Source organism: Notolabrus celidotus, chromosome 22, assembly GCF_009762535.1.
Source record: "Notolabrus celidotus isolate fNotCel1 chromosome 22, fNotCel1.pri, whole genome shotgun sequence".
Taxonomy (NCBI): domain Eukaryota; kingdom Metazoa; phylum Chordata; class Actinopteri; order Labriformes; family Labridae; genus Notolabrus; species Notolabrus celidotus.
This window is the reverse complement of record NC_048293.1, coordinates 15,951,598-16,023,686: the sequence shown is the minus strand read 5'-3', so window position 1 is coordinate 16,023,686 and position 72,089 is coordinate 15,951,598. Positions and strand designations below refer to the sequence as shown.

The 72,089-nt window shown below is 42.5% G+C and overlaps 1 protein-coding gene across 1 annotated transcript; it reads right to left on the bottom strand.

The window, feature by feature from the left end:
* Positions 1–45,366: 45,366 nt before the first annotated feature.
* sox11a (SRY-box transcription factor 11a) lies at positions 45,367–48,684 on the bottom strand. Its single transcript, XM_034675776.1, has one exon. It carries the CDS (start codon positions 48,319–48,321, stop codon positions 47,215–47,217), a length of 1,107 nt encoding a protein of 368 aa, XP_034531667.1. The 5' UTR covers positions 48,322–48,684; the 3' UTR covers positions 45,367–47,214.
* Positions 48,685–72,089: the final 23,405 nt, after the last annotated feature.

The window sequence follows — 72,089 nt, the reverse complement described above, 5'->3', positions numbered from 1 at the left end:
GATGAGGGAAGTTTTAAAAAAAGAAAATCATTGCGAGTCCTCCCCCTGCTTGGCCCACTAACCACACGGTCCTCCGGTGCTTCGCTGAGCTGTGATCAATATTGACGTTGTCATTAAGCAGCTCTCTGGTAATGAGGGTTGGGAAGGGGGGGTCCTAGGAGAGACATTAGACCTGCACGCCATGTGTCTCAAATGCATGTTCAGCTAGCCACGCATCTGCAATAAAACTAACTATTTTCCTGTTTGGCACTTCAGAAAGTTCCTCACTTTTTAAAATTACAATCCACACTTGCCTTGTAATTATAGCTTTGCCTTGATGATGCATTCTTTGTGTGTTCAGTCCTGTGAAAACGCAAATTGCATGCAAAAATGGAAAGCTGTCAATAACACTTGGGAACAATTTGAACCACACAACAGAGGCAGAGAGAGAAAGAGAGAGAGAGGGTGCTCTGTCACTGACTGAATCGGGGTCAGGAGAGTGTGAAACTCATCCCTCAGCGAGCCTCACTAATAGCCATGCAAACACACATTTAGCTGTGACACTAAAATCCAAGGGCACAAAACCGTCCATCATTACTTCAAGAAGAAAGAGCCTCCGCTGAGGAGGGCGCAGAAAAAGAGACACAATATAAGAAACAGAGCAAAAGGAGTGACAGATCTGTTTGGAGGCCATGGAGCTGGTGCAACAGATAAACTGTGTGAGCTAGTGTCACAGAATGGGATAAAGGCACAAAAACTAGATGGCAATTTGGGGCTGTGTGTTTCACTTGGGCCCACCCTGTCCCTGTCTGTGTCTGTGTCTGGGTAAACACGATCGTTGCTTGGCTCAGACAGCAGAAGCAGAAGCAGCAGCTGTGGCAGCCCATGGCCACTGTAGCCACTGAAAGCTAAGTTTACTGTGATGTGTGATGGCTTGATGACAGGCAGCCAGAGCACTCAGACAAGCTCAGGGACTTTACAAGTGTGTTAACCTCTGCAGAACTGTATAGAGTCAACTATTTGATTCAGACAAAATGTTCAGCTGTAACCGCAGAGGATATTTTGTCTGATATTGCCAAGTATTTTATATGATATGCCATAACCAAGTGGGGAGTGGAAACTATACAAGAAAGCCCATCGAGAGTACATAAACAGCTCATTAATCATATGGTTATGAAGAGTCGCTCCAGATAACAAGCTGGTGCCAGCGTTTAGGCAATCAAAAAGCAATAATATTCTAATAGAATGACATAGAACCATAACTCAACAAACTGTGCTGCCCAAGTGCCTGTCTGGAGAGCTGCTGGATATCTTCTGACTGAATGAGCTGTCTTAAAGGTTTTTATTTGGTTTGATCAGGAGTAAAGTTGTTTTTAATTCCATTTTTTACTTCCCGGCTGATACTGATTCCAAACTTGTGTATCAGCTGGGCACCAAGCCTTTTTCATTATGTTTAAAAGAAAACTCCTTTTTTTATTCAGCAACTGTTGGACCTACCACCAACCCTGCATGTCAACAACCCTCAAAACTATAACCTTGCATATTTTACACAGTAGTTTTACTCGTGTGCAGTAGTTTTACAGTGTAAAATGATCTTGCATTGCATTTTCTACTAGCACCACACTGCGATTGTTTGCTATCCTCATGTGAAAGGCAGCAAGAGAGGGAGACCCCTCGCTTGGATTCTGATGAGGCTACAGACCTCAGCAACGAAGGACAGAGAAATTCTAACCAAAACAACCTGAGTACAAACAAACAACGCTGATGCTGGCAGCTAGGCCTCCAGGACATTCAGCGCTTTCTGCTTGAGAGTATCAAAGAAACATTGATTTTTAGCCTAGAACTGCTTGATAAAGTGTAATTTAACATGTCACGCTGCAAAAACTCAAAATTTTACCAAGTGAAATTGTCTCATTTTTAGTCAAAATGTCTCATCCCACTTGATATAAGATAAATTTGCTTAACAAGTAACATTTGAGAAAGATAGAGGGACTTGTTTTTAGATAATGCATCTTAAATATCTTGTTAAGTCAAACAATCTTGAAATGATCTTGTTTTGAGTTGTAATTCTGAAGAAACAAGGTTTATCTTACATTTCATACATTTTTCAAGCTGATATTTTATTTGTAGAAGACGGATAATCTTGATTTAAGACAAACCCTTTACTTGATTTAAGTAAATGCATTTTATTGGAGAATCTATCATAAAACAGCTCCATTGATGAAAGAAAGAAAGAAAGAAAGAAGGAAAGAAAGAAAGAAAGAAAGAAAGAAAGAAAGAAAAGTTGTTTTTTTTAAGGGTGGGTTACAGTTTTCAGGCACTGTTTCTTCTAAATCAGATCAAAGTATACATCCTCAAACTACATGCACACAATGAAACACCTACTTATTGTAGCTAATATTGCATTTTATTGTAGCACTGCACTGTTCTTGTGTGCTATCCTAACACAATAACTGACCTGAGATCTTTTTGCTGAAGCAGAACAGAAGCTGCAGTGTGTAGACTACTGTTCTGGCGCAGCGGATAATCATTGATTTTTGGTGAAACAAGTCAATTTTTTTGGTGGTTTTATTCAATTATGGTATCAGATTAAAGGGTAGACCTGCATACTCTACAATACACATATTTTTTGCAGAATTGCAACACTTCCTATATTGCCGTTGGAACTAGAACAACTCTTACTGTGAGGTAGGAAGTCTCAATGTTGAACTTTTCAAATAATATCTGATGTTTGTCTCTAAAAAATATTTTTTTTGTGTCTTCTATCACATTCAACCCAAATCTCCAAACAACCCAGGATTTATGATTTACACTCATATAGGGGATTGTGCTGAAAACTGTGTGGCTGACTTTTTAAGGTGACAACTACACAACAAGTCTCAGGGATCAAATGCTCTGTTTACTGCCTGTCTGTGTTGCCTCGGGGTAAGAAGAAATACAACCTCTTCCTCATTAACACAGGCCACTTGGTAGCGTTTCTTGCTCCCAGACAGTTGGCTCAAACCCTTCTGACAGATTCCTAGCATTTGATGTTTTCTCGGATATGGAGGACACGATTAGTTTTTCATGTATGGTATAGTGGATGTAGTTGTTGCCTATGTGGCTTCTTTAGATTGTTCTCCCTGCTCTGCCTGAAATATTGCCAGTAGATTACAGGCTAGCAAGACTGACAGCGGCTGCATTTCATACAAATGCTGTGAATACATAATGCATAGCATTGTCTGCATGAACCCTTTCACATGCTAATGCCAACCTTTCTGCAGATGTCTCAGAGGTATGTGCCGGTGACTGTAGAGTGACAGAGAGGGGGTAAAAATAAAAAGGAATAAAAAAAGGAATCAAATGCACAGGAAAATCACCGGCACCCGGGCTGCACTCACTCATATATAATTAACCATGAGAAAAGAAAAAAAAAAAAAAAAACAAGTACAGAAATGATTCACCTTCATGTGGCTGGGGGAAAAGAGGAGGGGGCCTTCCTAAAGACGGTTCAATCTTGGCACCGCAGGCAGCCTACTCTACAATCCCTGGAAGTTTCCAGAGCATCACCAGAAAGCTTTAGAAGTTATTTACAGCCATGCAGAGCCGAATCCAGACAGAAGTCCTATACCAAACGTATGGCAGAGTCATCAGGATCTGTGATTAACATGTCTGTGAGTATAACCGCTGCTGAATGTAGTGCTCTCAGCAGCATTTGGGCCAGGCACTAAATCCTGGTCCAGTTAATTGTATGGTGGTACTGTAGAGGCTCAATGCTGTTGGGAGATATATGAAATGCTCATTTAGCACTAACAAACTTGCTCGCCTTCAAATCATATGGGCAACAATACTAAAAGGATAAGTACATAAAAAGACTCCGTTTTGGCTTCCTTGTCTTTCGGTCTGTGATTCCTTTCTTTTTTTGGGGGGGGGGGGTTCAAAGGGGGGCAGGGATGTCATAAAATAAATTACAAATAATAAAAACTGTGCAGAAACTTTGATTGTTTTATGTGTGTTTGAGTATTTAAAAGTAAGATTGCTAATACACAAAAATACTGAGGTTGAGTTTTTCTTCCGATCTGCGGCTTGCTATTTTTTCTTTCACACATGCACTCCTGACAATTTCTTGAAATTGTTGTATGTAAACAAGGAGAATGGGCTGGGGCAGGGAGATGATTCTGAGGAAGCCAGGACATGTTATCCAGAGGATGCTGTCGAAGCCACAGGGAAATGTTTACAACACGATGGCGGACAAAGCAACAGAGTTCTGCGCTACGTTGACATCTTTTTGCATTTCTATCAATGCTACATGCAAACAGACGAATGTGCAAACATGTTGCAGACGCTATTGCTATCATTTTGTCTTTAAAATTCTTCTTATTTGGGGCGCTGTTGGCCTGGCGGTACAAGCATCCCACATGCAGAGGCTATAGTCCTCCCCCACTCTCTACTCCCCATGTTTCCTGTCTCTCTTCAGCTTTGGCAAAAGTCAAGTAAATATAACTTATATACAAAAATAAAAGTTATTCTTCTTTTTCAACTGTTGGTGTTTTTTGTTTATCCTGTTACGTGTCACTCCTCCCACTTGTAAACGCAAAGCATTAGCACCTCCACCCTCTCGCTTGCAGTGAATTTTCCCTGCTGTGTTCTCACATTGACCTACTTGACTTCCTGCGGAAACATACCAAGGTGCTAGCTGTAAAAATTCTAAACAAAGCTGGAGTGAATATTTTGTTTGTTGTGAGACACCTAAATGTTCTAAAATAGAAATGCTCATTTTGTGTGACTATGTTGCATTGTTGTCTGCAGGGTCGTCAATAAGTTCAGACACTAAAACCGGATTAGACAGTAAATATCTATAAATGCATGTTAAAGGAACTGATGGAGACCGATCACCAATATATAACAAATAAAGTGTCAATCATAAATGTGTTTTAACTCAATTGCACAAACACTTATGGGTGTTAATCAATATATTCCCTGTATCACAGCCCTAAGCAGGGTCATGTTTATGGGCACACAATCATGAGGGACTATTTTCTGTTGGGGGATGCTTCGTGCGTTCACCCTTCAAGCTGTGTTTTCTTTCCTTCTTTTGTTACTCACACAAGGCTTGAGGTGAATTGTAGCTCCCACTGTTGACAGCACCCCGGTGACCTTCCTCCCCCCTTTGAGTGCTTGAGACACTGGACAGGCTACCATGGGCAGGGTCTGTGTTTACCAGGTCTTTCAGAGTGGCGCTGCAGATCTGAGACCAGCAATCACTTCCAATTCTCTTCAGGTTCCCTCTTACATGCAGCTGATCCCAGGCCAGAAGAAACTTTCAGGGAAGCTTGACACCAGCTCAGGTCTCCGGTCTCAGGTTTCTTTGGTGCTGGTGTGCATTCAATGTCCTTCCAACTGTTGACTTTTCAGCCTGCTGCTATGTCTAAATAAACAGCGGCTGGGTTTAGGCTGGCTCTCCCATCCATACGCTGTCACTACTCCTCAGCCTTATCTGATGTAAGCCATAGAGACTGGACTATGTTGCCAAATCCCCTCCCAATAAACACACAAACACACACTCCTCCTTTATGTTCTTGCACAAATCTCTCAACAATAAAGGTCATTTTCCAAAACGTTTTTGTGCCATTCATACATGGATACTTAGAGGACATTGCGAGTAATAATTGAAATATGCTTACTCTTGCACTTTGACTTTTAAACCCCTGGACAGTGAATGCTAATGGGAAACAGATACCCCAGATACCCCTCATGAGAAGAATTCAGGGCAATACCATTATTCAATAAAAGAAGCTCCAACAAATGACTTATAGTAAAGATAACTGGACGTAGGCATTGCATTTTTGCTGCATATCATGCACAAATCCATTATCTAGCATTGACCAAAGTGCTGGAAAATTTGATCTGCACTGTGATCGATTTTAAACGAGTTGTAAAATAAATTATTGATTGTTTGCAAACCATGCCAATAAAGTAACTTAAGACAAATATTACCAACCAAGTTTTTCAATAATGTAGAGAAAGTCTTGGTGATTCATTTATTATGGAACTAAAGGGTTAAGCAAAAAAGGGGGGTAAGCAAGAATGGGAAGGCAAGATGGCTGATCTCTAAGGAATCCTCCATTGGCTACAAGCAGAGGGTCTAACACACATTTTAGTGACCTATTAAGAGCATTATGGGCCCCTCGTCCACATCGGCCCTCAGCCCTGGTAATCTGGCCTATCCTCTTAAAAGTGGAATTGATTGAAAGAATTGATCTGCTCTGGGTTGGCAGACACAGCCCCAATAATTACCTCACGTAAATCTCCGCAATCACATATGAAATGTCAGGATCTTCTGCTCCAAGCTCGCCTCACAGCTGCTGCTGCTGCTACTGCTACTGCTGCTGCTGCTCCTCAGGAGCTGCTTTTGAAGCTGAGACGACACGTGTACTGATGTTTATAAAGAGAGGCATGTGTTGAGAAAAAAGAGGGTAACTTATCATGAACAGCCCAGACCTGCTGACCTGGCTTTATAGATTGTCTAGATTTGAAATTAATGAAAAAAATAAATCCAGTGAACAGTCTGTTATAGCATTTTATATAAAAGATTTGTTTTAAAATAATAGAAAAAGTGACCTAAATATGTTTACTACAAACACATGTTGAGAAAGCTCTTAGTTTGTAGAAGTATCAAGATGGCACTACGTCTTTTACTATGCACCTACATCTAAAAAGTGTTTATTTATTTATCTATTTGTTTGTTTATTTATTTGTTATAATTTTGTATCTCTATTAACACTTTATTTCAGTACTCTCATGATTGAGTCTTATTTATTAATCTACATGTGTTTTAATTTGCTCATTCCCCTCTTCTCTCAGTTGTTGAAGGCTCCTGTGATGAACTCTTGGTTTCTGTTGATTTTGGTGCCCCCTGTGGACAAAGCAGTAACTCTGATCCGCCCTGCTGACCTCGTTCTGTGCATGTGTAAGTTTTGTTTTCCGAAGAAAAAAAAAGTATCCTCATAGTTTGATGTAATGGTAAGATGTGTCACTTAATGAGAACCTGCGCTGTTGTTAATCCCTTCGTCTGACACCTAGCCCCTGTCAGCATTTTTTAATCCTTAAAATTAACTACAGAGATATAATCAATCTTCCTCCTCATGGTCTTGTTTGCTTATGGAGGTCATGAAGAGTGTCTGAAGTATTTTTAGTCTGTTTGTTTACCAAAAAAAAAAACTCCTCACAGGAGCTTTAATGTTATACCTTTATGATTCTGATACAGCAATTTCTGTTTGCATCAAATTTTGATATTACTAATCAATTTTCAATCCCCATTGTGTCCCTTATGTAACCAAAAATAATATTAACTATAACAAAGTTTGGCTTTTGTATTATTTTCATTTAATTCCTCTTTGTATTAACTGAAATTACTTATTTTTAATATCAATTGATTATTTCATTTAAAAAACTCCAACTGTGATAAGTTAAAAATGCTGATCCCATCATGAGTTAGACGTCTGTGTATATATTTACATGCATCACTTATCAGTCTGTGGGTAAATCCATCAAGTGAGGGTAGGGTATTGGTGATGACAAGCTTAGCATGCATACACATGAGTGTAAACTAGCAGCTAACAAGCTGAACAGCTATCTCTGATTGAGTGTTATTCATAAGGCCCCTCTCCTTCTCTCTTTCTGGACTAAACAGGCAGTGAGTATGCACAGGCAGCCACAGAGCCCTAAAAAGCAGCTGCGAGGATGGGAGGGTGCAGGATTAGGGCCTGAGCCATACTCAGATGGGGCATTTCCATGACAGTGAGCTGCACCGCGGCTTAACAGCCCGCCCCTGTTTATGCTTTTTTGGAGAGAGAAGCCGGATTCCCTCCCTGTGACAGATGGCCTTTCAGCCACAAAGTGCTGTGTTTAGACTTAGCTCGCTCTGGGGCAAGGCAGCAAAGCTCTGATGACACAGCATTCGGCAAACAAGTCCCAGATGCAGAAGTGGTGGCTGCATGAAAAGCAAGCACAGAGAACTGGCTGACCCACCAAGCAAGGAAGCAAATGACCAGAGAAGCTGCGTAATCTGCCAATGAAGGGAGGGAAAAACAAGGGACAGCAGAGATAATGACGGGGCTCGGAAACCAAAAAAAAGTGGCTTGGCTTGGAGATCCATGACACAACTCAATTTAGATTCAACCAAATCCAATCTAGAGCGTATGCTTACTTCAGTCCAAATGCCCCCGACTGAATCAATACACCCTGAAAAAAAAGAAGGCATCACTTCTGCTTTTAATTAAGCGGATTGTTAAATTTGGTCAGTCGAAGTGTAAAGAGATCTCTTTATAGGCAGAGCAAAGAAGAAGATTTTGCATTGGTGGGTAAACATTGAGTGAAAAGGACCAGCTGCTGGAGAGAATTAGCCCAGTCTCATCTGATCCAACACAAACCTAGTGCTGCTTACTCTCAGAGAAAAAAAAATCTGCCCTGACCCAGTCTGACCCCTCATACAAAGCCAGAGAGGCCCTGGAGGCAGTGAATTAATTGCAGCCCACTAAGCCTGATACTCCATATCTTAAATAGGAGTGAGTTGAAGGGCTGTATCCTGGACTGAAAAGGGGGAATTTTGCTCAAATTGTGAACTGTAAACAATAACAAACACTCTGGGAAATGTTTGTGCTCTTCGGACAGAGCCTAAAAAAAGCTCACAAGGTTGTACATGCAGGCTCCGACACACGAGTACACGGATAACTGATCGGCTTTAGCAGACAACACGAGCTTCAAGCTGCAAGGAAAAGTTCCCGTCTCTCCCCTACAGTACACACGTCTCGGGTAAAAAACAGCTGATGAAAAATACCATCCTCTCACTTCTCCTCGTGCTGGAATCATTTAGAGAGTGGAGGCGTTATTCACCGTGTTTACCCAGAGCTGCTCACTCTTCAAACAAACGCTGTTGGAGCCACCTAAATTGGCCTCTCGCACCATATAGATTTCCCATCACAGGCTGGGATCTAAAGAAGACGCAGAGTGGAAAGCGAAAGGAGATGAAGAAGAAAAGGAAGAGCATTTGGCGGTCTGATAACTGACCCCATTGTCTAACTCAAATAAAATACATACTCAGATTAATAGGCCTGATAATGTGGATCGATGGGGGAGGATGCCTCATTGGTCCAATCCCTGACTTGGTTGCTTTTGAGGGGGGCATCTAGCTAAGTGAAACTAAACGTAAACACAGGATTAAAGCACCAACAGTCCCACTATTTAAGCTAGTTAGTTAGTTAGCCGTGTTGTAGAGTATTTAGCCGGGTGCCACAGAGAGTTGCAAGGTCTTCTTGAATAGTGAACATAGAGATAGTCATGTAATGGTCCAGGCAGCATGGGAAACAAGAAATGTCATGTCTGGGGGCTTCTGACGTTGCCGGATCAATAGCGCCTGACGAGGAATTTTAAAAGATACTATCAGTCTGACTGCTGGTGGCAATAAACTGAAGATTAACCTTTACGTCCCTCCCAGTCCTGGGAAGTACCCTGAAGGGCATGCTCCACTGTTTACTAATCAAAAAAAGTTGCTTTTTCGATACCATACGACCGCGGGAATCGCTTAGCGGCTCAGCACTAGACCCTGAAAGTTATTGACTTCTTCCCCTACCTATATGAGCATCATAAATGTGAAAGATGAACACTCCACAGCCCAGTATTATATGTCGCTGGAAATGGCTGCAGAGATGTACACAGACACTGCTACGGCTTATTAAAAATAAACACCATATATTATTGCAACGCTGCTGCACAAATGTAATAATTCCTGTTGCCGTGCATTGCAACATAGAAAATGCAATCACATGACAAGAGAAGGATAGGGTTGTTGTTTAGGGTCTGCTTTGCTGTGTCCTTTGTGCTCCGCGGGGGAAACAAGAGCCCTTTTTCTGCTCCAGAAGCATGATCCTCTTTCACCCCGTATACCTTTGAGCCGGGAGCAGAGGTTTTGAATGGCCCTGACCTCTTTGGCCTCTGCCGGGCCCCCGCTGGCCTCCAACCCTCCAGCTGTTCATCCTTCTAGTCCGGCTCAGTAGCCCCAGTTTTTGCAAAGGCAAGTGGAACAGCACCTTAAAACTGACCCCCCCAGGCCAAGGCCACAACACCACAGGCATAAAAACCCAGAGTTCCCACATGAGCATTGAAGCATGGCGAGAAGAAGAAAGATAGAAAGTCGGGAGAATTAAGGCTAAGGCTGGAGATGTGAGGCTAAGGTTTCAGAGAGAGGAGAAATAAATGAAGTGGGGGAGCGGGAGATGGATGTTTCCACACCTATAGGAAATCGGAAAAGAGAACAGATATATGAGGGGTAAATGAAAAAGGCAAGGGGAGAGTTAAAGAAGAAAAAAATAGGTTGAGGTTTGCTGAGAGTGTAAGCAGCGACAAGGCAATAAGACGCTGCTGCACAGACGCAGACAGACGCCAAGGTGCAATAGAAGAGCTTGCTTCCCCTTCTGCATGGCTGGCTCCGATGACAGGACAGTATTCCCTCAGCAGCAGCAGCCGCTAACTGGATGATAGCACCAATCTCTCTCTTCTCGCTATACCCTTCTCGCTTTCTGTCGGTGTCTGCCTCACTGTCATTAATTCCCTTTTTTTTTTTTTTCTTGCTATATTTTCTTCATGTTTTCATACCCTTTCTTCTCCCAAGATGAGGTCATATCCAGCCTAACCCCTTCTACACAGAACATAGCGTCCATCTAAAGCAAACATTAGCCTATAGCTTTGTTTGTTTACCTGTGAAAAATCATCGCCTCAGGGCTATCTCTCATTAGAGCGGCCAAACAAAGACAACAGCAACTTGAGAACGCTTTAAAAATACCTATAATATGATGATGGGGTGTGTGCGTGTGTGTGTGTGTGAGGGGATGGAAATCGCCTCTGTACAGGATGAAAGCCTCTGAGGACTATCCATTGACTATGAAATTTGATGATCCCCCTTCACCTTCAGACACACAGAGAGTTCAGCTTAACATTGCCCAGGGCACTAAACCTTGGAGCCTGCAGTGTGAAAGTGTGAATGCTTATAAACTGTTTTGATTTTTTTTCTCCATAAAAACACCTGCCTTCTTCTCCTTCTTCTTCTTCATCTCTTCACATTATATGCAGAATGTTTTTAAATTGCATTCTGTCTGTTGTAAACTCCATAAGAGGACGGGGTGACTCATACAACTTGTGAGCGTATATTTCCATACATTTCGTTGCAGCTCATAACACAGTGATTCACTGGTTTTCTCATTGAAAAGGAGTGTATTTAAATATGAATGTGTGTGTGAAATCGTGTTGTGTATGGCTGTGCATATGGTTCTTGTGTCTGTTGTTGGTGTTTGTGCACGTGCATGAGTGTGTGTCTGGTTGGTTGGTGGGGTGTTGGCAGGGTTGTGGTACCCTGCTGGGACCAACCCTGCCCGAGCAGCCTGGTAGAGGGGACAAGCTGTGGCATGTACACCCACACACACACTCACTCACGCACACAAAAACACACACACACACACACACACACACACACACACACACACACACACACACACACACACACACACACACACACACACACACACACACACACACACCAGCAGCTGCTCCTTCTGCAGCTGCTGCTGCCCAACCCAGAACTCCCTGTTCCAAAGCAGGGTGAGAGGGATGTGTGGGTGTTAGGGCTGGGGGTGGGGGGGTCACTTGTAAAAAGGGAGGAAAAGAAAGGAAGGTAAGGAAGAAAGAAAGGGAAGAAATGAAAAGGAAGCACAGACAGGGAAAGGGAAGGACAGGAAAAGACGCACAGACAAGGAAAGGGAAGAGAGGAAAGGAAGCACAGACAAGGAAAGCAAATGAAACACAAACAAGGAAAGGGAAGGAAGCACAGACAAGGAAAGGGGAGGAAAGGAAAGGAAATGAAGCACAAACCAGGAGAGGAAGCATAGACAAGGAAGGACAGCAAAGGAAAGGGAAGGAAAGGAAATGAAGCACAGAAAGGAAACATAAGGAAAGGAAGCACTGACAAGGAAAGGAAAGGAAGGTAAGGAAGAAAGGGAAGAAAAGAAAAGGAAGCACAGGCAAGGAAAGGGAAGGAAAGAAAAGGAAGCACAGGCAAGGGAAGGGAAGGAAAAGAAGCACAGACAAGGAAAGGGGAGGAAAGGAAAGGAAATGAAGCACAAACAAGGAAAGGAAAGGTAGCACAAACAGGGAAGTGAAGGAAAGTAAGCAGAGTAAAGGAAAGGGAAGGAAAGGAAATGAAGCACAGAAAGATAACATAAGGAAAGGAAGCACTGACAAGGAAAGGAAGGGAAGGAAGAAAGGGAAGAAAAGAAAAGGAAGCACAGGCAAGGAAAGGGAAGGAAAAGAAGCACAGACAAGGAAAAGGGGAGGAAAGGAAAGGAAATGAGGCACAGACAAAGAAAGGGAAGGAAAGGAAAGGAAATGAGGCACAGACAAAGAAAGGGAAGGAAAGGAAAGGAAATGAGGCACAGACAAAGAAAGGGAAGGAAAGGAAAGGAAATGGGGCACAGACAAAGAAAGGGAAGGAAGCACAGACAAGGGAAGGAAAGGAGGGTAAGGAAGAAAGGGAAGAAAAAAAAGAAAGCACAGGCAAGGAAAGGAAGCACAGACAAGGAAAGGAAAAAGAAGCAAAGACAAGGAAGGGAAGGAAATGAAGCACAGACAAGGAAAGGAAAGGTAGGAAAGGAAGCACAGTCAATGAAAGAGAAAGAAAGGAAAGGAAGCACAGACAAGAAAAGGGAATAAAGGAACGGAAGCACATACAAGGAAAGGGAAGGAGAGGAAAGGAAAGGAAGCACAGACAAGGAAAGGGAAGGACAGGAAAGGAAAGGAAGCACATACAAGGAAACAGAAGGAAAGGAAACACAGTAAAGGATGAGGAAGGAAAAGATCAAAAAGTAAGGAAAAAGGAAAGCACATAAAATGAAAAACATGCTTACAAAATAAATGAAGCACAAAAGGGAAACATTGAAAAGAAGGCAGAGAAAATATAAGGAAAGCAAAGGAAGCATAGGGAAGTAAGAGAAAAAAGAATAAGAAACGAAAGCAAAGAAAAGAAATGGAAAAGTTAAAGATGAAAGAAATTGAAGGGAAAGGAAAGGGAAAGGTGGGCGGGTGAGGTAAGTGGGAATAGTGGGAAGAACAAGAGAAATAGGAAGACCCAGAGAGAGCTGACAAAAGAGATTTGAAAGGCATGAGGCAGAGGTGAGAAATGGGACGAAGGGGAAGGTAATGGAAGTGAGCAGGAAAGAAAAGAGAGAGAAATAAATATATATACATCCAAGCTCCTCACACCCAATGTGATCACACTCAAATACACCAAGATCCTCTCACCTATTAACAGGTGAAAAAAAGATCTAGTATCAACCTCACTGCAAAGCAAAAGCACGTGTACGAAACAGGCTCAAACAAAAATGAAAAAATACAAGAAATAAAAAAAATCATTAGATGATCCATTTTTAAAATCTGACAGTCATCCATAAATATCTGTTGTCAAGTCATGCAAACTATGTGAGCAACTCCAAGTCGTACGCAGACATAGAATATCCACAGGTTAAGCAGAGATTAAACTCAATTCTGGCCTATATTCTCTGTGATGGAGAGAACATATTACTCCTGAACTAAGCTTAATCTGTGTCTGGTAAATCAAACGCCCCCTTCATATCCTTTTGCCCCACCTTCAGTCAAAGTCACATTCTAAAGCTGAAATCTGTAACTACATTCTGACATCATCTCATGATTCCCCGTCAATAAGTCAAACGGGTGAACTTTTTTCTTTTTTCTCTTACTAGCTGCCGGCGGTGATTTGGAATTTAAAAATAACACTCTCTCCTCTCCAGAAGTGACTGGCTTGGAGGGAAACTCAGTGTGTTGACTTGTCAGAGGCTGCAACCAGGCGTCTGAACTGATAGCAGAGAAGAAGAAGAGGTTTGCAATGGGGGAGGGGAGGTGTGTGAGAGGGGGGGGGCACATTGAACGTGTCCAATTAGCAAAGTAATTAGTTAATTAACATAAAGGACCCCGAAGGCCTTCCATGGCAGCCTTATATAGACCTCCTGCAAACCAACCCGAAGACCTCGAAGGCTTTACTAAGCAGTGCAGTATAGATAGACTATAGCTAGCCACCATCATCTGTCACAAAACACACACACACACCCACTAGTGCACACACAAGGACGACTCCAGAATACCCTCCACATGTCAGTTTTGCATTCAGTGTCAGAAACATATTTTGTATTCACACACAGGCTGAGAATCTGTACATTCAGAATCATTCTGACATGTGCTGTCAGTTCTTTTGGCTCACTGTAAGCCTTCCTCCTACTCCTTAAAGCCACAATAACACATGGATACAGGCTGGTTTGGCTCTCCTTTTTGGATACACAATCTTAATCCAGCTATGATGTCATTTCCTCTCCCACAACATCTGACATTTAAGTGATTATGCACATTTTACTGCATGAGAAAGAGTAAAAGCAGCCCTTTTAGTGAGCCCTTTTATACATATGTATCAGCTTTTTACAGTGACAAAACCTGATGGAGCTTTTATAACTTTTAACCTTATAAAGATCCAGCAGTTCTTTATTTGCAGCGAGAGGGCACAGGAAAGAGAGAGAGAGTTAAAAGAGCGTCTGCCCTGCACCGCTCCATAGCCACAGGCAGTTGCACAGCACAGGAGAAATGTGCTTACATCATCACATGCGGTCCAGGCATCCTGCAGAGGGCACTGCTAATAGCAGAAAACACAGAGCACACAGAGGAGGCAAGCAACCAAACCAACCCAGGAGGAACTCGGCAACTCAGGCGCTCCCACGCAACTAGGATTTCTGACATTCTTGGCAGGCGTTCAGAGAGGTCAGTCCTAAAGTATTCGAGCAGAGCTAACCTTCGAGTCCAGCGAGCCCAGACTGGAGGCTTAATTCATCACTAATTAAAGTTTGCATGGGGTACAGGGATGAATCCTTCTCTGAGAATCTCTAACCCCACCATCCAAAGTTATAGCCCTGTGATTTGGACAAGATGTTTTGCCCTAGAAAGCACCGGGTGATATCATGGCAAATGGACTGCTTGTTTGAATTTTTCTTCCCTCTAAAGGCAAAAAGAGAGAGAGAGAGAGAGAGAGAGAGAGAGAGAGAGAGAGAGAGAGAGAGGGAGAGAGGGAGAGAGGGAGAGAGGGAGAGAGACTCTGAACCAGTCTTCACACTGTGACCCAGATAACAACCCTGCCACACACGTGGAACACATCGTACATCTTAACATGTGAGGAAAGCATGTTCAGAACATGCAACAGGGAGAGAAAAAAGCATCATACTCCCCACATTCAGGCTCTCAGCACTCTGGAGTCTACATCTACTCCATAGGTCAATGTCGATTATATGTTAAAGTGTGCCAAAGTGGGAATCACAAGTTACCAGCCAACTTCATCGATCCCCATCTCTCCAAGCTATTCTGACCTAGTCTGCAGGCATGTCTGCAATGGCAAACAGCTGCCTCTTCCGATGTATCAGAACCATCTCAACCTCAGTTGCAGCATTTTTCCAGGTGTAATAACAGATAGGATCACAGAGAAAACACAAGAAGAAAAAAAAGGGACATTCTTCCTCTGACTCTTTTTTAACCGTTCTTGCAACTGAATCTTTAGGCCTGTGTATGAGTGTGTGCGTCTGTGCAGGTTGCAGAGGCGTGGGTAGCCAGCTGCGGAGCTCTTCTGGATGCTGATTGGAAGTGAGTGTTGTGCGCTCAGGACAATTATGGAATCATTACCACCGCCACGCCAGAGGCAAAATATGAACACCATGCCATTTGTCAAGCAACCACTGCTTTCTAATCAAGCTCACATGTGTTTGTATGTTGGTCTTCGTGTGGGTGAGAGAGTCTTGGTACGTTGGCAGAGAAAGAGGAATGTTGTTCAGTATGTGTGTGCGCATCTGAGCAAGGGGGTAATGGATGAGTCAAGAGCCTTGCCCGCTATTTTGTGGGTGTATATTTGCTTAAATGTGTGCCGGTATCCAAAAGGATAACACCACATGTGAAAATGCGTGTGCATGTGTGTGCATGAGTATGTGTGTGAGGGTGAGGAATGCCCAGCCCGAACACAACTGTCTAAACACGTCCCCGTCAGCTGTCCCTCCGCTCCCTTCACGGAGAAATAACTTAGCATGAATTTGTTTTTTTCGCCGCACCCCACACTGTCATCCCATGTTGGCTTGTACATACACGGGAATGTCCCACTGTGGCCTTTTAAACTGGAAAAGTGTCCGTCAAGTGTACCAACAAACTGGTGTGGGAGGAAAAGAGCAGAGAAAAGAGGGGTGGAGGAGCGGAAGAAAACACCTCACATTCGTTTTTAATCAGTCTCTTTTCTGCCTACAGGAAGCACCTGTAATCCATCACACCATGTTGGGATCGGTGTGGTAACGAGTGGCATAAATGTTTAAGGAAGATTTAATTAATTGATTCAATGAGTGATAATAGCAGGCAGTATTTATCACAGGTGCATTCGCTTTCATGGGAAGAGCCGACGGCAAAGTCAGAGTAGAGTTCAACAAAAGCTCTCTAAAAGTAGAACCAGCAGTTAAATGAGATATTCTCTTATGATTTTTTATTTTCTGATACTGACTCCACTTACTGAATTTGCCAGTCAGCCAATAACTGTGGCTGATCTGATTAAGAGCAAGGTTAACAATATCAGCTACCTGTTTTAATGAGAGGGTAATGCCATCATTAGTTGTAGACATAAGCAGAAGACCTCTGTGTATAATTCAGCTATTTTTAAAAAACTTTTAGGAAAACAAATGAAAAGGGAATCCTACAAACAAGCTAAGCTAACGCTCCCGTTAGTTTTTTTTCAAGTCATATTTTCGGGCATTTTTCCCTTTTTTATATAGGACAGCTAAAGAGAAACAAGAAACGTGGGGAGCAGAGAGCCGGGGGAAATGGCTGAGTCCAGGAGTCGAACTGCAATCGCTGCGTCAAGGGCTATAGCCTTTGTATGTGGGGCACAGGCCTGTACCGCTAGGACAACGGCGCATCCAGAATTAGCTTAAGTAGAAACCTCTTGGACTAAACATGGTTTCCAAATGTCCTGTATTAGTCAGGACATCTTGTATTTTGAAGTAAATTGGTTTGTCCCCAAGAGGATGCCAATTGTCCCGTTTATTGATGTTTCCTCTCTGTAACCACTATTCAACACTGACACAGCGAGTGGTTTATCATGCACTGATCCTGTCCATTAAATGGCATCTGTCATCCAATCACAATGTCTGCATCAGATATGCATACAGCATCAAAGCACCTAATCCCGCTGAAATTAGAAAGGTACTTTATTGATCCCCAGGGGGGGAAATTCAATTTTTTCACTCATGCTATTTTGGACATGCTACACATACAGTTTTTTTTGGTATATACATACAAATGCACACACATGCAGTGAACATGGGAGAGATGTCAGAGTGAGGATACTGCCGTCAACCAGCGCACCCTGAGCAGTTGGGGGTTCGGTGCCTTGCTCAAGGGCACCTCGGCAGTGCCCAGGCAGGTGAACCAGCACCTCTCCAGCCACCAGTCCACTTGCCAAACTTCGTGCATGCTGGGACTCGAACCGGCGACCCTTCGGTTCCCAGGCCAAGTCCCTATGGACTGAGCTACTGCCGCCCAATTCTCATTCTTTGACGGTGTTGTTTGACTGGCTTGTGGCGCACAAGTGTGGATATAAATACAGAAAATGCTTTGCAACTACAACAGGCAATAGGAAGCAAAGAAGACAGGTGTAGAAGCCATTTTAACTCAAGGTGAGAATTTTTCACCTGCTGAATTTTGGTTATGGGTGGGGCCAGCAATTATATAGGGCAGGAGGCACAGGTGTGTGTAAACTTTCTTCTTTGTTTGGGTTAGCTGGAGCATCATGTTGAATGTTTCATGACCTTGAGCTAATTTAAGCCTGTTTTGAGTTGTCTTTTGTGAAGGAATATGGAAATCAAAATGGACTGTTGGAAATTTCGACTCTTGGAATAAACAGAGAATGAAATGCATACCTGTGAGTAGATTGATTGTTTTCATGAATGATGGTGGACACACGTCAGAACCAAAGAGCATCTCCAACTAGCCAGGTGATATTTTTAAACTGAATCAAGAAATCTGCCACTACAACAGGTAAAGCCAGTAAACAATGACTCACTGAAAGTCATGGTGTTTTTTTTTTTAACTTTCTGGAGGTCTGTGATGAAATGTGTCAGTTTAGGGGTCTATTTTAGTAAATAGAGATTTTTTTATGTAGCTTTATGTATCAGAAAAACTAGAGATTGAACCCACATTTCATGTTAGTACACAACATTAACACATCATACCTACACCACTGTGGTACTGAGCTACAAAAAAATGTTCATCCCTTATTTGGTTCAGAAAAAAGTTGACAACCCTTGTCCATGTGTGTCCACTAAAATGCCTGTTTTGAACTGGACACTGACTTTCTCTGCTGATGCTGCATTGTTGTTTTTTTGCAATTTTAGCATAATAAATAACAGGACATATTTTTTCTTTACTGTTTAAAACTGGAAGACACTAGTGGCAGCAATAATGCCTCCACAAATGCAGAACAGCGCGCTGTGTACACTGCTTTTTCTAGAGTGGCGAGGATTAGTTTTAACGTAGCAAGCTACTTTTGGTGTGTTCCTGTAGCCTAGCTTGCTACATTTCTTTAGAAGTAAGTTTTAGTGTCATGAAGATTATTCTAATGATTTAACTAGTAGCTTAACTTACTACATTTAACAAGTAGCCTGCCCAACACTGTTTGGGGCTCACAAATCACACACTTGATCTGCGCTTGCACTCGAGTACTCGCTCATACATGTTCCCACGTTTTAGGCTATACTGGTATCATTATCCGAACAACTTTAAAACTGAGCTAGAACATTAAAAAAGGTTGAATGATACTCAACATTGTCATGTTTGAACTTTTTTAAAGGCTTTGCTCCATTAGAATGTGTAACTGTACTTTATCTACCCACTCCCCCTCTGTCTTTCTGACTAACTACAATGAAGTGTGTGTACGCAAAAGTCACTCTCTGAGATATGAGTGTTGTAAGTGCACGAGGGCTTAGCTTCTCAAACATTGATCACTGATAAGCTACAAAAAGTGCTCATGCATCTTGTCACTGTCGAGGCAGGGTTCCTCTCAGCACTCAGCTAAGCTCTTTTCTCTATGTAAAACAATGTAAAAAAAGACACATGGCCCACAATGATGAAATCTCTGTTTGACATAGCTAGCCAAGATCACCCCGCAGACAAAAACAAGCCATTACTATTAGTCAAAAGAGATCAAAGACGTACCCCAGCTGAACACAGTGTTTGGGATTGCACAGCCTGACAGCCATCTGCACTGCTAAGGCAGGAACAAGCATTACACATTGATAGCAAAGAGACTCCAAGTTTTTTTTTCCTCTCAGTGTCAGGTTTGATAAATTTGTGCAAGCTACACTTTGCAGTAAAAGTTTGAAAGCAGGGGGATAAAAAAGGAACCAAAAAAGTGACGGCAGTTGCAAGTTTAGAAGAATTTGAGAGGGTAAATGAAAAGAAAAAGAAGAGGAGGAGAAGAGCCAAGAGGGGTGGAGGGGCAAGTTAGCAGGATAGAGGATTGGTAAGGAAGACAAGAGGGAAAACGGTAAGACGGCCCGTCCCTCAGTGAGACAAATTGGCAAGGAGTTCAGAGCAAGCAAAAACGTCTTCATCTCAAAGCCTGTGGAGCGATGGATGCCCAGGACAAATCAACACGTTTCACAGTTTGCCTGCATAAAACGCAAATACCATCAGCTTCAAAAACTACGCTCTTCCCTGGAGCATATGAGCAGGGGTTCGCTCCTCTGGGTTTTACTGAATTGGTCTTGTGGATCGATCACAAAAACAGCATTTCAAAGGGTTTGAGGAACTATGAAGCCTTTCTCTTTTCCCAGACTTTAACAAAACAGACTCCAACATAGACAGCCCTGCAGACACTTGTGGCTGCGGAGTCCCAGAAGGCTTAAATACGTCTCTTGTCTTTTCAACACCGCTCATAAGAGCTCGGTGAAAACAGCAATGTATCAGTCTGGTTCTTTGCACCAAAAACAAGGAGATTGGGGAAGTTTGAAGTAAACAGACAAAAAAAGAAAAGAGGAGATAAAAGCAGAGTCAAGAAAAAAGGCTTGGACTGCAGCCCAACACCAGAGTAAGCCTGGGATGATGTTGACAAAGCGTGCCATATGTGCATCGGTCACACTGACCAAGTTTGAACCTGCGTGCTGCAGCTTAGTTGGGACATGTGTTTTGGCTATCAAAGCCATTAAAATCCCATTACATAGTGCAACAACAGCAATCGCAAGTCTTCCTGAGACTCTAGGAACCATTCATCATGTAAATTTAGCATGAATGATGTATTTACATGCATAAAGATGCACGCTGTTTGACATTTAATGGTTCTGCTACAATTTATCAGTTTCATAATTTGAGATTTAAAATGCGTAGCACAACTTTTAAGATTAATAAGGGGGGATTTAACCGGTGGTTAATGAAGGAAATGACATCTTTCCCCTCTGCTGGAGCTTGCCATTTAGGAAGAAACAAAAGAGATTGTTAGCTACTTGTTTCTGAAGTAGATCGTTGTTGTCAGTTGTTCAGTAGCTACAAATGGTGTTGCATTCTTTACAGTGAGGGTTAATGGTGTCCTGACCTACAGAGGAGGAATGCCAACTCTCACCACAGCTGCACACTAAGGCCAAGAGCCAGAGAGGACTCTGGGGTTAAAGGTCACACATGATGTGACTTGATCCTACACAATCAATGGACGCAGGGTCCTGGCCTTTGGAAACCATGCTCCTAATGGGGTAAAGGAGCTGGACAACCGGCTGACCTCATAAGATGGAAAACATTTTGGAGAAGATAGGTGAGAGTACAGAATAAACAAAAAGAATGACAAGTACCAGGGGAGTGTCCAAGGGATGACCTGGGGTGGCATGTCCCTTCTAAAACTTCGATGGCCAACTCAGACGACCCCCCCATCACCCTAAACTAGGATATACTGTCATGTTGGTGTTGGGGAGGACAACATTTTAATCAACTTAGCAGGTTATGTTGCAACAGGCTGTTGGTAGTTTTACGGCATCTTGCAGTAACACCCCCACCCCTTCAAAATAAAAGTATGACTTGAAGAGATGCATCTTCTGATTTAGCTCTTTAGCAATAAAATTCAATGTGTTGTAACATTTGTATAATTGTGTCAATCTTAAAACCTTTCCTTTGTACTTTTATGTCAAGTGTTAATTCAAACATGTATGCCTCCCCCTATACATTTCATACCATCCCTGCATAAGTCAGAGCCACCTCAGTCAAAACAGTGTGGACACGGCTCTGGCTCTGGTACTGAGCATGATGATTTCTGTTAATTGCAGCCGGGGAACAAGAAAGGATTCAACATATATATTCACACTACTCAATGAGCAGGAGTGCTTTCCGATATTCTTCACACAGGAAACAACAAATGCAGAATTTACAGTAATGATGAATCAGTATTGCAGCTTATAAAATAGAAATAAGTGTCTGGAATGGTTCTTGCGTATTTGTGTGAACCATTTTAATTGCAACCCCTGGACTCAGCCATGAGCTCTGTAAATAACCCAGCCACTTCGTTAATGTGTTCATCATTATCCCGTTCCATCATCTGGATGGAAACACCACTTTGTTTTGACCCTAAGGAGCTGGCCAAATTAGAATTTATCAGAATGAACGAACTACTGAAATATTTTTTACTAGTAAAAACTTAAGTGCCAGTGGGCCAATAAATTGGGGTTTCCAAACTGTTGAGATTGGGGGGTGTAAATGCCCATAAATGTGGAGTCACCTCCACAATGAGCAACAGACAGGGAGAGACTTTGCATTGGCCCATTTCACACTTCATAAAGCAGCGACATATTTATTCCATGCATTCATACTCATACGTCCTTTCGACCAGGTAACGACTATACAGCTTGAAATGATTTATTTGCTCAGTCATTTTCCCCACTTAGTTCTGGGTTTTAAGTGCAAGTTTCAGGGTGCTGCATTGTGCCACAATGTTTTTACCTGATGTTTTTATCTCACTACAGGGAACAAGCATGGAATTACCTCTCAGCGTAACTGCAATCTTTAAAAACCCAAATACACACTGCTTGAAAAGAGGCTGTAAAACTGCATGGTAAATATCCCACCTCAGGTCGGGCAATTTACTAAACCTTGTAATGCGCAGAGAAAAAGAGGCGTATAAACAGCTCCTGTTTTTTGCAAATTGGTCAACAACATTTTTATGTAACCTTTTATGATAAAGAAAGTTAATCAGGAATATAATTTGTTCTTTTGAGATGCAAGCAGAGTCGCGGTCAAAAGAGTAAGCCTCAGGTAAATGTGTGGCAATGGGAGTACACAGTCATGCTTCTTATTCCTCTCTGATTTAAGAGTATCCATAGGGGGCCGGTGGTAAACACAGCAGGGACGTGAACCTTCAGGAGAGACAGAATGAGAGGCCGGTGTTGTACTTAGGCCTCATATAATGACCAACAAGCCCCCCTCCTCCTTCTTCTTCTTCAGTCTCCACATACCAGCTCCCACTCCACCATTCCCGCTCCAATTCTATAGGTTTGACCACTAAGACCCTCATTCAACCTGCGTATACGAGAAACCTTTCTTTCTTTTCCCTCCACTCGTTCCCCTTCTCCAGTTCAGCACTCCCTCGCTGCAGTGAGAGGCAGGTCCCTTTCAGACGGCTGGCCGGGCTCCCGCTGTTTTATGGGAAGTATTGTGATCCCACAAGCTCTCTCAGGGGGGATCAGCACTTACGAGGGCTGATAGAGCCGCTGATTTGATCTTCTCTTCTTTCACAGCCTTTCCTCGAGTTTTCATCAAAACTTCTAGGCCGCGCTCGCCATGGGAAGCCCCAGCGCAAATGTGATTCTCTGTGTCCGTGAAACAGACATCATCTGTGACAGTGGAGACACTGATGAGGACAGGGCTACTGCTGAGATACAGTGCGTGAACTTCACTTCAACCCGGCCACATGAAAGCCACCAAAATCTAAATATTCAGCGATGCTTCAAACAGTTCTTACAATATTTAAAAGACAGTCCTTCCCATGTCATTCTCATACCAGTGGGACACATGAATCATTTGTGTGCCCTCGACAGAGTTCAATCATCTTAAAGGGGCATTGAATAAACTATGAATTTAATCAATTTAAGGATCCAAAGAATTACATACCTCAGAATATACAATCCTCTTTGTCCACTTCTTTTGTTTTGGCCTCCAAGTAGTCCAGCCATTGAATCTCTTGAATCATTATGCATCATGCCAAACGCTGTTTATTATGTCTACCGAACACCAACCAGTGTGGACCATTCTTAAAACAAGCGACAAACTGTGTGAAACATTGATCATCACCAGTTTTGCAATAACGACCACTACTTCCCACTGGAGGCTTGATAATTGGATAGCTGATTCACAGTATACGTGCCAGTGGCCCGAGGGAGTATCTGGGCGCCAATTATTGCTGACTGCATGCTTCTTGTGTCGTCGACACTTGAGTCACTGAGGATCGTTTCATAGTTTGCTGCACTCAGTACATTTAAACCCTACACTTTCACAGCATGTGGTCTTTAAAAGTGAGAACTATGGAATCTCTGTTTTGAGCTCTTATTTTTCATGGTGTGTTGCTAATTTTCAAAATAAAAGCATGTATTTCTTCAATGCCACACTTACACTTAAAAAATGGAAACAATGGTTGGTTGGTAGAGGTAGCTGCCTCCTCCATTACAACAGAAGGAACATGGGTCAAACTTGAAAATTACATGTAAAACATACTTTTTTCAACTAGAATTTCTTTCATTACATTTAGTTGTAATCATGTTGATTTATGTGCAAGTGTTTATTTTTGGTAGAAGTTTTAACCCTCTTATGACCAAAATTATAATTTTACAAGATAATCTCAACCTTTAGTATCTGGCAGTTATTCAACATTATTGTGTGTTTGTGACACTACAATAACTGTCATACTGCGGAAGTCCTAGGAGCTACCGTAATGACAACTATATGGATGCAAAGGTGTATTTCCCCGCTTTCTGGTGGTTTTTGAATTTTCTAGATATCTTAAAGGGTTCAGGAGATACGGTTTTGAGAGTACGCATGTCAAATCCTGTCGGCGGCGACGGTTTGGGAACAAGAAGGGTTAATAAGTCATTGGTTATCAAAAAGATAGGGATGTAAAGTATCGTCAATATCGCAATATCAAAAGAAAAAAAGTGTCTTAATACTGTTGTGGACGGGGCGCTGATGGCCTAGTGGTCTAAGCGCCCCACGTGTAGAGGCTATAGTCCTCGTCACAGAGGTCGCCAGTTCGACACCCGGCCAGTCGACCATTTGCTGCATGTCTTCCCCCACTCTCTACTCCCCACATTTCCTGTCTCTCTTCAGCTGTCCTATAAAATAAAGGCAAAAAAGCCCAAACATTTAACTTATGTTTGGGCTTGGGGAGACCCCTCGGTGAAACTCCTGAAGTTCGCAGACGACACCACCGTCATCGGTCTCATCCAGGACGGAGACGAGTCTGCTTACAGACAGGAGGTGGAACAGCTGGCTCTCTGGTGTAGTCAGAACCATCTGGAGCTGAACCCGCTCAAGACGGTAGAGATGACAGTGGACTTCAGGAGAAGCCCCCCCCACTCCCCCCCCTCACCATCCTGAACAGCACTGTGTCTACTGTGGACTCTTTCAGGTTCCTGGGATCCACTATTTCCCGGGACCTGAGGTGGACCTCCCACATAGACACAATCAGAAAAAAGGCCCAGCAGAGGATGTACTTCCTGCGTCAGCTCAGGAAGTTCAACCTGCCCCAGGAGCTGCTGATCATGTTCTACACCTCCATCATCCAGTCTGTTCTGTGCACCTCTATCACTGTCTGGTTTGGCTCTGCAACCAAACTAGACAAACACAGACTGCAACGGACTATAAGGACTGCAGAAAAAATCATCGGTGTCGACCTGCCCCCCATCCAGGACTTGTACCGGTCCCGGGCCAGGAAACGGGCAGGTAGCATCACCGCTGACCCCTCACACCCTGGACACAAATTCTTCAAACTCCTCCCCTCCGGCAGGCGCTACAGATCACTGTGCGCCAAAACAACCCGCCATAAGAACAGTTTCTTCCCCCAGGCTGTCACTCTGATGAACACTAAACCATAACAGTGTCATACCTGTCAGATAAATACTCTCTGTAAATATACATGTAGATACACAATGCAACAATTCTCAAAGCAGAATTCCATATTTCTATTTTTTTGTATTATTTAACTACTATTTTATAATGTAAAACTACCTCTGCAACTCACCACTACACTTTATCATATTATTTTAGCCTGTACATATTAGTCAAGCCTATTTGTTGTTTCTTTGTATTTATAGCTAAGGTTATTGTTATTATATTTTTATTTTATTTTTTATTGTAGTTCTTATTCTTATTCCTATTCTGCCTTGTACAAAGAGAGCACAGTTTACTGAAGTCAAATTCCTTGTGTGTCCAAGCATACTTGGCGAATAAAGCTGATTCTGATTCTGATTCTGATTCTTAAAAAAAAAAATACTGTTGTGGACCTGTGATGGTTCAAAACCACAGGTCTTCCAGGCATAATAAGTGGGAACTACAGAGAATAAACATGATCAGTATTGGATTTTGGAAATGTCAGCACTATGGCAAAACAACTGGGAGGGTTTGCCAATGACAACTATAGTGTTCATAATATGTCTGCTTGTTGCACTGTTTCAAATAAACCTTGGTTTAATTTACGTTGGAGTAGTTTCTTCCAGAATAGTAGAAAAAAATATATTTTGGACAAAGTATTTGTTGCAAGTTTGACAGCAGGGAATAATTCCAAACACAGTACCCTGTCACAAATAGAAACATCTGCACTTTGGACTGTTTCCGTTTTTTCAGACTTTTGCTTGACAGTGTCACTGATTGATGCAGCACAGACTTGTTTTATTGTGCTTTGATATCCTTGTGGATAACAGCAGAATGATACAGTTATTGTAAACTGATAGGGACGGCTTATGCAGGGAAATCCCATTGGCACGGCCGGCATTTACTGGTAGACCAAAACACAAAGCCAATAATCTCTGTGTCATTAAGAGTGATTTTCCTCCACTCACCCTAATGTGATGACAGAGATAAAACCATGTCAGGCTAACTGTACAGTACATGGGAGAATGAGTGGCGCTATTAGCAGGACAAATAATGACAGTGCTAACATGGACTGACTCAACATTGTAGGATTCTAATGGTAAAACTGAAACAGCAGGTTGATGAGTCTCTCCTGGGAACATGTGTGATGTATTAATGGGGATAATATGGTTTAAAAATTCCATTATGAATTTGTAATGCTTTTAAAAACCAGAATTTTAAACAGATAAGTAAAAAATCAAACATGAAGAACACTTGAAAACACAAAGGTTTTGCCCTTTCCTATATTTTATTTTCAGTGAAATTTTATAGGGTCATCTAAATCATCATGTAAGTCCATAACTATGTGTTCCAAAGCGCCTACCACCAGAGAAAATGAGCTCTTAGACAGCACTTTTCACAAAGATAGCTTTTAACACGGCAATCAGTGGTTAGCTACATGGAGGGGTGCTGCGCGGGTCATGCATTCATTTTAGAAACAAGCGGAAAGTTGTCACACTTACCAGAGAGAGAAGCCCTAGCGTAATTAACACATTGGCAGATAACCCCTCCAATCTCCCCAGATACTGAGACATCCGCTGTACCTCACACAGGCTCGCACAATTGTCTCCAGTCCTTTGAGGGCCTTGTTAAACGTGTTTGTTTTGGTTTTGACAGGTTTCTGTCACACACAGACGGAGACAGTGTACTCCAAAGGCCGACCATCTTCCCAGTTGTTCTGCAGTTTGTTTGGATAGTCCCTGTGTTTCAGGAGCTTAATAGCTTCCTCTACTTTCTCATGCCTGCATGTCTGTACAAACACAGTGAAAGGATATCACACATCAGTGCTTTTAACTGGATTTTTCTCCCTGCGTCTACTGTATGTTGGAGTGTATCTTAATAATTCTGGAATCAGATGCCGCTATCCCATGGTGCAACAGTCTCTTAATGTTTCCCAAACATCATTTGGAAGTAATTCAGTAAGCACCTTCATGAAAAAAAGAGATGAAATACCGATTGCCATAGGATATATTAACACCTGTCACATCAGGCCCATATCATATTGCATTTTGGTAGTTATGCAGCTTTCTATTATTTCCTCAACTCCCAAAACATCACCCTATACCCCTCAATCTACCCGTGTAATTACCTCTTCAAATAAACCATGAACAGAGGGCCTAAAATAGGATTGGTGGAAGTGGGGGAAACAAAACAAAGTAAAAAATAGAGAAACATATCATCACATCCAGCATATGTGGGACGTGTGACGTTTAGAAGTCAGGGGAGCAAAGCCTTGAGGGCATACAATCAATATTACATTTTCCATTGCCACCTTCATAGCTATTGTAAATGGCTTGTGTCAAAAATAATAACAGGTTGTATCAGGAACCTTGGGTTTGCAATTTCGCTCCCAGTGCTTGGAGGCCCCGTCTGCTCTCCCTCCCTTACTGCAGCAGCACTGGGTGTTAATGACGCCGTGGTGGCAGACACTTCTCACACCACGGCTGACTTTTTTTCTCCCTCCTTCTGCCCATTCTTTATCTCTTTACTCCTGACAGTTCGGAGAAGTGCAGGGAAAATGTGTGTGTGTAAGGAAAACGCTCAGTGCTAGAGATGATTAGGCCTTTGTGCGTGTTTCGGAGCTCAGCCAGTAACGTAGTATTATTAGCAAGGCTGGAGAGATTAAATCTATTCTCACTTCTGTTGTCATAGCACTCTAGGCAGCAATAAGCAAGATGAGATGCAGTAATATGCACACTAGAGGGACAGACTCCTCTTCACTGGAATCAGAGACACTTTAACTTCTTTTGAGAGGGAGGTACTTCACTGAGTTCTTGTTTTTTCCTGATGGGTTGATTGCTTTATCTCATCTAACTATAATCTGAGGTAAGAACTGTATAAGTCCTCTACAAACAGAGACATGCTCTCACAAAAATACTAAACTAAAAAATACAAAACACTACAAATTGACCCTAAAATAAGAAGAACACATTTCTCAAGTTGAGTTTTCAAAGTATCCTCTGTAGTCTGGGTTTTGTCATCATGTACTAGCCAAAAAACAGGTTTTCTACTTCTTTAAACTACATCAGCAGGCATTTAGACTTTTGTCTGTTTCTGGATCCCAAATGAAGCCTAGTTTTCACTGTTCAATTAGCTCTGTTTTTGGTCTCCACCAACTTGAAAATGTTGCCTCATTTGCTGCTAAATGCTTTGCATACCATATTTCTTGACCTTGCCCTATTGTATAGTATCATATCGTATTGTGTAATATCATATGACATCATGCCATCGTATCATACCTTGTCGTATCACATGGTGTCACACTCAAGCGGCAACTTAAGATTACAAGTTTTTGCCCAAATAAGGACATGACTGACGTGACTCCTGGTCAGGAACACATAGCTGTTGGCTAAGAGGCTCAAACCCCGCCCCTTTACGTCACAATCTGCCTGGTTGAGTTCCGCAATTCCAATATGGCTGCCGCAGTTGATTGGCTTCAAAACAGCGCTCAGGAACAGATGGGTGACATCATGGATACTACGTCCACATTTTATACAGTCTATGGTCACACTGCATCATATGCAATAGTCTCCTCTAGCATCCAATCATATCACATTGTAACGTATCATATCATATCACATTGTAAATAATTGTATCACATGGAATTGTATCTTACTGTATTGTATCATTTCCTATCATATCACATTGTATAGTAGTGTATTGTATCCTATCATATTGTGTTATCTCTGTTTTTGGTCTCCACCAACTACTTGAAAATAATGCCTCTTTTGCTGCTTAATGCTCTGCATACCATATCATACCGTACCGTGTCATATTCTATCGTATTGTGTGATATAGCATCATATTGAGTTGTGTCACATCATATCGTACCTTGTCATATCAAATATCACATCACATGGTATCACGCTGCATCGTATGCTATAGTATACTATAGTATCACATTTTACCATATCGTATCACATGGACTTGTATTGTACAGCATTGTATCGTTTCCTATTGTATCACATTGTGAGGAAGTGTATTGTATCGTAGCGTGTCATAGTGTCGTAATGTATCGTATTGTATCGTATCAAATCTTCAAATATAAAGTTTTCAGCCCTCCTGTGCCAAAATCATTTTTTGACCCCAACTAACTTGGCATTATATGGCTGGTCCAAAAATATGCATGGCGAGGTTGAATTGTAAGGACTGTTGGTGTCAAAGAAAGAGAATTAGACAATGCAAGTGATGCAATCAAATTTTAAGTCATTTGTAATCACATATTTTGAGCTCAGTGAGGAAATATGTCAAAACGTCCCAAATGCTTCTATACCCTACAGCAGGGGTGTCCACATTTTTTTCAAAGAGGGCCACATATGATGTTGTCAGAATACCTCAGGGCCAGTGACTCCTACTGAGACTTTGGAATCCTAAAATGTATATATGAAATCTATTTAATAATAATTATTTTAAATGTTTTCTCAATAAAACAGTAACTAGGAAGTACCATGTAAACATTAGCAAATGTTATCTTCTTCTGGGGGAAAATGTTTTTCATTAGGGTCGGGCAATGTGGGAAAAAATATTGTATCATTATTTTCCTATGGCAGGATCACGATCTGGATTTCATCCCACTTCTTTGTCATGTTGTTTTTAAGACTTTTCTGACCAGCAGACAACATTTTAAGAACAAAATAATTATTTTCCTGAGTTCTGAACATTTTTTATGCACCCAATTTGGCATTTTCTGTGCCATTTCATAATTTTGATTTTGTCCTGTGTCCTCTTTTGTGTCTTCTGAACTTTTAGTGTCCATCAAGAACATTTTCACATCATGATAAAAACATTGATTTGAAAACCTGTCAGCTTTAAGAGTTCTTGTGTTTCTTCTTTATTGCCGTCTTGAAGAATTTCCAGTGCTTTGGCTTTAGAGAGGTAGTCCATGTGAAGCTTTTTGAGACATTTCTGGATTGACTTTAGTTTTGTTTGTGTGCTTGAAAGAAACTGCAAATGTACAGATGATTCAGAAGGTGATTAAGTTACGTGCTATAAATAACACATTTAAGATGGAAGCTTGGGGCCATAATTAAATGGACCTTTGGCCACAATTGGCCCCAGGGCCGTACTTTGGACATGCCTGCCCTACAGTCATGGTTTCTACTGCAGAGACTTAAAGCTCTGTCTGCTACTTTTCACAACAGCGTGTAATCACATTTTCTGAAACATCCCCTGTGATATGATGGTGTCCATCCCCTGCTACGTGATAAATGAGTTTCAGCAAAGAGTGCTATTGAGGGGTGCAAAAACCAAAAGTAATACAGTATGACAGGAGGATGCTGAGGCCAATCATCACGTCGACAGACAAGAGCCTGGAAGCTCTGGCTTTTGTATGCGTGGGTCTTTTCCTCAGGCTTCCCGAGAACTTCTTTTATACTCGTGTCTCTGTCTGAGTAGGGCTTTTAAATTGTTCCCCCTTATCTGGGAAGGAATCTGCAGGAAGTCACAGAATCCCAGCTTATCTTGGCTAATTGTGGATGTGTCTGTGTTTGTGTTTCTGAGAGTGTGTAGCAAAAGGAGGAGGGGACTTGAGAGGGTGCCAAATGCCGCAGGATGCAGCAGAGCACGTCAGGACAAGAGAGAGCACAGGCACCGGCTAAGACTGACAGACACAACACTAACATCTGACGGAAACAAACAATGCAAGTGCGCACACAACAACGACCGTGCAGAAAGTGATGGAAACACCCAGGGCATACGTGACATTTAATCCATCCATCACATTTGAGCCAAAAGGCAGATGTCAAGGATGTTCAAACCTTGCGTGTGCACAGTTTGCAAGGTAGATGTAAACACTGAGTTGATTAGCAATGTGGCAGAGTTTCAATTCAAGCAAAGGACATGATCTTACATAACTTTTAACACCAATAGAATTTGATAATCATATTTTGTATGCCTTCCAATACAGCTAAGGACACTTTTCATTGGTTTCAGGCACATTGATGTCTGATTGCGGCGCACCAAAGGGAAGCGCAGCATCCAGTTGTGCAACATGAGAGATGGCTCCAAAGGGTGTCTTAAGGAGGTGATAAAAAGGTCTATGACCTTCCCCCAAATGAAAGCTCCCCCCTGATTTGTGAGCCACAGCCATGGAGAGTGTTGTTCGAGGGAGAGAGTGGGTGGTCCATCATAGGGTTCATGCACCTCTCCCTCTACAAACAGCCCAAATTTACATCTTTTTAATGGCGGCTATGTCCACTGGCTGTTGTAAATCAAACAAGGGGTTTCAACCTCTAGGAGCCAGCAGGGGTTAATACTGAGGGCAATGGCCACTGCTGTTCTGGCCTAAGACCTAGCAAATGGCCGCCCTTGAAAACACCATGCCTCAGAATGCTGGAGGACGTTTGAGTCACTTTTGGCACACAGTAGCTTGTCTTTCTATGTGGCATCAACAAGAAATGAAGCTAAAAAAAAAGCCCAAAAATCAGGAAGTATATTCCAATATTATAACCTGACAGACTGTACAAAATATGCCGTCAATGCTCATACTGAATCCTAAACTTGAGTATCTGCCAATACTGAGTAACCCTATGACTGCAGTGTGATGAAGAAACATACAAATTAAAAACACTGACTGCTGCAAGATTTAACTAGTATTACACTATATGCAAGCACGGCACTGTTGCTGTTATCATCAGATGATAATCTACCTGAGACTGATTAAATGTGATAGCTTATTCTCAATACCTGATAACTTATACCCGATATCCTACATCTTAAACCTGATGTCTGGTAACCAATCCAAGATACCCAATATTCAATACCAAATACCTGATACCCGATATCCTATATCCTGAAACTGATGTCTGGTAACCAATACCTAAAATCCAAAACCCAATGTCTGGTACCCAATACCTGTTACCCGATATTCAATACCAAATGCCTGAAACCCGATACCCAATACCCAATACCCAATACCCTATACCTGAAACCTGATACCCGTTATTCGATTCCCCATACCTAATATTCCATATCAATACCTGATACCCGATATTCGATATACGATACCTGAAATCAGATACCCAATATCTGATACCTGATCCCCAATACCAAATATCCCATACCCAATACCTGATACTGTGTACCCGATATCTGATACGAAGTTTAGGCTGTATCGAAGGCTGATTCTGAAACTGTTCTCTGTATTGTTGTATCTGTTCTTCAGTTACAGGAGGTTTCAGTCAATGATGAAAAGCCATGAATGAAATCCATGAAACAATCGTACTTGTTTTTACGCGGTCTGCTGCATATTCATGCACAATACTTTCCCCCCTGGCATTCTCCTCTGCCATCAAAAAGGCCATTCAAACAGAAACACACACATGCACACACAGTAAGATCTCCTGGGCACAAATGAGCAATCAGTGTAAGAGCAACACACCTGGTAAGGCTCAGTGCTTCTCTGAAAGGCCATTGGCACACCAGGAGAATTGGCTTCCTCGTCCTAATTGAGATCCAGGCAGATTATTCTCGTTTGATTGTCTAATGACCATCTGAATGAGATCCCTTCCATAATAAGAGTCCTATTTGACCAGGCGCTGCAGGAGACCCAAGCGTCAGTCAGATGCGAGAATCTTGTCTTTCCAATATTAGAATTTTAAGTGTGGAATGAATGTAGGCAACTGAGTCACAAGATCGTTCACTGTCTGCTGGATTTTGTCCCCATGAAATATACCAGACAATCCTCATTTTTCAAAATTGGAGCACTAAAATCAGATTAAAGACAAATTAAATAAAAGGCTGGTGGAAAAGGGCAGAATACTGTCCATTCTACACTGTGAAATGAGGGAAATTGTGATTGATTTGAATTTTCCAAGTGGCAATTTTTGCCCTGTCAAACCATAATCCCCATCCGTCATTGCTTCATCAATGTTGATAGGGCTATTTTCCAACCAATCCTCTGAGCAGGAGAAACATGGTCTTGACCTTATGCAACAATATAAAACATTGCTTTCACCGCTGCCATGTTTCTCCCCCTTCACGCAGGGAAGCTCAAATGAAGCTATCGATTATGCTCTTGCAAATATGGCGAGGTAAGGGAGAATGACATGGCACTTACAGATCATCACACAAATGCACCCTAAATCACAAAAATGGAGGGGAGGCAGTTACTGGCCTGGACGTCATTTCTCTGCGAGGGCGAGTACTCGTGCATTCACTCAGTGTTTAATCAATGGATAAAACTGTCTATCCATTCAAGTATTGATGTTTCCTATGACAACTGCTTATCCACCTAGAGCAGGGAGACACCAGAGGCCTTTCAATCATCCACCGGCTGAAGTGAGCGCTGAGAGGAAGAGTCGGGGTGAGACACATGAATCTCTAATACTGGAGTCATGCCGCATGCTCGATTATTCCACTGCAACAATGCAAGTTAAAGCAGATGGAGGAGTCAATCACTGTGTACAGAGCACAGATTCTAAGAGCTCGACCTGGTCATTCCCCTTACTGTGGCAGTTAATCAATGTGGATCTGCTCCTTTTGATCTGGAGCCTCTTTCCAACAACAATCGCTAACAGCAGTATAATTGCAATGGCCATAATGGTAGCCATTCATATCACACAGCACCAGACGAGGAGGATGACGGCAGATGGGAGATAGTCTACTTCTCAGAAGCTAACTCTGTCTCTTTCTTGTGTTCTCTTTCACATGTATGAGCACACTTCTTACACATCATCATGCCCTGTGGTATTGTGGTGTAGACAATCAGTCCACTCACCTTATTAACATCATGTTTAGACATATATCGACCTGACTGCAGTTACGATCAATCTGTGGTTGGGAAAGACAATAATGCAGGGTTCATCCCTACATTGTCCACATCTCTAAGGTACTTAACATGTGTCCTATACTAGAGGAATACATATTTCCTTTTCCTATACCTGGTAACACTAAATAATTGTATTCATTTCAATTAAATGCATTTCTCAGCATATCTGGTCACAGAAGATGGCTATCTACCAATAAGTTTGGTTGAATTCAAGGTTTCTACCAAAGTGCTTGCTTGTGGTGAATTGAGCTTAGGTCTCTTATATAGTATTTAGAAGATGAGGTCAGAACCAAGAGACAACTTGTTGAAAAGTGAAGCTAGTGCAGAAGTATAAAATAACTGCAGCATAACCTTGAGTGTCCACTTGAGGCTACCTCCAAAAGCCAAGGACACCCTGTTAACACCCATGTTAATACGTCCATTGTTAGAGCATAAATAAACATGTTTACTGCCCGGTACCAAAGCATTGTGGTCTGTAAAGCTCAATTCTCAATTTGTGCACACTTTACGGGGATGATTTTTTATTTTTTTTTATCTGTGATGGTACAAAGACTAAGAGTTTCACATGATTCGGCGTAATTAGGAATGCAACTGATTTGACTGACTTGCAGGCAAGTTGTAGCTGTTTGCCAGGATGCTTAAAATCTGCCTCAACTCTACCTCTTTACCTGTGTCCAAATATGTTAAAAGTCAGGTACAGGGTTGAATCAGCATATCAAATATAACAAGTAACGTAAAGGGTTGCGAGGTCTGCAGCTTTCACGTGGAATTGGGCTACTTTTTGGGAGCTGCTGCAGGTAGATTTTATCATCCGTTGGTTAAGTGGACCTGTTTTTGATGTCAAGTAAATGAATAAGGAAATTGTATATCATAAATAACCCACTTAGTTCATGCAGAAATCCAACCAAATCGTGATGATAAGCAGGTAGGCTACACATGTGGCATGGGGTTGGTTTTAATAGCGGTTGGGCTAGTTTTGATTGGCCATTGGGCTGGTTTTGTCACCCAGACTTGGCAACCCTGCATGCTGTACTTTGGCTTCATAAAGCCTCTTCAGACAACAATGGGCAACATTCCAAAGACTGTGTTGTTTGTACAATCTGTGATCAAGACGTGCACTATATGTAAAGTGTTTTGGGGTAACTTTTGTTGTGACTGTCTGCAGTGAGTTTGGTTCTGTTCAAGGTATCTACCTGCTGAAAGAAGTTTTTCTTTGACGCTTTTGGCAAGTGCTAGCTTATGGTGAATTAATGTTGCGAAGAGTACATATGGAGCACTCAATACATCAAGTGTCATGTAATAAGGTTTAATCTGATTTGGCAAACTATAAATAAAAATAGATTGATTAATTGACTGTGAGATTAACAATATGGCAGATTTTAACCAAGACAGCATACCATGAGCACAAAATGAATGCAGACTTAGATTTATGGAGTGCTAAAAGAAGTCTTATATGATGATGACAGCCTCCGCTGATGCTAATAGGAACAGGATCACTTAGCGTTTGATGACTAATATGGCTTCTTAATCTCTTTGACGCCATGAACCTATGACAGATCTATGAGATGATGGAACAGACCGGTAACATAATAAAGGCGCCCTTCTTCTCACTCAGCATCTCTCATATTAATATTTTCATCCTGTAATAACTAAAAGCCATTTCATTACTCATTAATCAGTATCTGAAGCCACCGCTTCCCAGTACACACAGAAATATGATCCTACGATTTCACAGGAAGAGCGATGTATAATGACCCTGCAGCTGGCGGGGTAATAAAACACAGTGTGCATGTTGTCTGTCAAGAAAACCTACCTTGGCATACCAAAGCAGCAGACAGGCCAACGTGATATACTAGACTCATTCCTAACAGGGAGATACAGACGTTGCACCATTGTCCGCCTCTGTGACAATCAATACGTAAAACAACCGCAAGAAAATCTGCAGAATCAGCATCAACAAAGTAAAAGAGCGACAAAATTGATTTGCAGAAGGTTCGTCCAAGCATCTAAGGGATTCTAAACGCCACGCAATATTCCCAGATCACTCATCAAATCTGTATCAAGTCACGGGCTTATGAGTATTGGTGTTTATTAAACTGAACGACAGGTAAACAGAATAGGTCAGCACAAAACAGCACCCAATAAAAGATGTAGAGACATTGAATCTGATTTATGCGTATGGTCATTTGTGTCAGAAGTTGCATGTGTGTGTTCATGCATGTGTGTGCTTTCTTTGTGTGTTTAAATCAATGGTCATCCCCTGATACGAGATGGCCTCATAAATCATTGTTTGTTGATCACTTGTCAGGAGGCACAGGGCCTTATGGCGTTTCCCTAATTATTCCAGCTCACAGCCCCACTGGATGAATCAGGACAGGAATGCCAAAGCAAATCAAGGCGGTGGACTTAACAGAAATATGGCCATAAAGGTGGTTTAGTTTGGATGGATGAAGGCGGAGGGGGTTGGGAATGGAAGTGTGTGGGTGGGTGGGTGTGCGGGTGTGTGGGTGGTGGGGTTGTTCAGGTTGGATTCGAGGGTGCACTGAAGTGAGAAATGTAGTGTATGAGATATCAGTCACGCAATTCCAATGTGCTAGGGGACTCTGTCATGACAGGAACAAGCCTGGCGCCTGATTGAAAATTGGACGAAAACAACTAAATCTGTTATTGTGACCGTTCAATCACTTTGATGCCTTGTATCTCTCTTTTTAAACACAATTTGAACACATCTTTGATGCCACTCACCATCAACTACTCCTTGGTTTGATCTTCAATGTCAACAAGTCTCTGCAATTCATGATTGGCTGATGCCATGTAGTACTACTTGACAATCTTGTCAGATACTTAACATTTTTTCTTATTCAAATGGAAACTGACTCTAGCATGTGTGTACTGTATCAATCACATTTGTACATAGATAGTATATAATCACAGTCATGTATATGTATCCTTGCATGCAGTTGTACATCAATTTACTTTGCTACTTTTTTTGTGCAACTTTTTTACAGTGCAATAATTCCTTGTGATATTCCATTTAATTCATATAAAAATGCACACGTGTGGTGTTATTTGATGAAGTCCTATGGATAAGTGAAAGGTGAAAATGTGAATGTATTTACCATTGTTGTCTTCCATTTAAATTATAGCTTTTGTAAATACATTTTCACATCTTTATTCACTGCTTTGTTACTTTTATTTTGCCTTACTGTGACTCTTGAGCTGATGGGACATGTATTTTACTGCAGTAGGGGAAAATATCAATCTTCTCAATCACTCTCACATTGAAGGCTAATGGTTTTGTCCTCTTGCATGCCTGCCTCAGAAGAGTTAAAAGGCAAAATGTAGGAAATGTAAAATCCATCCATTTTTGGGTAAGGAACTGTGTAATGACAAATGCTGTCAAACGGTAAGGCTAAGTGGTCAGGGTATAGTATTGCGTTTCAGTGTCATTAACTTTTCAGCAGTAAGCAGGTTTCTGTCGCCACTGACCAAATTGCCTTAAATGCACGGCAATTACACGGTTGAGGCTGGTGCTTAAAAAGATGAGTAAAGTATAGTTTCTGTAGTAAGACCTAATGGGATTATTAAAGAGTTTTTATGACAGGGGAAGTGGGATTATATGTTCCGGTGATATTCTGTACAAGCCAGCTGTTTCTCATTTTAATTACTGGATTACCCTTTCTAATTAAGAAATCTGTAAAAGAGTTTAATAATTCATCAAATCACAGTGGCACAATTTCTAGAATTACACTTCTTTCTTCCCTTAATACCAATTTTGATTTTTTTTTTCTTACCTCAGTGGCTCCCCTGTGCAGGCATGGAGGCAGTTACACCTCGTTATTCTGAGTTTAAATGTGTTAGCTCCGGGCTTAAACATGGCCGTAGCATGTTTAAATCATGCTGAGCATATCACAGGGGCCATGCAGCCTGTTCCCTTTGATATATATTTGCAGCATAATCTGTGGTTTTGAAAATCAATGAGCAGTCCTCTTTGATCACAGTTGTTCCTCATCTTAACCTCTTGGTTAAAATAGCAGATGACCATCCTGCCACAGAGGTGAGCCACACATGTGGAGGAAGTAAACCCAGGAACAGCGGTGACGGAGTAGTCTCACCCAGAGTCTGGTGTGAATGATTGAATGTAGATTGAACTTGTAGTCAATATATGCCATACATGAGGTGTGTAGGGGAGCAATATCGGTTACACACATTCACCTCTGAGGGATGCCTGGTGTTACAAGAACCTACTCATGTTGGCTACTGCTTTTCACACCGCTTCCCTGACTATAGGTCAAAAGATTTCCTTTTTAATCTTCAACCCACAGGGGAATTTGAAACTTGTTGTACTATAATTTCTCCTTCACAAATAGGGTCAAATTGAAGATTATCGATTGTGTGTTTACACAAAAAAAATTTAAAACTAAAGGTGCAGTTTTCATAATGAATTTATGTGAAAAGGGACACACCTGTTAAGCTATGCACGCTTGGACATATGGACCAAACACTCTGAATGCATTGTCTAGATTTGCACAAAAATGTTTCAACAGTGAAATTCATTAAATACAAAACTCCCAAGACTTAAATTTATCTACACGTTTATACCAAGCGGCAACCTCCGGTTTGTGTTAATGTGTTTAAATCTTTAGCTAGTAGCCAGATAACAAGTATGATAATGTATAGTGAGTGGGTGGTTTAGTGAATTGGAATATCAACAGTGTGAGAAAGTGATAGATTACAGAATTACAATTTGATTTATGATCATGAAACTACTCAAACGTTCGCTAAACACCACAATCTGCAGTTGAATATCATCTTGAAATAAATGCTTCATACTTTTCAAAATGAACTGGAAAAACTGAGCATGTTTAATGGACTTGGCTGGGTTCTCTCAGAGTATTTCATTCACCCAATGCGTGAAACGAAATAACTCTATTCTGCAGAGTCTGGGATTAGTGATCCATGATTTCATCAGGTCCAATAAGAAATATCTGGAGAGAAATGTAGGTCATTCAGAACACCGTGCAGCAGCAGCAGCATTCAGGCCGCAGCATGCAGGCCCACGTTTGTCTCCTGTATCTGTGAGGACATTCTCTGCCGCCTGTGGGTATTTGTAATGACCCAGTGACAGCATTTCTCTGCTGGCGGCTGAGGTGCTCAGCGAAATGAATAACTCCGACCAGCCAGGAGAGAGAAGGCGAGGGTGTGTTTGCGTGTGTGTGTCAGCATTGTTTGTGTGTATCGGTGGTGAGGAGTGGGGCTACATGTCACATCTCTTCAGACACTATAGCTGCAGTCCCCACCGGCTACAAACAATCCACAACCACCAAGAAGCTCCCACAGAGGCCGCATATGGGCTACTAGTGTGTAAAATGTGTTCTTACACTGTCTAGCATGTTGCTTTGACCAGGCCACGTGTTCATCTGGTGCGTGGCTGCCTCCTGAAAATACAGATTATAACAAGAATTATCTCATCACACTTTATATTTACTGAGACCAACTATTCCACAATCAGCAAGCACAAGGCTACAGTGGTGGGTAAAAGTTTCTTTTATCAGGCAGAACCCTCAAGCAGAACTAGACTCACTGATAGACAGCCATCTGCCTGACTGGAATGGTGTTAGAGTTTCAGCGTTTGGTGTACTGTTTTTTTCCATAAATACAACATTTCTCCATAATAGATTTAGCTTCAGCATGATGCATATGAATTGTTCATCCGCATACATATGAATTATTCATCAGTGCAATTTGTTCCGCCCATTTTTGGTGGTGGTGGTGGGGGGGGTCAGCATGCACTGGAGGGCGTAAAAGGGGGGAGGGAAGTTTGAGTCCCACTCAGGACCTGGCTCATTTTCATTTACTCTCCATCTCCTGCAATAACATCTGAAGTTGTCTCTGCATCCATAGTTGGGCCGAGCCATTAAAATCTACACGCAGTTAATGGACTTTTTGGCAGGAGTTGTCATTTTACAGATGCAATCCTGAGAGGGCATTACTTCCTCTGAGTGTCTCCTTTGCTAATCAGTGAGGTCAAGCATCCATCTGGCAATTGTTTGATGTTTTATGCTTTGGTAAAATATGTATTGCTTTGCCAGAAGGATGAGATTATTCAGAAGGATGGAGCTGCTGATTGATTTGGAATAAATCTTTAATGCAACTGCTGAACATATGACACATTACACAAGATGTTGCTGTAATTTGCCGCAACATTTTTCATTGTCTTAATGACTACAAATGTAGATTAACATATTTGCTTGAGTGATTGCAGGACAGAATCACATTTAGTTCTACAAAGCACCTAGAAACATCTGTTTTCAGAATATTCCTCTCTTTTTCTGTTACTTCTTCTGGTTTTGATGAATATTCCCAATTCACGTCAGATATTTTCACTATGTGAATATTACTTTCTGTATATACGTACTCCTAGCTTTGTGTTTGTTTGTGCTTCTCTGTACAGCATGTATTTACGTCTAACCCATGCACAGAGGAATAAAGTGCATATTCTTGTTTCAGACAAATGCTTGAAAAGTCTCTGAATGTAAATGAAGTCTGTTTTCCTGCATCCACATTCACATCCATTATTAATTCTAGCTGTGTTTTTCACATATTCTGTGTTGAGGAGGAGGCAAGGAGGGGCCCTGCTATCAAAAACCTTGCAGGATAGCAATCATTAGAACCTTAGCCCCCCTGGTAAGCAAGCCATGCTTCCTGTAAAGGGCCCCAGAGGATTCAGTGTGCTAATTATTTACTGAAGCAGCAAAGACTATCAAATGAGACCTTGCGTCGCGCCTAACTGTGAAGGGGTACCCTGACAGTGTAACCTGGGTAACATGCAAATAGAAGGAGAAAGGGAGGGAGAGGGAGAGGCGGGGGTGGCAAGAAAGAGAGAGAGAAAAAGGGGAGGAAGCGTGGGGAGGGTGGGGGTAATGGTCGGAGTGCAGTGGAGGAGTCGAGGTTCACTGGTGAGTCAGGAAAGGTGGGGCCACGGAGGGGCACAGCAGCAGAGTATTAGATTTCAGATGCATATGAATGACCAACTGCTGGCTCTGCTCGAGCTTCAGGGGGGGAATTGCATGGGCTCCCTTTGAGCTGCAGGTTTGAATCTAGATTACTGCCTGACTTAATCCTGGGGTGTGGAGGCAGGGGGTCATGAATGTCGGTTGCTGGTATCATTAAATTGAAGACTTGCAGAGGAGCAGGGGCAACCTTTCCTTACATGATTTTTCTCAGCCTGACTGAAGTTGAGTTGTGGAGCACTTTTAATGCAAACATGGGGCTCAATGTGCTTCACTGTGTAACAAACAGACACAAATGTGAATAAAAACTGACAACAATAGATACAATTGAATGAGGACAAAATAAATACAAAAGTGAAAATAACACGTTTGAAATCAATAAATAAAGATAAGCTAAAGAAGCAGCAGGGATAAAGATTGTAAAATAATAAACCTTTGAGCTATGAAATGACTCCAAATTAAAATCCACATTTATATCTTGCCTTTCAGTACATCTATGCCTACATACATGTGAGAACAACACTCAGAACAAGCTAAGTTTTTCGCCCAAAAGCCAACAAAAAAAAACAACAACATAATCTCACAAACAAACAGCCACATAAACACTCTCTCACACACAATCCCTGACTCTAAAAATGGGGGATGGGGGGTAACTCTGTCGCCTTAAATCCATGCATCTGGGCAAAACGCCAAACAGACTTTCCTCAGCTGATACACACATGCCATAGGAGAGCTCTGAGCCTCAATAATACACTAAGATCCACTCCATTTGATTAGAAGGCAAGAACGTTATCTGGTCAACAACAACATATAAACACATATGGATTTGTGACGCTACAAAAACAGATTCAAATGTATGTTATTTAATACAAAAATACACACTCTCATGCTATAATCTGGATTATTTTTGATTTACCACTTTCAGCCTGCATACATTATGACCCATTATGACCCAGCTGGACTAATATTGTAGGCTTATGTCCTTTTACTTATTGGAGAGTGCAAAGGGCGCCTGCAGCAGCTGCAACGTGCTTACATAAATATAAAGCATAGAGTTGCAATTAATTCAAAACAAGGTTATGTAAATCCCAAAGTGACTGCAATCCAGACATGCAACAAGGTAGGATGGCTCGATAAACAGAGCTAAGTGTCAAGGTTTACTCGTTTCACACTGAGGGTGTTATCGTGGCACTTTGAAAACAGGAGGAAGCACATATGGAACCCTAAATCTGAAATATAACATGAAGGACGTTCTATTCAATTACTGTATCAGTCAGAGTTAGGTTTGAAAAGAGAAGCAGGTGTGCATCAGAGCTCCTGCCCTCTCAGCGGCTAATTCAAATGACTGATGCACGACCTCCAGCGGACCCCTCACAAAAAAAAGAGTGACCTTCTCCCAATGAGATGTTACTGCATGTCAGGACATATTCTGCGAGGAGTGATTGAACTGTTTGTTTCTGTGTCGACGAGACAATGGCACTGCCGGTTCAAATTGCTCTCGACAACCTGCTGTGTCTGCTTTCAGAGTGGCAGCTCACCCCCCAAACTTATTTTCAATGTCTCATTGCCTTTGCTAAATAATGAAAAACCGCAATGAAGATCTGAATGGGAAATTAGGCAACAGAGGAGCGTGCAGGGTTACTCGCTTCCAGCTCGGCTCATATTATCAGTTACACACCCTGTTTTGTACCCAAGTTAAATCTAAGTTGAACTTTCTTTCTGCTCTGTCTATTTACCTCTCTCTCATTCACTCGCTTCCGATGTGTGCGTGCACATGTGTGCATCTGCCAGAGTGCTAAAACACCATGAGGGAATTGGGCCTTTGCCACCCCTCCTTCTCACAAATGTGAAGGGATAGTAAATATCAGTGCAGCAGATGGGGCCGATGCTCCCTCTCTGCCTCCCTCCCGAACACAGGGAGGGCCGAGCAAATGGATAGCCATCAACAGCAGCAGGAGTCGCCCCAGGCCAAGACTGGAGCAGAGGACACAGGGACTGGGCTGTTGCTCAGGCAGGCAATTTTACAGACAAATTCTCCCCAAACTGCACGACATTAGGAAGAAGTACTTGTAAGGTCATTACAGCCAAGATTTCATGCTAGACAGGCTTTTCCCTGAGATAAACATGTAGTTTTGTCATCTGGATTCAGAAGATAATATATGATATTCATGCTCCAAATAGCTTTTCACCTGTTTGGATCATAGCGCATGACTCATTGTTGCACAAGAGGGACCGACTGCTGGTGTGTCATTTCAATACTCTGTCACACCGCTCGCGGGATCTGTAACGCACTGGCAGCGTCTAACAGCATGACACGCTTGTGTAACAGAAGGGGGTGGCAGCGGCATCCAAATCTCAGGCAGCAGATCTGGGAGCGGATACCGTAAATCCTGCCCACTCGTCAATTAACAGACAGTAAACAGGTTTAAATTTAGGCTAAGGCAGTGTTGTTATTGTTGTGCTGAAACCTCCAGCTCAGACAGCGTAGATCAGTATTCCCTTAGCAATATTAGACGGCCTCCCACTGGGAGAAGAGGAGCACATGTGGATCAATGATGACACAACATGGGATCTTACTGCGCAGCGGCATAAGCTAAGCAGTGATGTAATGCATCTGAGCTCACTGCGAGTCAGTGCGGAGGGGTGAAAAGATGTCAGGGAACATAACAGGTCTTATTAGAACTGGGTTAGCCTGAGACAGAGACCGGTCACAAAGGAATCATATCTTTAAGCTCTCAGATGGTATAGGCATATTTTAAATGTCCACTTTCAGCAACTTGCACATGTGCAGATCTGCCTCCAGTTCTCACTCCTGCAGCAGGGGTCTTTGTATAGGTGTCACGTACAGCGTTTGACTGTGACATCCCGGCTTATATGAATGATTTAAACGCTCAAGTGATTGGAAATTACTTTCTTTTGTCGCCACAGTATCCTTCCCTCCTGCTGCATCCCTGGGAGGACGCTATCTCAGTCAGCGTCTCCTGAGCATTCTACATTTCCATTTATTTATTTAAGGAGGAAATAGGAGGAAATTTCAACGGGTCACTAATTTCATTTCAACATGTACCGGTGGCATTAGCCCTGAACAGATATTTCAGAGGAGCACAAAATCAATGTTGGGCTTCTATTGGGAATAGCCCTGGAACCCATTAGCAACTTTGACCAATAGGTCAGGTAAAGTAATAGCTAGATAAATGTTTTATTACAGATTTGCAAACTGACTTAATGGGGGGGCCAGTACCTGTGCAGCCATGCATGGCAAATATTCATCATTAGATTCGTTTGCTGTAATGAACACAAATCTCTCAGTGGCCAAGGCCCCTGGTTCTTTATGTATGATCTGTTAAAGGTGGCTATCGGGGGAGACTAAAGGCTGCATCTTTGGTTCTCTGGAGGCTTACAGCAGGTGCTATAACAATATGAAGATGTTATGACTCTGATAAATAGATCGTTATACTAATTATATGACATCCCATATGGATGAGATCTGTTGCATTTGTTTATAGTGAGTGGCATCAGTGTGAGAGAGGACTCTTAAACTGTTGCTACAGTTTAACAGTGAAAGCACTCTTGTTTGAGCATGTAGTGTTATGATTGTATTACTGTGTGTAACATAAATCACATATTTTATTCACCTCTATTTTTCAATCTTGATTCCTTCTCAGGTTCTCAGTTCTCAAACAAAGCTGTAAGCCTGTTTTGTATCCTTCTTTAGTTATCAACATGTGTTACCTAGATTGATTATTAAGGAATAAGAAGTAAGAGGGAAGAGCTGCATCACCACAGGACTAAAACTGGCAACCCATGAAAATTGTTCAAAGGTATTTTTTGAGATTCACACTGACCCACTACCCCTCTTCCTCATACAGATTTAACTAGTGACATTATGAAGGATTACAGGCCATTAGGACAAAGCTTGTGAGTTTATTTTCACATTAGAATTATATTTTTAATAAAACCCTCCATATTTTTAGAGATTAAACACTATCTGTCTGGAGTAAGTGCCACTGTTTATCCCTGAGCGAACATATGTCACATTTAGACGTTTTCTCAGCCCTCTGTTCACACTGCCCTCGAGTCCTTTCTGTGCCGGCCACAGTGCTACTTTTCTGAATGGAAGCCAGACACACTGAAAGCTCCCACACACTGTGAGGAGCAGCTCCAGTTTCCAGCTCCGTCTCCAAGGGGACCAGCGGGCCCACCAATCACGTCGCTCGGCGCAGGCAAGCGGGCAATTCAATTTCTTAAAGCAGCAGTGTCCGTTTTTTTCTCAGGGAGGCGTGGTGAGGAGAAGCTGAGCAGAGACATTTTGAAAAACAGGCAGAGTAAAGCACCTCAACACTGCAGTTTAAAAGTTTTCCTTTTTTTCCTTTTTATTAAATGTGAATTCACATGTTAGTTTGAGCCCATCATTTTCAGAGTATCAGCCTATGTACAAAATAGGCATCATTCTGTCATCACATCCTTTGCAAACGCAACAAATAACACATCTGTGTACATATATTCACAAACTGAAAGGACAGTCGATGGTGGTAGGTACTTATTTATTAAAAGATGAGTCAAAGACAGATTCACACTTGGAATGTGAAGTAACTACTGCCTAGAACTTCCAACAAAATGTCTCGGCATATAATTAGGTCATATTCCAAAACCTTTTATCAAACAGACTTCATATGTAAGACCCACATAAAAATAAACAATATCTGCTTTTTTAAGTGCAAGAAATAAAAAATACAGGTTTATGGTTAATGTTTTAAAAAAAGAAGGCAGTCTTCAGTTTTAAAATAAAGTTTCATTTTATGAAACAGGACTATGGAATGTTCTTTTTTGCTTGCTTGTTAAACTAATGCCAGACCACCACTGTATCAGACTATGCCCCTTTTTTGCAGAACTCCCCTTCCCCAATTTTCAGTCAGATTTGTGTTTTGGTGTCGGATATGTGTCAAAAAACATTCAATTCGTGATATCCATCTATAGTATGCATCACACCATGAGGCCATATTATATTGTTTTGTATCAGTTCCAGCTGATTTGTTTATTTTCCTGCCTGGACAGGCTTCAGCATCATAACATGAAATGATGTTGACAGTGCACAAGTCTGTTTTTCCATCACTTGCTACAATTGTTGATGGTCTGTATCTTAAGAGTATATATTGCACAAAAAAATGAGAGGGGGGAAAAACAGTATGTGCCATAAAAAATACCAAAATCCAGTTTCACACCTGCGATCGGGACCCATCCACATATCACGAGTATGATATACATAAACTCCTAACTTTACTATATTACAGTACATATACAATCTTGAAACTAGTTCCAGCTCTGAGGTATGTGTTCCCCATGATGCCATTGTATCGTCTACAAATACTCAACAAATCTGCTCTACAACTGTACAAAACCTAGTTTGAAATCACAAGGCATTTTTGATGCAAGTTTTAATTTAACTTAATCCTTAAAACCAGGACTCCCTTGCATGCTAAAAACAAATGATAAAGGGAAGAAGTGCCTGAAACTCACTGAAAGCACAGTAAGTACATTCCCTTTTAACTGTACAAAAATATGCCTGAAAATATCTTACTTTTCTTTTAAAAAGATGAGGTCTGTTATGTATCAAAATGTTTCCTCCACACCTGTACTCTGCAGAGGTTTAGGCTGCTTAATTTTCCAAACCAGGAGGTAAACTGAATCAGTTACAAAAAACAAACAAACATTTTGCGGCATTAAGAAATTACATAAACCGTTTGTAAAGTAACATCCTGAACAATTGTCAGTTCACAGATTTGCTTTGAGTCAGTCCACAGTCCGTTTTCAGCTCCCTGCAGTTTTGTTTTTAAGAGGAAAAGATGCATAGAAGTTCACGTATTTTTCCCTTTGTGGTCCGTTTAAGCTGAACTGTAAAATGCAGACCTATACGGGAGGAAAAAATCCATAAAACCCTGTCATGCTGCCAGAAAAAAACGTCTGCAGACTTTTGCTTTTTTGCTACCAGCTTCATAAGCATCTCATTCCTCAAACCTCACCACCTCACCTCCTCGCCTCCTGGTCCTCCAACTCTCACACTCCTTCCAGGACCCTTCAAAAAAACCACCCACACGAGGAGGAGGAGGCAGAGCTAGGGACAACTTTGACCAGGACACATATATAATTTACTTTCTCCCTTCTCTGTTATTACTAGAGCAACTTTTTTTTTGCAGTTCAGTATGTGAAGACCAGGTCGGAAAAGTTCGCCTCCAGCCAGTCCCCGGCTATCATCTCACTGAGTTCTGGCGTGCAATAGTCTGGGAACTCAAAGTGAGAGCCCAGGCTGCCCTCGCTGAACGAGTCCAGGTCCTTATCCACAAGAGACAGGGAGAGGTTTCCTGAATTGGGGTTGCCCAGCTCCGTCCCAGGGGCGCTGGGGGCGAAATTTAAACTAAAGTCAAACAGCAAATCGTCCGCGTCCTCCCCGGAAGAAGAGGAGCTGCTGCTGGAGGAGGAAGAGGAGGAGGATGTGGAGACCGACCTGGAGGATGCTGGTGAGACAGAAGCAGCGTGATATGTGCTCTGCTTGGTAATGTTTTTGATATTGTAAAACAGTCGGTTGTTTTTCCGCACTTCTTCGTACATGCTTGCGCCCTCAGACTCGGCCGAGGAGCTCAAAGTTGGGCTCGCTGGAACTTTGGCGACATTGTATGGCCTCATGCGCTCCTCACCCCCCGCTTTATTAATTCCCATCCGGTAGTCCTCCTCGTACTCATCGTCCTCGTCCTCGTCAGTGAGTTCACTTTTCACAATCTTTGCAACTTTGAAGCTGGGAAACACACAGTCCTCTCCGTAGCCGTGAGAGGACTTGGAGCCGCTTTTATTAGTCTTTATCTTTGAGCACTTCTTGCTGGGGGTCTTAGTCATTTTGCCGCACTTCTCCGGAGACGGTGCTGATGATTTTGAACTGTCGAGCTTTGGTTTTTTCTTGGGTCTGTACTTGTAGTCGGGGTAGTCTGCCATGTGTTTTAGCCTCAGCCGCTCTGCTTCTCTGATAAACGGGATCTTCTCGCTGTCCTTCAGCATCTTCCACCTCTTCCCCAGGCGCTTGGAAATCTCCGCGTTGTGCATGTCGGGCGACTGCTCCATAATCTTTCTCCTCTCGATTTTGGACCAGACCATAAATGCATTCATGGGTCTCTTGATGTGACCGGTGGCTGTCTTGCACCAGTCCGGGTTTATCGGCACGGGGCTGCATGCCATAAATTCACTCTCCTCCGAGTCTGTAGCCTCCCTGGACATGCTCCCGTCCGTCTCGCTGTTGTCTGTGTGCTGCACCATTGTCCTTCTGTTTCAAGTCACTTTGTGTCCGGACGCTGCAGTTTCTCTCTGCCCCCTTTTCACTCAGCCTCTCGCTCTCTGTGTTTCTGCGCCGGCTGCGTCCGCGTCCTCTGCGTAATGTATGTCTCAAGCTCTGCACTCTTTTTCCAGAGTTACAAACTGCCTTCTTAACTAGTTATCAGCTTTTTCATGTCCCCTGCGTCACGCGCAGCCATCCAATCAGGTCCCTTCCACTCCGCCCAGCAGACTCCATACAAGACTCCCCTTAACCCTTTTTATTCCTCCCTCCCCTCCCGAACTCTCATTGGAGTGGAGGTGGGGATTTGTGGTACATAGTGTCTGGGGCAACACGCCGGGCGAGACAGGCATATTAAACACACAGTTAGCACTATCCGCTCCTGAGATGCGCATCACGTACCCAAGCGCACATAAGACTTAAGGTCTTTACCTTATTTTAAATGAAAAAAATAGTAAAAAGGAGTCTATATTTCTTTTTTTCTCCAGACAGACAGCTGCTGTGTACAGATGTGTCTGGAGGAAAAAGATGTAGGCTGTGTGATTATTTGCTTTTTCTCCTCCCCTTAGGTTGGATACTGAAGGTGGCGCTTGGACACTGTTGCAGGCGCCTGGATGCGTCGGTGCGCCTGCCTGCCTGTCTGTCTGCTGTAAAGAGGATGCATTTAAGCAGCTGGTAATGGCTTTAAAGGAAGGCTCTCATTAACTGTATCATAAGCCAATGCATTTTTATTTCAGAGCGGCTGAGTATTTTCATATGTTTTTTTCGCTACTTGCACAGTTTCTTTCCAGTTTCTTTCCATGTCTGCATTTTGGTGAAGGAAATAGGTCAGTAGTACATTCGTGTTTGTAGGTCTTGTTTTGAGGGTGTAAGCATCCAAAACACCTCTGCAGCATCCCACAGATACTAAATGATGAGATTTTGGCTCCAGGACAAAAATCATAGATAAACAGATTTTAAATTTAGTTTTACATAATTCCCTTATCCTGTTTCCTAAATAAAACCTCACATATCTCACCCTTTTTGGATCCTTGCTCTTGTACTACAATATAAAGCATGCAAGCAAAGCAATAACACTCATTCAAATGGCAACATTTGGCTATGCAGCCTGTACATGAGACCATACAGCCAAGGCATAGGATGGAAGGCTCCCTGCTGAGTTTGCTGTGTCAAGAGGCAGAGCAGCATCTAGCTGGCGTCTCCTGCAACCCCCTCCACCCTCCCTCCTCCCCTTCTCCCCACGGCTCTGGGTGGTAGCCAGCAGTGCTATTGGAGGCTGGGGCGATAAGGCGTCCTGCTTTTTTTTCCCTCTCTGCTTCGTCCCCTAGAGGGCAATCACTTACCCTTTTGAAACCCCCTTCCCCCCACCAAGCCACCGTATTTTCCCCCAGCTGGGGCTTAAGAAGTGTCTGCACTGATACAGGGAGAAGCGGCTAGAAAAAGGCAGGAGAAGGAGAGCATGGGGGGGGGGGGGGACACGGAGAGAAAAAGGCACGCAGGGGGAAAGGAAAGAAGACAAGCCTAAGGAGACTGAGGGAGAAACGCTGAGAGATGGAGGGGGATCTTGGCTTCTCTTGCCCCCTGTCTGTGTCTCTCTCTTAGACTGAGATAGGGCTGAAATGCTTTATCATGACCACCCTATGCTGATTAAGCCTTATCAGATATATGTGTCGGAGCAGGAGTCTCAGGAGGTTGGTGCATGCACATGCATATTTTACTGTCAGCGAGTCTTTTTTCTGATGGATTCATTTGAGTGGTATTTGATCTGATCAGGGCAGACGTGGGTAGAGGTGGTTATTTCAAATGAACTGATAGTGTTGGATAATATGTAGGTGGAATTTGAAAGCACATATTTGCTGCATATCAGTGTGGAATTCCAGGAAACTGCCCTTGAATGCAGCATGTGAAAGTCTAATAAAGGTAGAAGAGAGTTATTGCACACTGTACTCCTTACACACACACACACAAAAACATTGATCATGCAAATCCTACAAAGTAAAAGTGTCACCTGCAGTTTCCCCATTTGTCTCCTATCTATGAGTATCTCTTCCAAGCCTGCTGCAGCCGCGCTTATCTCTTCATATGATGGTTTCATGCTGGACATGAATCACAAGACGGCTTAATGATGAGCGTGCAGGGTGGCTGTCCTGCTCATTAGCATGGCTCATTATTGGCTGTGAATGAGGTGCCGGTGTCAGCCCGTTCAGCCTATATGAGTCATCTTAGGGAGGGTCTCATCGCCATGTCTGCCTCACACGGATGCAGCCGTAATGTACCCACCTCAGACCCCCCTCCTCATACCCCACCCTGCCTCATTCAGTAGCTGCGACTGTGATGAGAGACAGAGAGAGAGAGGGGGGGGAAGAGAGGAAGAGTTGCGGGATACTGAAACATGTTGTGTTTTCATTTTATTCTCACTCCAGAGATTACATATGATTAAACAGCGAAAATCCAGAGAGCTGCATTATCACTGTGTGATGTCTAATACCAGCCGCTTCTCAATACCCCAAAGGCAGATGTTTTAATGCTTATTTGCTGCTTTTTTTTTGGTGTCAAGGGAGAGGACATTTTTATTTCAGCGCAATGGAGTGTTGAATTAAGTGATGGTTTTCATGTAGCAACATTGAAAGAGGGGTTTCAGGAGGAAAACAATTCCCTTTTGCATTGCTTATCTAAAAGCCCCCCAAAGCAGCTGCTGCTCTCACAAAGGGCCAGTGAAGCGTTAGATCAATACTAACCCTGGCTAGAGGCTATCTGATGCTCAAAATGCATGGATCCATCTCCTCTGCATGGCCCTGAGACAGGTGTGGACTTCTGGAAGCTTCTATCTGATGGCTTCACAATGGGTAAAAAAAAAAAAGGTGGAGGGGAGGGGGGCGGCTAAAAGCTGATGAAGGAAGAAGGGGGGGGCACATAAAAACGCAAATTAACTTTTAACTTGACTGACACATTCTTGAGTATCCTGTGGACTCAAGTTGCAATGTTTATTGCCATGCTGTGAGTAGGTGTTTTTCCAGCCCATACAGTGGAGTCACTTAATGGTAATCTGGTGGTATGCATAGAATTTATATGTAGCAACTTTGTGAGTATTATAAGGTAAAGCCAGTCTCTTGTCTCTTTACATACAGATTTAGAGTTTCTCTTCAGGCTGAGGCTGGAGATGAAACCAGATATCAGCTTATGAATCTGAAGATTTATGGTCTGTATTTTCGTAGCGAGTAACTGCAGCCCTTTTTGTTGTCTTAACTTGTGAGATGATACTAAAACGAGCTATGTCAGCTGGCGCAGAATTCGTCTCGCCGACCGCCTGTCGCTGTACTCTCATTCCTCAAAGATCATCCTGTCTTCCCCTCTCTCTCTCTCTCTCTCAAGATAAGAAGAGCTCTGACAATGAGGAGGATCTCACAGCAGTTTGGAGGTTGTTGTTTTACCACTTAAGTGTTTGCTGCCTCTGAGGCCATTTTATGCCCCCCCACCTCCTCCTCAGTTGGTGCTTTACATTCTCAACTCAATGCAAATGTATCTCCAGGGTGTCAGGTTGTTTGTTGACCTCCTTGATGTGGCCTCTGTCTCTCAAGGTCTGATGCTTAGCGGATACTTGAGACTGGAGTATCTTGTCGTGAATGTAAACAGCTGATGCTTGAGTACTGTTCTGGAATGTTTGTCACACAGATGCACAAATGCAATCAGAGGCCGAAGCTGCAGGGTTTCCTTGCGTACACTTGTCCTTGCAACTACCTGCTACTTGTAAACACAACTCTAAGTTGTGTTACTATGAAAGCTGCTTAAAAGTTTTGAAGATTCTCGCACATTAACCTGCAGGAAAGATGTGAAATCTGAACTGTTTTCTAATAAAGTCACTTAAAAAGTAACCAAGTAGTCTGTTTTTTTATTTGTTCAGTGAAGTCAAAGATTGCAGGTAATTTACTTGATTTTTTTCTGATTGATGCAAACCAGACAACTGCATATAAGTGTACTTTTATAAGTCTATATATATATAACAGTATATAAGTCTTGCATCAGCGTTGAAAACTCCACAAAGAGGACAAAAGCTACTCTTGCTTGTGTTATAATACAAATACAAAAGAGAACATGTAACAGAGAGGGGAAACAAATATGCCACATAAAAAGTAATTACTGTAAAATTCAGTGCAAAAGCTGCACTTTTAAAACCCCTTTTCTTTAGAAAGTGGGCTGCAGGGGCCCCAGTGGCCAAGCGGTCTAAGTGCACCCCATGTACTGAGGCTGTAGTCCTCATTGCAGAGGTCGCAGGCTCGACTCTTGGCCTCGACCATTTGCTGCATGTCTTCCCCCACTCTTTACTCCCCACATTTCCTTTCTCTCTTCATCTGTCCGATCAATAAAGGCGAAACTGCCCAAAAATATAACTTTTTAAAAAAAAATGCGACTGCAAGTGGATCTGTCTGTACAACACAATTATCCAAGTTTCCATAGACTGAAGTCAACTACTGTATTGTTTCTTTGCAGACTCTCAAAAACTGATGCTAAGAAAGAGCTACAAAGCTGCATAGAAACTGCACATTGTGGACTTTGCTGAACACAATGTAAACCTCTTCCTCTCACACTGTGATTTCTGTGCGGCACCCATAGACTGTATAAATAATGGATGTAGTATCCATGACGTCACCCATCTGTTCCTGAAGCGCTGTTTTGAAGCCAATCGTTGGCGGCAGCCATATTGGTAATGCTGAACTCAACCAAACTTAGGCGGAGTTTGAGCCTCCTCGCCAACAGCTATGTGTTCCCGCCTGTCAGTCAAGTCAGTCATGTCCTTATTTTGGCAGAACTCGTAATCTTAATATCTTTTGAACCGTCGCGTTAGAAAAAATTTCACCCCCTGTACAGTGTGTGCCGATAGAGAATCGTAGATTGAAGCAGTTTTTTGAACCAGGCTGTAAACATTTTTATTAATGCTGCAAAGATCGTCTGTTTTGAATTGGTGTGTATGTGGTTTCTGGTGTTTCTTCAGCCAGCCTCAAGCAGATGCTCGATGAATTGCAGTTTATAACACTTCCGCATGGGCTTCATATTTTGTGACCGTAGGTTGCCGTGCCATGCCCTTATATGGGCTTTTAAGGGGCGTATTTCTATGCTAATTAGACATATCGAGCACAAGCTTCAAACTTACAAGGACATGGCATTCATCAATTTAAGAACACAGGTGCAAACAATTCTGCTGTTTAAGAACCGTCATCAATCAGACGTAGACTTCTCTAAAAAGAGTGAATTCAAGAAGATATTGGTGAATGAGGCCCACTGAACTTAACTTAAGCAGACCACAACATTGTGTTATAATAAGCTCCATTGCAAATACAGATTTCACATTGAGACATGACCTCTTTTTGCAATCTTTTGTATACATGCATCAGGAATGCCAAGCCAGTAAGACATACATGAACACAACTTTTCAAACTTTTTAGAATCTAATTGAAAAGTTGCTTTCAGGCTTGTATCAGTATCTAAGTGTTTAGTTTAATGGACTGCTGTAAGCACAGATCTGAAGTATTTGTGCTGAAGTCATTTCAATTTGATCTTTTCCAACATACTGTGCATATAAGTTCTAAGTAGCCCTCTCTAAAGATGATGTTCACGTCAAAGGTGAGTACTAATAACTATAAAAATGAATTGCCATCCTAAAATAAGTTAAGATCTCTTCTTTTTAGCTCTTACTTTGAGTGTTAACTTTTACTACTTTTATCTGTTACAAACCTCAACACTTCCTCCACCACTCATGATCTCATAACCAAATTGAACAACCTCACCAGTCAACTCTCACCCATCCACTCACCCATCCACTCCAGCGTGCATTAAACCCTGAGGGAGACCATAGACCCTGAGAGACGTGCAGATCAGTGTGGGTGTAGGACACATGTAGATCTGTAACTGAACACGGTTCTACCAAGGCAATTACTGCACTTAGGAACGCAGGACATGGGAATCGGACTTTTATTAGCTGACTACATGTAACCAGTCTTTATACAGGTGACAACTGTTTGAATTGTGTAAGAAAGCGTGAAGAGTTTCCAGCCTCACTTCCTGTCTCTCCCTCTCCTCGCTGCACAGACGCTGGCCTACAAAGCAGCAGGAATCCACAATGGCCTGGAGGAGATGACATCATCCCAGAGCTACTCTGGCTTACACAGTACAGTGTGTTCTACAGTAATCATATTGCTATGTCACTCCCCATAAGCTGGCCATTTAAATCCTTTAATTATATAGCAGCAGCATCGAAGCAGTGTTTACCATAAGAGTCCGGTGAAGCTAGTTGTGCGTTGTACATTGTGTCTTGTGTTAATAAACTTGTGGAGGAAGAGCCCTGCAGGCCCTCGCAGCCGCTGTAATGAGAGTGTGTTTAGTCTGGAGACTGTGTAGGACTAATGCTGATGGATTGTATGGCTGCAGGTCAGGTCTTGCTCTCATACATACAAGTGTAGAAACTATAGAAGTAGCATGGAAAAGTTTCATTTGTAAGAATGCTAAACCAAATATGTGTCAATGCAATATAAAGTTCACCGGAACTTCATTATAACATATCCTCTCAAAAATAAAGAACACTGGTTACAGTCGGTGTCTTTTTGAGGTGCAGAGGTGAAACAGATCAATACAAGTTTGTTGCTGTTGTCAAACATGAAGCAGAAAAACAAGCAGTGTTTTGAGAAGTAGAAATGAAGAACTCGCTCGGAAGCTTTCTAAGAAGTATCAGAAGGTTCCCACTGCAGCCATGTGGCTCCGCTTCCCTGCCCGCCAGCCCAGACTTGCCCCCTAACCAGATAAGATAGTGTTGACTACAGGCTACTCTGTGCAGACAGGAGAGGGGCCTCTGCTGCTCTTTAGGGGGGTTAGTGTGCTTAGTCAGAACTGCTGTTACTATTGGCTTTTCACCTCACCTCCAAGGGCAGCTGCTTGGATCAGGTACAACATATCCAGTGTGATTAAAAATAAAACCCATACACAATCAACGTGTTTCCAAGAAGAAGCAGCCCTGACTCAGCCTCTGTGGCATCCTGTGCTCTGAAGTTTTACTGGTTTATGATCTTTGCACCACCGGTCGAATAGTGACAGTTCAAAGCAGCACGACAAATTGAGAATCCATGCCCTGTGGACAAATCTCAGGCGGCACTGTCTGAAGTCTTTAAGGTTTTATAATTAGAAGGTAACATAACCCAGAATTAAAGTCAGGGTTTGTTAGTTTTATTCTGCTCTTGATGGCTTCCTCACGTGCCTTTTATTGATATTTAAGGTTAATGAATTACTGTAAAGTGTCTTTAAGTGACATAATGATTGTGCAAGGATAGCTGTAACCAAAAACAAAGTGTGTAACTCTCATGTGGAGCTCTGTGTGTGATTATATTTCTTTTATTGCCGTTACCATCAGATAAGTTGTGTTTCAGATCAGCCACAGGCACGCGTTCTCAAAAACGATTTCCGAAAACCAGTTTTCATCCCTCAGTTTTATTTGATTTGTTGTAATCAAACCAAAAAGAGAGGGGGGGATATCATACAAATTAAAGCAAGTACGCTAAGGCTTGCTTTGAAACCTTCCCTTGAGTGTTCCTTTTTCAACAAACGAAAGAAAGAGGTTTAGACACAGGCTGGACAAAAAAAAAAAACAGCATTGCGCAAAATCAGCCGCATCAATCAGGCTTTAACCTTGAAAACAAAAACAAGAAGAAATGGAACCCGTGTGGAGACAAACACCTGAAGCAAATCTGAGCATTCACTCTTGTTTGAACAGTGACTAGATAAGATAGCTCAAAGTTATCAGCACAAGATGAATTCCCAGAGGAAGCTCCAGGAGGGGTTTCATCAATGCGGTAGGAGGGAGAAAATCAATCCTTCAAACCACATATAGTGACAAATAACCAGCTAAAACTGAAGCCCAATGAGTTCTTCCCTCTGAAGCTTTCCTCTGTCACAAACCGGCGAGTCTAGAAAGAAAACATGTAAAGGATCTTTGTTCCTGCAAGAGGATAAAATGCGCCAAGTAAACACCATAAGACTTTGTAAACATAATCATAATCATGCGGGCTAGAATGAAAACATACTTTTTTCCTGTTGTGGGGCCAGCTCTTGTAATCTTCTCTTCTGAAATCAGGTCAGATTTAGGCTCCTTTTTCATAATCATTCTTTCATTTTCACATAAATATATGAGCAGATAAGTATTAGAGGAAGCATTGTCTTACGTGTGCATTCCTTCTTATGCCAGCTTTCCATCTATAGTGAAGGTTACTTCAATATCAGCCTTTATAGGCAGTAAGCAAAGTTTCCCTCAAATATATTTATGTTCTGGCTGTATGTCTGGAGACAGCAACAAAAAAGGCACAAACTTCAATAGAGTCTGGTGACTTCTTTTCTACTTTGCATTACATATGCACATATAGACGGGTATTTTCCCCGGCATTCCATCCATATCAGAGCCTCAGTGTGTCCTCTCCATACACTGACTCACTGCCCTTTCCTTCATGTCTCTTAAGGATTTCTTAGACAGGCTTCAAGAAAGATTTTCATAAATGTCCTCTTTTTGCAAATCCTCCACATCCCCCTCTGTATGCGCTGAGAGCTATCTCTATCTTAACAGTAAAGGTCATTGGAGGAGACTGAGGGATATGGAAAGGCTAAGCTGTGTGCATGGCAGAGTGTTTAACAACTATCTAGAAATCAATAATAGAAGGTTTGATAATGACTGTGTCAAATCACAGTCAGAGACCAACCCAAGTGTGGCGAAGCTTCAAGCTCGTGTCAGAGGGTTTTTCTTTTCGGGGGCTTTACGAAGTGAACATCTGGAGTTTTGAAGTCCTAGATTATCGTAAAATATTCAGCACATTAAGCCACGTTTTAGATATTATTGTGCATTTGCAATAGGAACTGTAATGTAAAAGTCATTTGCCTCTTTGAAAAGTAGCTGTACATGAGGTGTTTAAAGATTATCAACATAATATCTCATTATTCAGAGCTCAATGGGTCTGAGTTTCACTGTTAATTGAGGGTTCAGGATTCAACACAGAACCATCCACATAATGAACAGGAAAGCAAAGTTTGCCAACAGAATGAATTTAGTCATAAAGCTTGAGCGGATTAGCCCTTCTCCTTTTTCCAGCACTTCCTCTTTGATATGTCCTGACGCTAATCTCATTATAAGTGTCTGTCAAGCATACATGATGACTCGCTTTAACAAGGTAGACTTTCCCGCTCCCTTTAAACTCACAAGCCTTCTTCTCAAATGAAAACGCATGAGAGGCTCCTGTGGAACAGACAAGTCCTAACAAGGAAACGAAAGGAAGGCTCAGCACTTTTGATCATCTCAAACCCTGACTAACAGAGTCAAGTTTAAATGAGGGTGTGTTTTTCTTGGAGAGACGTTCCTTGTGACCATTGCTGTGTTTAAAGGTAGAATGACCTAACAGGGTCACATTAGGTACATGGAGTTTTCCTGATCAAAAGTGCCTTTAAAAAACTATCTCCAAAAAATAATCCCGCTGCATTGTATCCTTTAAATAGTGCAGTCTATGTCGGTTTAAATACAATCAGTGCTTTAAGTCCTGGTTTGTATCTTTAAGGTTCTAATTTTCCACTTCAGGAGTTTTTAATCCCCTTAAGATCAAAGCAAATGTTCTCAAAAAAGTTATTTTGTGCTTTTTTAAATCAATACCAAGACATACTTTAGTTTTACTATGAAAGTATTTGAAGAAGAAAATGTTAGCTCATAAAACATTGTGTTCCAGATAAACCTGTAGAAAGAAAGGAACACATAATTAGTGTCTTGTTAATTGGGGAGAGCAATTACAGCTCTCTAAAGCTAAACTAAAATGTTTGCCAACAGAGCGGAATGATTTTAAACTCAGAATGTGTTTTGTGTAAGAACTGCCTCCCCTTCTCTTTTAACAAGAAATGTGAAAAATATCCCCAGGCATTATTTTTGAACTACTTTTATATAACAAGCTGATTGCATAAATATTACATCGTGCTCCCTATCTGCAGCTTATACTGCACCATCTCATATCACGTCTGGTGATGTATGTAACTTTCAAAGCCACACTAGCGGAGGTGGCTATAATACGCTTCAAACTAACTGTCAAGATAAATCACGACCCCGACGATCTCTATCTGTCCATCACTGCGGTAATCTGACCATTGCGGATAAATACTGTGAAAGGTCTTAAAGCACTAGGAAGACCAGTACCTTAATCATGGCTAATCCTTGGTAGTGAGACATGTCTTGGGGGGACACCGGACAGACACATCACCCCAATTAGCTGTAGCTATAGCTTTAAAACCCTGTCATTAGCGCCACATAACCTTCCTGTCACTCACCGGAGCTGCTGCAGCTTCTACTTAGTGCACTGCTGCAATTTGTCACATTTATGCAACAAGAAGTCATGTGGGTTTTAACACATGGTGATATGGACAGAGGGAGATGCAGGGATTTCCGGAAATGCTGGAAAAAGTTGATGCGTTTATATACGACGCAAATTAGGCTTATGCTATGTTGCTAAGGGGTGTAAAACCGTAATTGGCTGGTTTATGTATGACATTCCTCTAAGCATATATGTAAGATTCAAGGAGTGATGTCCTGGCTGCAGAGTGGCAACACTGTTGTGCTCAATACTCTACATATTAGAATTCTGCAATGCAAAGAAACATGCATTTCAGACACCTTCCTCCTTTGGTTAATGAATGATAGGGGATAGGGAACATGCATTTTGAATGTCCATATAGCTATAGCTATATCAACTTAGTATGCAGATAGGGTCCCTGGTGTTTTAGTGTAAGATAGTCTTTCCAGGCCTTTGCTGGTAGACAGTAGAGCATTAACTGTTATCTTGGAGAAAGCACTACCATTAAGCCTGCAACAATAAGTCCAGGGTCAAGGATGAAGTTGAATGACAGCTCAGGATGAATATAATTTCCGACGAGGTGATAAAGAGGGGTCTTGTACTCACACTAAAAAGCCGAATACTATTATTTTTTTTTTTGCACAAGGTAGTCTGCTCCGACATACTGTCATTCTTTGCTTCATTCTCCAGTGAAGAGGTCAGATACAAAAGGAGGACAATGACCAAGCTGTAGAGATTGATGGTGAGGATGAACAGGCCGGCGAAATCTCGGCTAAATCAAAGCTATTCACCGTTAATGAAAATAAGAGAGAGACCGCACTGTAAATCATCTTATGGTCTAATGTATTAGTGATAATGAATTCACGCTGCCACATTTAACCTTAGTTTTGCAATTCATTATATTTGAGATTAACAAGGGAGGGAACTTAAGTGAACTGTCTGCAGGGAATTACAGCCGGGGCCTCATTGTCAATCAAGGATTGTGTTCCGATGTCTTTCATTAGGGTTGGAGGAATTAAATAAGACTTTCTTCTAATGGTGGATGGCTCTCCCATTTAACGCTCCTCTTGCTCTCCCAAGATGGTTAACTCTTCATTACCCAAATTAAAGGCATCCATCTCTGTTGGCTCCTGCCACATTGCCATGACCTCTACCTGTCAAAACTTTCATGTACGCTTGTGAGTGATGGATGATACCCCCGGACCCCATTGTCAAAATTATCCAGTGACTGTCCAACCCTCTCTGATCCATTCAATCCATCTCCCCAGGCTACGTGCCACCAGCCATGATTTAACAATGAAGCCGGGGCGCTAATTTACTCTCATAGAAATTAGAAACTACCTTTTAATTATATGCCTGGGAGTGTTCGAAGAGTTCACAAGGATCGCCCCCAAAGCTTTTAACTCGACTTTGGCAGGCAGGAGGGGGGCTATCATTTATATTCTTCAAACGTGTTATTTCAGGGGTCGTTCAACATACCTAGGACCAGAGGGAATTTGAGAAACCACGAGTTTGAAGGAGGGAAAGTGTTAAAATCAGTCGCAAATGAAGGTCAAAGATGTTGTTAAAGGATATGATAAGATGGAAATATGCTTTAATGATTCAGTGCAAGAAAAAAGGGAAAAAAGGTTCAAACTGTTTTTTACAAAGTCAGATGAAGTAAAGAATCAGTTCGGGATTTTATCAGTGATTCTAAAAACCTGTAATAGAAACAAGCCAAGCTCTGATCGATAGATGATCTGCACTCTGGGTATTACAGGTTCAGCTCTGGCGTTGCATCATCCTCAACTGTTTACAGAAGGTCTTTGTTGACAAAAGAAACTAAACTTCCTCCCCTCTTTTTCCTCTCTATTTGCATCACCTTCAGACACATGTAAATATTCAAACACATGCCACACGTCATACATAAAACATGATATAAGTGGTCCCATTCTTGTCTGACCTCTTGTCCCCCTGCTTCTCACCCAGACAGATGTAGATAACGCTGCAGACACACCTCACTTCCTGAGAGGAGAGTTATAGCTTCCTGGGAGAGGCACCGCCGTCCCCCCGGAGCCCCGAGGACTTGGACAGCTACCTATGGAGAGGGCACGTCTCTGACTTGTAGACCTGCTCTGAGGCTTCTCCTCTCACTTTGAGTTCCTGCGTGTACCTGTCAAAGGGTCAAAAGGCTACGCTCACTGCAGACAACAGGACTGTGTTTGTGTGTCCGGGTGTGTGTTTGTGTCTGTGCACATGTGTGTATGTGTATGTGCGACCCCCCCCCCCTCCTCCTGTGACAGATGCCAGGCTGTTTATGTGTGAGGTGTGGGAGGAGTGCCGGGTGTGCAGGTGGGGTGCATGTGTGAAGGGAGAAGGGAGGTGTGTGCGTGGTTTGTTGTGGGTGGGTTCGAGCAGTGGTAGAATGTGAGGAACTGCACTTGTCAGAAGGTGCAGACATGCGTGTGAATGCATTTGCATACACAGGCATATGTGTGCGCACGTGTCCGCACCTTCGCGCACTGCGTTGCTTTAACTGCACCAGGAGTCAAATGAGAACCTGTTACCAGGATTCATACACACTGCAACCCAAAACTGCCGTCCCACAACCAGAGCACAACAGATGGGGGGGCTGCAGCTCTGGCAGCCGAGCAAATGATGAGCTAATCGTAGCGACGGAGGTGACCATAGCTGGTTACAGCTTATTCAGGATTATGACTCAATCACGGAGGCTTATGCCACTTAGGTAATTATTTAATCAAAGAGTGGACGTGTCAATAGAAGTCGACAAGAGATTAATTATGAGTCCGGGATGACTTCAACTCATTGTTTTAGCGGTCGTCTCTCTCGACACAGGCAGGAGGGAGAGTTGATGGGATCACTGGGAGGGTGAGTGACAGCTCTAGTGGAGCAGGAATAATCAGAGTGGTATAGTTAACACTAAACCCCCCAAGCACAGATTGAGATCAATACAGTGCTATCCTTGATTAAAATGTTTAATTAGCTGAATTAAAGTGCAATACGGAGCTACAGAAGAGGGAGAGAAAACATCCTTTCTCCTTTGTGAATGGATCAGTGGGGATCTTTTACATCAGCTGTAGTGTCACAGGCTAACTGTTGCTCTGGATATACTGCAGCCTATTACTGGTGATATGCAAAGGGGCCATTAACGTACAGTAGAAAGGAAATGGTTTATATAGTGTGTGTTGTCTGGTGCATTCAAAGGCGAGTGAAAAGCCATGAGAGAGGGGCAGCCTGACATTGTTGAAAACTAAAGACGGCAGCATGTTTTCAAATGTTTTTTAAAATTATATTTCTTGGGCTTTTCAGAATCAGAATCAGAAATACTTTATTTATCCCAGCGGGGAAATTCAGTCATTACAGTTGCTCTATACACAATAAGTTATACAAATACAACAATAAGCTTTTTAGAAAATGAATACATGGTTGAAGTCCCCGGAGATCAGGAAGAGGGCACTCTGGTGGTCTGTCTGGAGTTTGGCTATGGCAGCGTTGAAAACGTTGGACGCCGTATACGGGTTGGCAGAGGGGGGATGTAAACAACGACCAGTATGACACGTGAGATCTCCCTGTGCAGATAATATGGTCGGAGGCCCACAGCGCTCTTGGTGCTATCCCGGTCTGCCCGGACAGTCTGGAAGCCGTCAATGGAGACGTTGTGGTCGGGAATATCCAGATGCAGCCACGTTTCCATAAAGCACAACATGCTACATTCTTGAAACTCTGTTTGACTCCTGGCTAGTTAGCTCGTCCATCTTATTAGCCAGAGATTTCACGTTGCCACTTAGGCACGATGAGAGGAGAGACAAGGCTTCTATCTCCTCTCCTTAAACCTCAGTCCTCTTATACCAGTTCTTCTCCTCGTAGCTCTATGCCTCCTCTGCCTCTATGCGTCCTAAATCTCCAGAGATCTGTAGGAATATCCATCGGATATTACACCTTCATTTAGAGAGGAGAGGACAGTGGATAGCCTGGGGGAGAGTGGGAAAAAGACATGCGGGAAAGGAGCCACAGGCTGGATTTGAACCCGGGCCGCACACTATATGGGCGTGCAACTTAACCATTAGGCTAAAAATGCGCCCTCTCAGATGTTTTTTACTAATCTTTCATAGCTTTTTAGTTGCTGGCATGCAAGGGGGCATGCAAGGGGTTAAAAATGATTGTGTCCTCGACAAAAAAAGAGACAGGAGTTCAATGCTTGCATCTTTCTAACCTGTGCAAAGCTGGCCAATATGAAAGTGGGTGTTAATGTTGGGTTTGGAATACATATGGAAAACTTACATAATGTCACGGCAGTATGCAGAATTGGCATAAAATGGGTTACAATGATGTGTCTTGCTAAGTCTGTTAGGGTCTTATGTAGTGTTGGACACACAAAACACTTTTTTCTTTATCCTAACCAAGAAATTTGAATGGCTTTATTCCCCTCATGTACACTTCAGTCAGTCACTGCCATTGATTCCCCGATGCTAGCACATCATTTTAGCACATCACATGCTATAACAGTTATGTGATATAAGAGGTCTTTTCAGGTATTTCTGTTTGACTGTATTGTACAGAAATGATCAGACGCAGACCTCACCTAATCCGACGTCGGAGAGCTGTGAGGGAAGGCGCTTTCTGAGGCAATTGACTGAGTATACTGGCCCCTTAAGCCCTCTATGACAGCTATAGGAGAAGAAACAGGCCAGTGGCAGCACAGAGAAGGTATATGAGTCACTCAGCCTATCCTTAGTAACCTGCCATTATTTATAGCTGACTGGAGGAGGATGAAAGGCACTGGAGGATTCTCTCTTAGTTATCTGCCAACAGCTTCCTACTAATAACTGTCATTTCTAAATGTACAGGGGCTTTCATGTTGGCAGGAGTGACTTGATGTACAGTATCTTAACATCTCAGAGATTGCTGGGTTGATATAAAACACAGACTGCTTCCAACTCTCTCAACTTTGGATGCCTGACCTGAGGAAATGGCTGCTTGGGAAAAAGTGGTGCCAAAAGTTGTCAAACAATTATACATATAACTGAACTGTATGTTAAATTAGGGGACTACTAGAGACTGTTTTCTTTCATGTCTCTTGTATCAGTCATCTGAACATTTCACCCCTCCAGCCAATCGTCATCTGCGAAGCTTCATGTGAGCTGATTCCAGGGATTCCCCTCCATGTGTTTTATCCAGTCCGGCTGTTTTACTTGGCTGACAAGGGAACAGGATGTGAGATTTACACCAGCGGAGGAAAAACGGGGGCAAGCTGAGACACAAAGATGGACGTGGCGGTTAACTCCCCGATCGTGACACCAGAGAGGAGAGATAAATGGTGGAAGGAAAACAAGCAAGGGGAAGCTGACTATTTTTCTAAAAAGCTGCACGGAAGTTTCTAATTATATCCACTCGGAGACCTGTAACCTCCGCCGGGACACACTGACATACATTCACCAACATTGACACACACAGACCTAACCTTTGCTGGCCTCAGAGCAGGAATCAAATTAGATGGCGTGAGGGAAAATAGTCCCTCATCTTTGCTGGCGTTAAAGGCCAGTATTAAGGAGAAGCACACTCCTGTCATTAAGGATAAAGAAGAGAAGAGGAGGTGGATTTGTGGATAAAAGAGGTTGATTGAGGGCAGATAAGGAAACGAAGCCAGCCGGCCACCACCACCCCCCGACACACACACACACACCACCCCACTCCTCCAGCCCCAGGCGGGCAGATGGTAGGGTGGGCAGTAAAGGGGCGAGGGTCCCTTGTCTCTAATTCTCAGCTGCACTTGTAAGATATGCGCTATGTATGAAATGTGTTGGCAACGATCCACGTCCTTCAACTCCTCGTGTACCCCTGACGGCTCCACCCTAGCCAGCTGTGTGAGTGTGTGAGTGTGTGTGTGTGTGTGTGTGTGTGTGTGTGTGTGTGTGTGTGTGTGTGTGTGTGTGTGTGTGTGTGTGTGTGTGTGTGTGTGTGCATCTGTGTGTGTATGCATGCTTGTGTGTGTGTTTGTGAGCTCACCGGGCTCTGACAGCAGGGATCAAAACAACATGTGAACCAGCCGTAACATCGACCACCATCAAAAACAAGCGAGCAGCCAACGACACGGCTCCCTCAGGTGTGTTACGAGCGACACCGGGCGTTCTTGGTGTTTGTGTGCGTTAGTGTCTCCATCAAACGGGACGATGGCTAATGCATTAGTCAGTCGTGGTGTCACACTGTGATGTTGCTGGAGCACAATTAGCTCTTTGAGAATCCAAACGTGAACCAACATGAACCTTGGAGCTTTGTGCTCAGATCAAGGGAGAGCTCAAAGCTTGAGAAAACTTTGCCTTTTTTTTTTCCTCTTTTGAAAGTGAGCACACACACTTACAGCGGCATACCTCACAAAGACAATGAGAGACAGACAGAGTGAGTAAGTAGGAGACAGTGAGAGGAAGATTAAAAAAAAAAAGAAGTTCCATCAGTGAGCATGGATATTGATGGTTACCTTCCACTCCATATGGCCCAAAGACAGGAAACGTGTGCCTTCCTGTTTGATTATATTGGAACAGAAGAAGCTCAAAGATAGACACGCACGATAGATGGTGGAAGTATTAGATGTGTCTGCTTATTTTTACTCCTGCTGCACAGGTGTTCTCAATGAAGAGGCACATTCGTGGAATCATTCAATGCCGGGGATATTTGAAAAAAACAGAAGCAGGATGAAAGAATAATGCCAAGAATAAAGAAGGAGAAAAACATCAAAGCTCCGACAGATGAAGTCTCAATCGGTTGATAAATGCCTCTGGACTGTTCCTGGTTGCAAAAAAAAAAGAGCTTTATGCTTTGAAATTACAAATCCTGTTAATGGAAATCTTAGAGGGTCAAATTTATGAGACCTTAATATATTTATTACATGAAAGTTGTTAACAAACCTCAGTCTGCTTTAGTGGAGGTCCAAATGATGTTAATGTGTTAAAAGAATAAAGTATATAGCTCTGTAGCCTGACTCAAGTGCTACACACACACACACACACACACACACACACACATTAACTCTGTCAAACTTGGACCAATTTCTCTCGGCAGCGAGGTATTGTCAGAGGTATTTGTGGGTGACTGGAACCGATAACCAGTTGTTTAGCTGTCCTTTCCTTCCCACAGGAAGGAGCTGACAGCTTTAGGCCATCACTTAGGTCACGTACTAGAGGTCTGCTGCACTTCCTTGGTGTCCACACACACATACAAAAACACACCCACTACGCAACGCTCTGCGGCACACTCACAACAGATGGAGTCCTGAGTGACACGTCCTGGCAGAGGAAGGTTACATCATGTAAATAATGTGATACTCTGCCAGACTTTAATGACATCAGATTTTTAATTCCACCTCTGTGTTTTATGCCACACACACACACGCACACACGCACACACACACGCACACACACACACACACACACACATACACACACACACTAACACATCTCATCCAACTATTTACTATGCTGGTTTGCATCTGTAAGCCCCAGCTGGCTTCGAAATTACATTTATGGTAATTACGAACTTGATTATGACATTTTAACTTGATGTATTTTTAAGTTCAGAATACTTAGGTACTTTACAGATATTTACCACTTGACAGCGCAGCCCCTGCTAACCATATGCCGCTGAAAACGGATTATTACATTTGATTAATGTGTATCATACACAATTACCGAAATATAATTGAACACAGTGGCCGTTTTTGGCCCTGCTCCCTGACAGCGGACATGTGCCGACATGTCTTGGGGAGTTAAGAAGGCCAAGCAGCTGCAGAGACAGACGCGCCTTCTGCTCGAGCCAAAAAAAGGTTATATGTTGAAAGTATATTTCACTGCTTTGTTTACTTAGAAGCCCCCAGATGTTGCGAACATGTGGATGTTTTATATGGTAGTTAACAGCAGGTCACGCTTGGACTGCCACTCCCTCAGAAACAATTAATAAACCGTAAACAGTCTAATGTCCTCTCCACTGAGCGTTAAGTTCATACTGAGAAGAAAGGCAGTGAAAATCCGCTTTCAGTTCAGCGGGGGCGGGAGGAGGAGGAGGAGGAGGAGGAGTTGGAGGGGGTTCTTTTAACTTTTTACAACTCCTCGGCTGCTGAGCTGTAGCTGTATAAATACGCTGGTTCATGCAGAGACGGTGCTGTCACAGTAAAGTGATCATGCCGCTGAACTGCCTGACCTGGGCTGTTGTTGTTTGCTGCTGCAGACACCTCATCCAAAATGAAAAAAGAGAATAGTCTGTTTGGAGTGGGGCTTGTTCTAACATGATACAAGTAAATATAGCTGTTGTCTGGTGGCGTCTGCTCTGATTAGTGCTCCATGAAAGGCTCCATTGAGCACAGGAATCTGGTTTATGCAACACATCCAATTATAAATACATAAATGGATGACTACTAGATCCCAGATTTGAAGGCAGATGGAGTGTTCATAACAACATACAATCCTAAATGAGGAACAGAGAAATGTCTAGCTGCTGTTTATCCATTTTTTTCCTCTGCTAAATCCAATAACTTGATCTCAATCTGTGCTAAAGGTTAAATGTGTCAAACGTGTAATTGCTTGTAAGGGCACAAACCAACAACCGAGCAATTTCTGATGCAAACAAAACCTTTTATTATTTTTTTTTTCCATGAGAACACTGTTTATGCAGACCCAACAATCAGGATAGGTTAAGTCATCACAGCCTCCAGGAGCTAGCATTCAGAGTTCTATCATCACACATGGCTTATCCCTTACCCAGGATCCTCAAGCAGGGGTGAAGGGTCACCTAGCCATCAGAGGAAGCCATCACTGAGTAGCCGACCCCTCTTCTGCCCCCCACCTTTCATCTGTCTCTCTGATTAGTTTGCTCATGTGACAGATAGCAACTTAAAATGAAACGCTCCATAGACACCCTCCAGGGAGAATCTTTCAAGCAAGATATATACACACATTCTGGCTGCTGTGCTAGTGAGTGCACTTTCAATTACAAGAGGAGAGGTGGGCCTTTAGATGTTCACTACTCATGGCTCAGAGATCTGCGAGGTCTCTCGGCTCTGGAGAGTAAATCCATCCACTCGGCTTCAGTGGCGTATCAGGTGTCCTCTACCGTGTCTCTCTTGTGTGATTGGTGTGTACCTACCCCTGCAGCTGCAGATGAGACTCTGCTTGATGTGGTGGCATCCAATATCCATTCAATCTAGACATTATGTAATGCAAGGCAAACAGAGGCTCAAACTAAACCTTGCAGCTACTATGTCTCACCAGCTGGTATGTGATCGCTGTGCTTAAAGGGGAGGAAGTAATTCTTATCCGTTTCAAAGGTCCAGGTTTTTCTTTAAAACATGTGTTGCACACTTGGAAGCAAAGGGGACCTCCAGGTGTGCGTTGGTTTTGTAATAAAATGTATTCCATTACAGGAAACATAGAAACACAGGTGCATTAGCATAGCATGGCACCACATTGCCAGATATCAACTGAATGTTTCCTGCTCACTGTCACAGAACACAAACACACCCTTAACACCAGAATCCTAAAACACACTCTAATAACATTCAGTGGAGTCTTATATCTTACATTTCAGCAGGATGCAGATGATCACAAAGGTGACCTGCTAATTAGCTCTCACAGTGCAAAGGCAGACACTATAAAGAGGATGATTATCTTGGAAAACTCTACTAAAAATCACACTAACATTAACAATTTTGCTAGTCTGTGAAAACAGAAACACAATACTGAAACATTGCATGAAAATTCAACTTACGGTACTCCAAGGTAAGTCAATAATAGTCAATTTGCACTGTTATTTCTTTGACACACACTCTGATAATATTCTGTAAACCAACACTGATATTCTTGCAAGATACTGATGGTGACACTCCAAATCCTCGGATTAGCATAGTGCTGGCTAAATACTGCAAAGAGTATCAATTACACCACAAAACTCCAATTAAATGTAATTCACATTACATGAGGTCAGGTTGAATCTCTTATGAATAGGGTTTGCGTTAGGATTAGGATTAGGGTTATGAGGGTTAGGGTTATGATTAGGATTAGGGTTATGATTAGGATTAGGGTTAGGGTTATGAGGGTTAGGGTTAGGGTTATGATTAGGGTTAGGGTTATGATTATGATTAGGGTTAGGGTTAGGGTTATGAGGGTCAGGGTTAGGGTTATGATTAGGGTTAGGGTTATGATTAGGGTTAGGGTTATGATTAGGGTTAGGATTAGGGTTCTGAGGGCTAGGATTAGGGTTAGGGTTATGATTAGGATTAGGGTTATGGTTAGGGTTATGGTTAGGGTTAGGGTTATGGTTAGGGTTATGATTAGGGTTAGGGTTATGAGGGTTAGGGTTAGGGTTATGATTAGGATTAGGGTTATGATTAGGGTTAGGATTAGGGTTATGAGGGCTAGGATTAGGGTTAGGGTTATGATTAGGGTTAGGGTTATGATTAGGGTTAGGGTTAGGGTTATGAGGGTTAGGGTTAGGGTTATGATTAGGATTAGGATTAGGATTAGGGTTAGGGTTATGATTAGGGTTAGGGTTAGGATTAGGGTTAGGATTAGGGTTATGAGGGCTAGGATTAGGGTTAGGGTTATGATTAGGGTTAGGGTTATGATTAGGGTTAGGGTTATGAGGGTTAGGGTTAGGGTTATGATTAGGATTAGGGTTAGGATTAGGGTTAGGATTAGGGTTATAAGGGCTAGGATTAGGGTTAGGGTTATGATTAGGGTTAGTGTTAGGGTTATGATTAGGGTTACGGTTATGATTAGGGTTAGGGTTAGGGTTATGATTAGGGTTAGGGTTAGGGTTAGGGTTATGAGGGTTAGGGTTAGGGTTATGATTAGGGTTAGGATTAGGGTTATGAGGGTTAGGGTTAGGGTTATGATTAGGGTTATGATTAGGGTTAGGATTAGGGTTATGAGGGCTAGGATTAGGGTTAGGGTTATGATTAGGGTTAGGGTTATGATTAGGGTTAGGGTTAGGGTTAGGATTAGGGTTATCAGGGCTAGGGTTAGGGTTATGATTAGGGTTATGATTAGGGTTAGGGTTAGGGTTATGATTAGGGTTAGGGTTAGGGTTATGAGGGTTAGGGTTATGATTATGATTAGGGTTAGGGTTAGGGTTATGATTAGGGTTAGGGTTAGGGTTATGATTAGGGTTAGGGTTATGAGGGTTAGGGTTAGGGTTATGATTAGGGTTAGGGTTATGATTAGGGTTAGGATTAGGGTTAGGATTAGGGTTAGGATTAGGGTTAGGATTAGGGTTAGGATTAGGGTTATGAGGGCTAGGATTAGGGTTAGGGTTAGGATTAGGGTTATGATTAGGGTTAGGGTTAGGGTTATGATTAGGATTAGGGTTAGGATTAGGGTTAGGGTTATGATTAGGGTTAGGGTTAGGATTAGGGTTAGGGTTATGATTAGGATTAGGGTTAGGGTTATGATTAGGGTTAGGGTTAGGGTTAGAGTTAGGATTAGGGTTAGGGTTATGATTATGGTTAGGGTTATGATTAGGGTTAGGGTTATGATTAGGGTTAGGGTTAGGGTTATGAGGGCTAGGATTAGGGTTAGGGTTATGATTAGGGTTAGGGTTATGATTAGGGTTAGGGTTATGATTAGGATTAGGGTTAGGATTAGGATTAGGGTTAGGATTAGGGTTATGAGGGCTAGGATTAGGGTTAGGGTTATGATTAGGGTTAGGGTTAGGGTTATGATTAGGGTTAGGGTTATGATTAGGGTTAGGGTTAGGGTTATGAGGGTTAGGGTTATGATTAGGGTTAGGGTTAGGGTTAGGGTTATGATTAGGGTTAGGATTAGGGTTAGGATTAGGGTTAGGATTAGGGTTAGGATTAGGGTTATGAGGGCTAGGATTAGGGTTAGGATTAGGGTTATGATTAGGGTTAGGGTTAGGGTTATGATTAGGATTAGGGTTATGATTAGGATTAGGGTTAGGGTTATGATTAGGGTTAGGGTTAGGATTAGGGTTAGGGTTATGATTAGGGTTAGGGTTATGATTAGGGTTAGGGTTAGGGTTATGATTTGGGTTAGGGTTATGATTAGGGTTAGGGTTAGGGTTATGAGGGCTAGGATTAGGGTTAGGGTTATGATTAGGGTTAGGGTTAGGGTTAGGATTAGGGTTAGGATTAGGATTAGGGTTATGATTAGGATTTGAGTTAGGGTTATAATTAGGGTTATGATTAGGGTTAGGGTTATGATTAGGGTTAGGATTAGGATTAGGATTAGGGTTAGGGTTAGGATTAGGGTTAGGGTTATGATTAGGGTTAGGATTAGGGTTATGATTAGGGTTAGGGTTAGGGTTAGGGTTATGATTAGGGTTAGGGTTAGGATTAGGATTAGGGTTAGGATTAGGGTTAGGGTTATGATTAGGGTTATGATTAGGGTTAGGGTTAGGATTAGGGTTAGGGTTAGGATTAGGGTTAGGATTTGGGTTAGGGTTAGGATTAGGGTTAGGGTTATGATTAGGGTTAGGGTTAGGGTTAGGATTAGGATTAGGGTTAGGATTAGGATTAGGGTTAGGGTTAGGATTAGGATTAGGGTTAGGATTAGGGTTAGGGTTTGGGTTTGGGCTAGGGTTAGGATTCGGATTAGGGTTATGATTGAGGTTAGGGTTAGGGTTAGAACCAGAACTAAACTTAAGCAACCAGAACCAGAACCAAACTCATGTAAACAGGACCAGAACCAAACTCATGCAAACAGGACCAGAACCAAACTCAAGCAAACCGAACCAGAACCGAACCAGAACCGAACCAGAACCGAACCAGAACCGAACCAGAACCAGAACCAAACTCAGGCAGACAGAACCAGAACCAGAACCAAACTCAAGCAAACAGAACCAGAACCAAACGCAACCAGAACCAAACCAGAACCGAACCAGAACAGAGCCAGAACCGAACCAGAACCAAACTCAAGCAAACAGAACCAGAACCAAAAGCAACCAGAACCAAACCAGAACCGAACCAGAACAGAGCCAGAACCGAACCAGAACCAAACTCAAGCAAACAGGACCAGAACCAAACTCATGCAAACAGGACCAGAACCAAACTCAAGCAAACCGAACCAGAACCGAACCAGAACCGAACCAGAACCAGGACCAAACTCAGGCAGACAGAACCAGAACCAGAACCAAACTCAAGCAAACAGAACCAGAACCAAACGCAACCAGAACCAAACCAGAACCGAACCAGAACAGAGCCAGAACCAGAACCAAACTCAAGCAAACAGAACCAGAACCAAACGCAACCAGAACCAAACCAGAACCGAACCAGAACCGAGCCAGAACCGAACCAGAACCAAACTCAAGCAACCAGCACCAGAACCAAACTCAACCAGAACCGAACCAGAACCGAGCCAGAACCGAGCCAGAACCGAACCAGAACCTGAACCAAA

Excerpts from the sequence above, each read along its gene's own strand:
- sox11a (XM_034675776.1), bottom strand. The coding sequence starts at position 48,321 with ATGGTGCAGCACACAGACAACAGCGAGACGGACGGGAGCATGTCCAGG.